Source organism: Alexandromys fortis, unplaced genomic scaffold, assembly GCF_014885135.2.
Source record: "Alexandromys fortis isolate MF-2015 unplaced genomic scaffold, M_Fortis_MF-2015_v1.1 scaffold_306, whole genome shotgun sequence".
NCBI lineage: Eukaryota > Metazoa > Chordata > Mammalia > Rodentia > Cricetidae > Alexandromys > Alexandromys fortis.
The window spans coordinates 155560-227648 of record NW_026068196.1 but is presented as its reverse complement, the minus strand read 5'-3'; the positions used below and the strand labels follow the sequence as shown (position 1 = coordinate 227648).

Below are 72089 nucleotides of genomic sequence, written 5' to 3'. Positions count from 1 at the left end.
CCGGTCCAAGGGAGTTGCTCTGCTTGTCGTGGCCCAAGATTTTAGCATCTCTTTAACAAAAGAGGCATGCATCCCAAAAGTCATGACAGCCTGTTTAATTTCTTTGAGGTCATTCATACAGACAGGCTCCCATACATCTTCCTTGATGACCCTAGGGTTTCTGGAACCAATCACCTTCTCTGTTGTTATTAGTGGAAAGGCAGGTAGAGCTGTAGGTAGAGCTTTGTGGAAATTGTCCCGGAGGGATTTACCCACAGATGTAGTTAAAATTTGCCTTTCTACTTTTTGCTCTTCTTCATCAGAATTTAGAAATTCCTCAATCTTTTCAATTCTATTCACCATTGCCTTCTGCAATGTCTGAATCTACTGTCCAGAATTATGTTCCAAAGCCTTCATTGAGGATTCTGAAGTATGAGGTTTGTCCATTAGAGATAATATCTCATCTTTGGACATAATTTTTATGGCATAAACCATGCCTTCTTGTATTGACAATCTTTCTGCCAATCTGTCATAAGCTTTAGACAAAATCCGATTGTCACATTCAGCAGTTTTGATTCTCTCAATTAATATTTCAGTTCCTACAGAAAGGGACTGAAGCTTATGATCCAAATCAGCTGTTCCCTCTTCCATAGTAATGAATTTCTCCTTAACATCAGCCTGTACCTTTTTTAAATTTTGCTCAGTTGATTGAGTCATTTTAAGCAAAGATCTGTTCTCTTCCTGGAGAACTTCAAACTGATTCTTGTTGTCATTCTCATCATGTTGTTTTTAAGCATTCAACCTCTGCCTTAAGAATCCTGGATTCGTCTTGTAAAGACTTTATCATATTTCTATTATTAAACCATATAGTGCCAAGGAAAACTACTAATCCCAGAAGGATCCATAGATGTGGGGTGATAGACACCTCTTGTAAAGTCTCCCACATGGTACAATTAAAAAAACTGTTAAATTCTTGAATGGTAACGTGTTCAGACATTTTATTTATAAAAGAAAATTTTTTTACCTGCAACAACTGGTTCCTGCCAGTGGTGGTCTCTGTGGTTTTGGAGCCTATCTTGGAACTAGCTCTTGTAGACCAGGTTGGCCTCGAACTCACAGAGATCTGCCTGTCTCTGCCTCCCGAGTGCTGGGATTAAAGTTGTGCGCCACCACTGCCTGGCCGGCCTCAAACGGCACCCAGGAGCGTGCTGTCTTAGCTAGCAGGCTACACGCTTGAGTCAGGGGCAAAATAGCCCAACGTTGGATGCCAAAATGTAACGGCGTAAATGAATGCAGACAGATTGTCAAAATATATACAGCTTTAATAGACTTACAGAACCACCATTCTGCGGAGACCAGGAAAGCAGAAGAAGCATCTGGGAGCATGCTCGCCAAATTTATAGGCTAACATTAGCCGGAGGCGAACACGCCCCCTAAGGGGCGGGACTTATCCCTACAAATCTGTAAAATAAAAATTTCTGGAGGCATCACAATCCCTGACTTCAAACTCTACTACAGAGCTACAATACTAAAAACAGCCTAGTATTGGCATAAAAACAGACAGGAGGACCAACAAAAGCCAATTGAAGACTGGATATCAATCCACACACCTACGAACTCCTGATTTTTTATAAAGAAGCAAAAATTATAAAGAAAATAAAAGCATCTTCAACAAATGGTGCTGGCATAACTGGATATCAACACGTAGAACAATGAAAATAGATCCATATCTATCACCATGCACAAAATTCAAGTCCAAATGGATCAAAGACCTAAACATAAAGCCAGCCACACTGAACCTCATAGAAGAGAAAGTGAGAAGTACACTTAAATGCATTGGCATAAGAGACCTCTTCCTAAATATAACCCCAGTAGCACAGACACTGAGAGACACATTTAATAAATGGGACCTCCTGAAAATGAGAAGCTTCTGTAAAGCAAAGGACACGGTCAACAAGACAAAACGACAGCCTACAGAATGGGAAAAGATCTTCACCAACCCTACCTCAGACAGAGGTCTGATCTCCAAAATATACAAAGAACTCAAGAAATTGGTCATCAAAAGAATAAATAATCCAATTTAAAAAAAAAAAAAAAGAGTACAAACCTAAACAGAGAACTCCCAACAGAGAAATCTAAAATGGCTGAAAGACATTTAAGGAAATGCTCAACATCCTTAGTCATCAGGGAAATGCAAATCAAAACAACTCTGATATTCCCTCTTACATCAGTCAGAATAGCTAAAATCAAAAACACTTAGGATAGCTTATGCTGGAGAGGATGCAGAGAAAGAGGAACACTCCTCCATTGCTGGTGGGAGTGCAAACTTTTACAATCACTCAGAAATCTGCAGATCTAACCATAGCTTTATGCCTATTGTACTTGAAATAGTCCCTCTAAAAAATTTTGAAGATTTGGAGATCAGTATGGTGATTTCTCAGAAACTTGGGAATCAATTTACCTCAAGATCCAGCAATACCACTTTTGGGCATATACCCAAAGGATGCAGACCCATACCACAAGGACATTCATTCCACTATGTTCATAGCAGCATTATTTGTAATAGCCAGAACCTAGAAACAACCTAGATGCTCCTGAATCAAAGAATGGGTAAAACAACAACAAAAAAAAAAGTATGGTACATTTACACAATGGAGTACTACTCCACGGTTAAAAAAAAATGACATTTTGGAATTTGCATGCAAATGGATGGCACCAGAAAAAAACATTCTGAATGAGGTAACCCATACCCAGAAAAACAAACATGGTATGCACTCACTCATAAGTGGACATTAGATGCAAAGCAAAGATAACCAGCCTCTATGCCACGACCCCAGAGAAGCTGAGGAACAAGAACCCTAAGAGAGACATATATGGATACCCCAGGAAAGGGGAAATAGACAGAACTTTCTTCTAAGAAAATTGGGAACGTGATGGAGGCAAAAGGAGGGTGGGATGGTGGGGGAGAAGGAGAGAAGTTGGAGGAGAACACGAGGGAATGGGATGGTCAAGATGGGGAAAGGACAGAGAGGGAGAACAAGGAAAGAGACATCTTGATTGTGGGAGCCATTGAGAAACTAGCATGAGACCTGGCACCACAAGGATGACCCCAGCTAAGACTCTAAGCAACAGTGGAGAAAGTGACTGAACTGGTCTTCCCTTGTGATCAGATTGATGACTACCTTGTCATCATAGAACCTTCATCTAGCAACTGATGGAAACAGATGCAGAGATCCACAGTTAAGCACTGGGCAAAGCTTCCAGAGACCAGTCCAAGAGAGGCGGAGCTATAATATCAGCTAAGAAATCAAGACCATGATGGGGGTACCCATAGAAACAGCTGGCCCGAGCTAGTGGGAGTTCCCTGACACTGGACTGACAATGGGGAAACCTGCATAGGACCAAACTAGGTCCTCTGAATGTGGGTGACAGATGTGTGGTTGGGTAGTCTTTGCTGTCACTGGCAGTGGGACCAGGATTAATCCCTAGTGCTTGTACTGGCTTTTTGGAGCCCATTCTTTTTGGAGGGATACCTTGTTCACCTGAACCGTAGATAGGAGCCCCTTGGTCCTGCCTCAAAGTGATGTGTCAGACTTTGTTGACTTCCCATGAGATGCCTTACCCTCTCTGAGGAGCGGATGGGGGGTGGGAGTGGGAAATGTGGGGGAAGTGGGAGTGGGATAGTTATGTAAAATGAGAAAAGATCATTTTAAAAAAATAAATTATTAATTTAATAAATATATTGATTTAACTTAGTCTCAACAGTCAAAAATTCAAAGAAAACACAATAGTATACATAATCCAGACTCTCTGTGCATTTTCCATCTTTACATAGTTTATTTCTTTTATATTACTTTTACTGTCTCTTTAAAGACTTTGTTTTATTTTTTAAAAAATTTCTTTATTTTCAGGGGAGAGCGCGAACGCAGTTTCTATGCATTTAGAGCCTTTTTTGTTTAAGCTTTCTCAGGCTCTATGGAAATTCAAGAGCCTCATGTTGCTGCACCATTTGTAACTGGAGGTTTCTCTCCCTCCCGCCGGTTCCTGAATAACCAGTGTGAAGATTAATATTAATTACAGTTTGGCCAATGGCTCAGGCTTTTTATTAACTAGGTCTTATGACTTAAGTTAACCCATTTCTATTCTATATTTTACCATGTGGCTTATGACTTGCTACTTCACAACTTGCTTCTCCAGTGGCTGCTGGTGTCTCCCTGGTCTCTGCCTTTTTTTCTCCCTATATTTGGTTTGGCTTTCCCACCTAACTATATTCTGCCCTGTCATAGGCCAAAACACTTTTATTCACCAGCCAACAAAAGCAACACATATTTGCGTGCACAGAAGGACATCTCACACCATAGTGCCACTCTCAAGAGTACAAGCACATTCCCATCCGATCACCACAGTGCCTCAATGTGACACTCTTTTGTCAGACTTTACCTATTTTAACTTAATAAAACAATGAATGCAAAAGACCCTTGCTTCACTACCAGACCATTTTTTTTCAGGTTCACTGGCCTCTGTGTGTCTTCTTTACCTTTTTTATTCTCTGTCTGTCTATTTCTGTTCTTATCAGTGGATTTCTATCTATTCTATCTCCCCTCACTGTGTGTGTGTGTGTGTGTGTGTGTGTGTGTGTGTGTGTGTGTGTAGACTAGCGCTCAACCATGGGTGTTGTTCTTCTGGACATACCCACTGTCTTTGAGCCTCCCTGACCTGAAACTGCCCATTAAGACAGGCTGGATAGACTGGAAGCCACAGGCAGCAGCTAGTCTCCACTTCTACAACACTGGGATTATGAGCTTATACCACCGTGTTGGACTCTTTACACAAGGTCTGGGATAGGACACAGCTCATGCTTGCACAACAAGCACCTCACCAACGGAGCTACCACCCTGTATGAACTCCACTAGAGAGATAGTTTGATATTGTCTGCCACTTCTCAAACACCTTACTGAGACATAATGTATGGTATGGCATGCTGGGAAAAATATTATAATAGTGAGATTAGAAGTCAAAATTTCAGTCATGTCCTCCTCAAAGAGCATCAGGAATCTGGATCTTAAAAGTCATAGTGTTTTTCCCTAATCAATGGAAGGAGTATATTCTACCCAGCACTGTATCCAGACAACTACAATTGCAGACCCTAGGCAACAATGTCCCTCCTCAGCACTCTCTTCAGAGCCTTGGCAACATCCTTATTCCTGAGAGTATAAATCAGGGGATTCAGGGTGGGAGTGATGATGCTATAGAAAACAGAACCCACTTTGTCTTGCAATGGAGTGCGTTGGGACCGGGGTCTCATATAGGAGAACATGCAGGCACCATACCAAAGAGAAACCACAATGAGATGAGAACTGCAGGTGGCAAAGGTGTTTCTCTTACTCCCAGCTGAGCGCATCTGCATGACACTGTGCAGAATGAATCCATAGGATGTAGAGACAAGAATGATGGGGAGGAGAAGAAGGACAACACTACAGATGTACACTGTGGTCTCATACAGAGTGACATCACCACATACCAGCTTCACAACAGCAGGATACTCACAGTATAGAAGTGGTGGATGATTCTTGAACCACAGAAAGGGAAGCTCATCAAGATGGATGTGTGGATTAGGGAGTTCACAGATCCACTCAACCATGATATGACAGCCATCATCACTCCCACTCTTCTGCTCATGAGCACATTGTAGCGTAAGGGGTGACAGATGGCAACATAGCGGTCATAAGACATGAGAGCCAGGAGGACACACTCTGCACCACCAAGAGACAGGTACATGAAGTGCTGGGTGGCACAGCCCACAAACGAGATGGACTGCTTGCCAGACAGGTAGTTGGTCGCCATCTTGGGAATGGTTGTGGAGACATGCATGAGATCCAAGAGGGATAGCTGGCTGAGCAGGAAGTACATTGGTGTGTGAAGACGGGGGTCAGCACAGATGAGGAGGATGGTGAGGCTGTTGCCACTCACCGCAGTAAGGAACACCAGCATGATCAGGAGGAAAAGACAAAGGTGGTTGAAGGAGTCATCAAAGAGCCCTTGAAGGATGAAGTCTTCCAGAGATGTCTGGTTCCACCCCCACATGTTCCTTCTTCATCCCCTGAGAGAACCAGGAGAAGACAGGAGTGTGATGCAGAAACACAACTTCAGAAATAAGTCGGGAAAAGAATTTTTTATTCTTTTTTAATTTTCATCAGGTATGGTTATTATGTGTGCAGAGTACTTTACATGCGGACATTATCTTTTTATTATTTTATCTTTATGGATATTTCTCCTGCCTGTATGTCTGTGCACCACATGCATACAGTGCCTGGATGCCAGAAAGGGGCGCTGCATCTCCTGAAACGGGAGTTACAGAAGATCATGAGCCACAATGTGGGTGCTGGGAATTGAATCCAAGTCGTATGGAAAAGTAACCAAGCTCTTAACTGCTGAGTCATCTTTCTAGCCCTCAAATATGGACCTTTTCATACAAGCTTATATTTGTTTCTAATTATTTCACATCCCCAATTATCAAAATAGCTGAATCTTGAAATCATGACCACTCTAAAATCCAAGAATATATAGACTTCTACAAACATTCTGTTATTATGAAATACAGATACATCTAAGTATATAGATGTGTATGCATACGTATTTACGCTGTGTATTGTTTACTTGCTTTTCTTAGTCTTTATTGTTTCACAGTTTTCACACATTTACATGATGTTTTAGTCATTTTCACCCCTTCCTTTCCATACCTTAGTCTTCTCTCTCTCCTACTGGAACCCCCTTTTCTTAAGGAATCTTCCCCACCCCCCACTTTCATATCTTTTCTTTGTATGTGGACCATGGACATCAGGGGGAGTTTATCTGGTGGAGTAAGGACAACTTATCTGTGGCTACACAGCTGAAGAAAATGACACCATTGTTAGTAGTCTCTCTGGCGAGGCCTTTGGGCAGTCCTATCTGTGATGAAATCTTGAGAGGTCCAACCTTATGCAGATCTTGTGGGTTCCTTATTAGTTATTTTATCATACACTGCAACTCCAGAATTCCAAGCAGTTTGGTAATCTTACACATGCATCTGGTTATAATGGGTCATATTGAAAAATATCGCTCTCACCTGACATGGAAGCTAGGTAAGCAATTTATACGCAGCTGTTAGATTAGTCTGTGTGATGGGGCAGCCTGGGGGAGATAGCTCATTTGGTGAAGTTTTGTCCAGGCCAAAGGATCCGAATTCAATCCCCAGCATCTAGACGAGAAAATGCTTGATGTGGCAACACCGACTGGAGAGACAGAGGCAGGCAGATCCTTGAAAATGGCTCACCAACTAGCCTAGCCTAGGCAATGAGGCCTAGGTCCCAGTGAGAGTTTTGTCTCAAAAACCAAGATAGATTGTTCCTAAAGAATAGAACCTGAGGTTGTCCTCTGACCACCACACTGAAACACACACACACACACACACAAACACACGTAAATGCTTGTGCAATCTCATGCATGTACACACATGCAAACTATAAGATGGGAAATCAGGAAAGGAAATCATCCAAAAGAATATCAGTTAAAAGACAGATCAGAACCAACAAACATGCTCTGTAATCACACAAAACCCAATGTCTTCCTGCCTCTGGAATCTATGGTGGGGCATGTTGCAGGATTTGGGAAAATTCTTAATGGATCTTAGTGCACTCGACCATCTCAGAAGTCGAACTATCTAAAAAAGGATGCTGAAAAACATAGACCATTCCAGAACCAGGTGTTGCTCTACACCAGTTAGGAAAGAAACACATGAATAAACTAAAAGTGACTTGTTTCCTTCCTGTCCCTACATGTTCCAGGAATGTCCTCTGTGATGGATCATTTAGCCAGAAGCACACAAAAAAAAATGACAATTGGGAAATGTAACTCATCCAGCCAAGCTGACATTATAGAAACTCCAGAGTTCATCCAGCTGTTGATGTGGGACACACACACACACACACACCTTCCATAATGCTGAATCTCCAAATGAATATACTATCACACACCCAAGCTCAAGCTGACCCTTTGCCCAGAGGACTACACAACATCCATTATTTCTATGTTGGGTGCCATGAACTCTAATGGAGTCAAATGCCCTATTTATAACCTAATTTTTTTATTTTGCTTGATATGCATGCATTACAATCACATGAGGGGTTGGAGAAATAGCTCAGTCAGTAAAGGGCTGGCTACACAGCAAGTCCAGTCCCCAAAAACCCACATCAAAAAGACAGGAGTAGGACTGTGAGACTGTAACCCCAGCCCTAGGAAAGTGGAGACAGGCTTTCCTGGGCCCACTAGCTAGCCAGCCAGTCTAGTTGAACCAGTGACCCCCCTCTACCCTGGATCAGTGAGAGACTTTGTACCAAAATCACAAGGCAATAAAGCAGAAGACACATGACATTGATTTCTGACCTCCACAAGCACACACACATACACACACACACACACACACACACACACGGCTTTCCTTTTTTTCTTTTTTTTTTCTTTTCGGTTTTTCCAGTCAGGGTTTCACTGTAGCTCTGGCTGTCCTGAGCTATAGACCAGGCTGTCCTCAAACTCACAGAGATCCATCTGCCTCTACCTGTCAAGTGTTGGGATTAAAGTCATACGCCCCCATCGCCCAGTGAACACATAGAATTATCCACAGAATGAATCATCCTATTTTAAGAAAAGGTAAGGCATTCTACGGTCATCAGGCCCCCTTTTTCTCAGGCACTCTTATCAACTCTCAATAAATCTATCAGTGAAGCAACAAAGATAAATATTTCACATGAATTTAAATGGACTTCTGCTCACCATGGCCGAGCTGACCAAAGCCAACACTGATGACCCAGTCTGACAGCAACCAAGGTCACCATCAAGTTCCAATGTGGCCCCATTCTCTAGGTAAGCATGTGGCTAAGTGGTAGCAGACTGGTGCTCAGTGCGGAAGGGACAACCCTTTCTTCTTACCACAGGAGACGCTTTTTCTCTGGACTCACTTCCCATGTCTGCTGCTCTGCTGCCAAAGTGCCCTCCTACAGACACATGATTGCCCACAGCTTTGGTACTCCATGCCACATCGCTCCTGACCAGAGAGCTCATTTCACAGAAGACCAAGTGTGGGAACTGGCTGATGCTCAGGGGATTTATTAGTCCTGTGGGGCGGGGAGGGCTAGGCAGTACGTGTAAGATACGTTGATGTGGATACGCACTTATGAACATGGAGGCCAACAGTCAACCTCAGAAGCTCCTCAGGAGCCATCCACCTTGTAAAGACAGACGGGGACTCTTACTGGAGCCCAAGGCTAGCCAGTTGGGCTAAGCTAGAAATCAGCCTGTTTCCAACTCCCTAGTGATGGGTCATAAGCACGTGCTACCACCATAATTTGATGTGAGTTCTGAGGATCAAACTCAGGCCCTCAGTCTTGTGCAACAAACCCTTTATTGACTGAGCCATCACCACAGCCCTTCATCAGTCTTACTATGGGACCTTCTGTTTCCTGATACAAGTAGTCTAATGGACTGATGGTGTCTGCTAAGACTCAATTATCATGACTGCTAAAGCAATGCCTTGTCTTGCAGGCACTGTCATCTGGAATAAGGCAAATACTCTACTGAGTTATACTTCTGTTTCTCTTACAACACAGATTCACAGAACCAGACTCCAAGGACTCAGTGGACACAAAGAGGAATGAGTCCTCTCACTATAAGGTCTCTAGGGGCCAGAGATAAGGCTCAGCTGGTAAAGCAATACTGCCAAGCCTGACCTGAGTTCAGTGCCTGAGAACCACATGGTGGGAGAGAGAACTAACTTGAAAGAGTTGTCTTCTGACCTCCATATGCCCATGGTAGCACAGGAACAAACAAATGCAACACACACACCATCCCACACAGATACACACACTACACAGAAACACACACAAAGAAACACAGACACAATATCCCGCACAGATACACACACACACACACACACACTACACAGAGAGGGACACAGACACAAAGAAACACACACACAAGTAAATAAAATGTAGTTTATACATACAGTCCTCCAGCTCTTCCTTCACCAGGGTCCATTTTTATAAATCTCCACAGGAGAGGTGTTTCATCTATGCCTCTTGTCTCTCCTCCTACCTTAGAAGCCTTTCTAAATAATTTTCTATCACCATTTGTAACCCAGCTTTTCGCTTTCTTCTCCAGAAGTCTTCTTTGTACTCTGGCCAAATGTTTCCTTTGACTTGAAGCAGAACTGACAACTACCTTCAGGCAAAGCTTTGCAAGATTCATCAAGCCCCAATGCTAGCTTACCCAGAATTTATTCAGCAGGTGCTGGTGAGAAGAAGCAGCACAGAGGAGAAATGGAAAGGGAAGGAGGATCTGCAAGGGCATGCACCTTGCCTGTTGTTCATCCAAGAAGCCTTGTCTTGTTCATTAGGCTTCCTTCTCCAGCCCTGGGAATTTCCATTTACTATTGGAGAGGAACAGAAGATGCTAATACAACACAACCATCATTGCACCAATGACCTGAGTCACAGTCTCACAGAAGCAGTGGGGCATGTGACTCCACGAGATTTTCACCGTCCCTGCTCAGAACGAGCTCTCTCAGCCCACAGCAATGCAGATTCTAGATTTGACCCATTTTAACACCTACTAAGTCTTGGAAGCATCCAGATGTTGCCTCTGAATTTAAATATACAGCTCCACCACCTTTCATCCCCAATTTCTAAGCTTAGCCAACAGGACTTCTCACTAATATTTCCTCATTAAGATGCTACACATTTTATCAGCTTCATCATCAAAGTTTCCAAAGTCAAAAGAAAATCTAATTCCTATGTTCTGCTGTCCCATGGATCTTGGCATTAGCTCCACTGTTTGTACTCGTTCTCTATGTAACAAAAACCTAAATTTTTATTTTACAGGCAGGGATCCCCATCCTGACTGACAACTGTTTTCTCACTAGTAATCAAAACAGACTTGGCCTGACATGAACCTGTCACAATGGAAGAGGAACACCTTCTATGAGAAATGAGATATTCCCTTCCTGGAGGACCTATGATGTCAGCTAAGATGAACAGACATTGGCTGGGTGGCATCGGGGATTTTCACCCAAATGGCACGTCTTGGATCTCTTCTGGGAAATAATACCCAAGATACCAATTAATCTGTGTCCCACACATAGAGATAAGCACCTTAAAGATTGCACTTGGAGTTTGTATGTTGGAGTCAGGGGAATAAGATATTTTGGGGAAGTTAGCTCTGATAATAACATGGGAATATTCTCCCTGAGGACCAACGAACTGTGCAGACAAACACTTCTAGAGTCTCTGACTTGTTTTTCAGTTTTAAATCCAGGCCTGCCTTTGTCATAACTGTACATTCAACCCTTAAAGAACAGTCTGAGAAAGATCTAGTCCAGCAGTTCTCAACCTTCCTGACTCTGTGCCCTCACATTGTGGAGACCCCCAACCATAAAATTATTTCTTTGCTACTTTACAACTGTAATTTTGTGCTGTTATAAATCATAATGTAAATATCTGATATGCCATCCCTTTGGGGATCACTGGTCTAGTCTCTCTTACACAGTGGACCATTTTGAGAGTTTCTCCAGGGCTCCTATTATAGAAAAGAGGTCACAAAGTAAAGTCAAGTCATTTCTGCCCTCACTCTTGATCATACTCTAGTTGCATAAGACACAGGAGTAAAATATGTCAAGTGATTTTTGTCAAGGAATAAAGCAAGAGTATGTTATATCCCATCACCTCTTTGTTTACTTTGATCTATTTCCCATACATTGACCTCCTTCTCGTTATAAGGATATGCTGAAGAAGCCAACATATGGGATCAGACTAAAGGAACTGTGATATAGAAACACAATAGATTTTTATTCAACCATAAAAAGAACAAATGTACGTCATTTGCAGAAAAATGAGTGGCCTGTAGATGATGGTAAGTGAAATAAACCAAACTCAGAAAGAAAATGTCACAGCTTCTTTTAATAAAGAATCTAGATTTTAAATCTATGTAATGTATATATATAAACACATATATATACACATTACACATACTTATGACATGAAAGCAGAGAGTGTTCTATTGTAGGGAATAAGGGCAACAGTATGGGAAGAGCAATAAGAGATACTAATGGGGTAAATATGAGTTAAATACAATTATATTCATGCATGCAAATGTCATAATAAAACCCATTACTTTGTATGCTAACTAAAAATAAATCAAAATAAAAGTGGTCATGGGCTGGAGAGATGGTTTAGTGGTTAAGAGCACTTGCTACTCTTACAAAGGACCTGAGCTTGGCTCACAGTACCCCTGTCAGGTATTCACAGTCATATGCAACTCCAGATCCAGGGGATCTGATCCCTGTCTCCAAGGGCAGTTGCATTCACATGAACAAACCCCCGCATACACACACACATAAATAATAGTTTTTAAATAAAGAAAAGGGGTCTTTGTTGCTCTATCATAATCTGGATATTAAATGTCTGGGTAGCTCCATATTCTTGCTAGTTCTTTGAGTAGATTAAATTACCATCATCTTCCTTACACCAGAATATAGTATCTCTCTAGTTAAGGCAGATATTACAGCTGCATCATTCATTCACTTACTGGGCCACCACTTGATGAGTACCTGTTCCATTTTCAGAATTGTATTATTGGTTAGCATTTGTGGAGGGTTTAAGAAGCATGTGATCCTTTCCCCAATAGGGAAATAAATTGTTAAGAGCTTGGGGGATTTAATCACTACGGTCCAGATGGAAGTGATGTGAAGGAAAGTGGATACTGTGTAATGAGAGGAGTAACAACCACAGCAAAGAGTGGGGCATGACTGAGCTCAGTCACCTTCCAGGAATGTGAGTATCATCAGCATCTTATCTTCCCATCTTCCATCTTGTCTTGAGTCCCATTGTCTCAGACATCCCCAAATGAGAGTGAATTGCTACCTAGAAATTCAACAGACATCCTTATCTCTAAGTTAAAAACTCACTCTCACCGGCCTGAAGAGATGATGAGCAGTTAAGAGAACTGACTGCTCTTCGAGAGAACCTAGGTTCAATTCCCAACACCACACATGGCAGCTCACAAATGTCTGTAGATGCAGCTCCAGGGGATCTGGCACACTCTTCTGACCTCCACAGTGACTGTACACACATGATGCACAGGCATGCATGCAGACAAAACATCCACACACATATAAAAACAAATTAATTTTTAATTAATCACTCTGGAACAGGCTGAGGCACAGCTCTTATCTCGTCTTGTAAAGCACCCATCTGGTATTCTAGAAACCCTGTATTTGATACTTAACCCTGAAAAATAAAAGTAAACATCCCAAGAAGATATCTTCAACAGAGCCTCAACCTGATGGCCACTCTTTGAAGCCTTCAATGCTTACTTGCTGTACTTGATTTGGTCATAAAGAAAATATTTGTCTTAGTTACGGTTACTATTGCTGTGATGAAACACGATGACTAAAAGCAACATGGAAAGGAAAGGGTTTATTTCATTCATATTTCCATGTAATAGTTCATCATCAAAAGCAGTGAGAGCAGGAACTCATAAAGCACGAGAACCTGTAAGCAGGAGCTGATGCAGAGACCATGGAGGAGTACTCTTACTGGCTTGCTCCCCATGGCTTGTTCAGCCTGCTTTATTATAGAACCCAGGACCAGGGATGCACTACCCACAATGGGCTGGGCCTTCCTACATGAACCACTAATTGAGAAAATGTCCTACAGGCTTACCTACATCCCAATCTGATGGAGGAGGCACTTTCTCAGTTGAGGTTGCCTCCTCTCTGATGACTCTAGCTTGTGTCAAGTTGGCATAAAGTAACCAGCACAATGTCTTTAAAGAAGTGATGGATGCTTAAGCCAGGCTTGGTGAAACACCCTGTAACCCCAGTACTGGAAAGGTTCTAGAAGAAGAATTATAAATTGAAAACCACTCTGATCTGCTCATTCATCCTATGTGTCAAATAACAACAAAAAAGTGGCGCCTAAGCTAAAATCTTCATGGTTAGGTATGGGTTATTGGGTTAAAAGGAGGTGAAGGGGGCCTGAGGATGTGGTCAGTTGGTAGAGCACATTAATCAAATCTTGGGTTCAGTTAGCACCACATAAAACCGGCATGGCAGTGAATGCCTTTGAGCCTAGCTCTCAAGAGGGTAGAAATTGGAAGATCAGAAGTTAAAGAAGATTAGGACTTCAAGGTCATCCTCAGCTGTACACTGACTTTGAAGCCAGCCTGGATCTCTATGACTCTGTCTCAAAAAAAAAAAAAAAAAAGGAGTGGGGAGGCAAGGAGTCAGATAAAGGAAAAGACGTGAACAGAGAACCTATTTCTCTTAATAAATTTTTAGTTACTATACAACTTACTGTGTTTCATTATAAGATTTTTATATGTATATCATTATACTTCACACCTCTCCTTGGCTGCCCTCCTCTATGCTACCCCTGTCATTGTCTGGGTGGTCCTTTTCCTCCCGCTAAGTGATGCCCCCTTCTATTTTCAGGTCAAGTGCATGCCATTGCTCTCCGAATTCCCTCACCTTAACATCTCTTCCTCCCTTCTCAGGGTTACCTTTCTCTTTTCATTAGATAGACACATACATACACATATACATATTTTAAATTTGCATTCTGGGTGTGAGGAAAAATGTGTGGAATATGTGTTTCTGGGTCTGAGTTATTTTGTTTAACATACTGATTCAGGTGCATACATTTCTCTACTAGCACCATTATTCATCTTCTGTACAGTTAAATAAAATCCCATTCTACACAAGCATCCCATTTGTCAATTCCTCTGCTGACAGGCATATAGGATGGTATCACTTCCTAGTGAGAGTGCAACAACGGACACGGATGTGCAAGCAACTCTTATGTATATTGATTTTAAGTTTTCCGACACATGCCCAAAAGATACAATTGTGTCATGTGGTGGCTCTGTTTTCAGTTGTATGACAAACCTCCAGATGCCTTCCATAGTTGATGCACCAGTTTTCTTTTCCACCAAAAGGGATAAAACTTTCCCTCTTTCCCCAGCATTTATTTCTTGATGATAACCATTCTGACTCGAACGAGGTGAAATCCTAGAGTACTTCTAATTTGTATTTCCTGATGGCTAATGATGTTGACGCTTTTTCAAATATTTATTGGCTATTTGTAGTTTTTCATTAACTGTCTTATTTGATTCATTAGCTCAATTTGAGATGGGAAAGTTGGGCAATGTTTAAGTTTTACAGTACTTTATAAACTCTGGATAACAATTATCTATTAAGGTATACTTGTCGAAGACTCTTCACTGATGAAGGCTTTCTCTGTTTTGATGGCTTCCTTTGCTCTGCAGATGCTTCTCAATCTTGTATAATGCCATTTGCCAATTCTTGGGACTACCTTCTGTGCTACTGGCATCCTCTTCAGAAAGCTCTTACCTACACCTATATTTTTGAAGTTTTACCTGTTTTCCCAGCAGTTTTAAATTTTCAATAAGGATTTCATCCAGGTAGATTTGGGTTTTGTGCAAGGAGAATCCAGTTCTACATGAACCAGGTTTTCTAATACCCTTTGCTAAGGAGGCTAAGCTTCTCCCTACTTGTATATTCTTGACAACTCTCTCAAAACTTAGGTAGCCTAGCTGCATGGTTTATTTCTGGGTCCTCTATTCTATTCCATTGCTCCGCATGTCTGCTTTTAGTGCTAGAACACAATGACCAATCACTACAGTTCTGTTGCATAATTTGAAAGCAAGTATTATGAAACCTGAAGCATCTGGTTAGAATAGCCTTGGCTACCTAGTAGTGTGGTGTGTGTGTGTGTGTATGTGTGTGTGTGTCTTTCCACATTAGTTTTTTCTGCCATAAAGAATGTCATTGGAATTCTTATGTAGATTGCAATAAATCTGCACATTCCTTTTGGCAATATTATTCTACCAATCCATGAGCATTGAAGGTGTTTTCATCTGTAGAGTATTCTTCTATCACTTTTCCAGTTTTCACTGTGAACGTGTTTCACCTTGTTTATTTCTAGGCATTTTAAAAGATTTGCTTTTATTTTTATTTACATGAATGTGTGTGAGAGAGGGGAAAGATGGGGGGAGGAAGGGAGAAAGAGGGAGAGGATATACCATGCATGTATACTCAATATGGGTACAGGGAATTGAACGCAGGTCTTCTGAAAAAGCAACAAGTTCTCTTAACTGCTGAGTTATCTCTCCAGTCCCATCTTAGATAATTTATAAGTTATTTTAAATTGTGATATTTTCCAAGATTTCCTTTCAGCAAGTTTGTTATTGGTATATAAAAATGTTACTGACTAGTTCTTTGTAGATGGCTTGGTCAGTAAAGAACTTGTTGCACTAGGACATCTGGAGTTCAATCTCCAGCACTCACAAAGGGGGGTATTGGTGATAGATGTAGCAGCATGTGCTTGTACTCCCAACACTGAGGAGGTAGAGACAGAAGAATTCCTGGTTCACTGGCCAACCATGCTAGTCAATCAGGGAGCTCCAAGCTCAATAAAAGATTGTGTCTCAAAAAAAAAATAAGTTGGAGAGGGAGAGAAAAACACCTGACCTTCGCTTTGACCCCACCATGTACATTTGCAGAGAGAGAAAGAGAGAGAGAGACAGAGAGAGAGAGAGAGAGAGAGAGAGAGAGAGAGAGAGAGAGAGAGAGAGAGAAATAAAATAAAGTCAACTTTTTTAAAGAATGAAATATAGAGTAACTTCTTTCTAGGTATCAAAAATTGAAATTAGAGAGTGTGGAATGGAGGGATGACTCAGTGGTTTGTAACACTGGCTGCCATTGCAGAGGACCCAAGTTCAGTTCCCAGCACCTACATGGTGGCTTACAACCACCTATAACTCAAGTCTTAGGGAATGTGATGCCCTCTTCCCTGGACACCAGACATGTATGTGGTACACAAACATTCATGCAAGTCAACACTCAAACATAAAAGAAAAGTAAAACTTTAAATAAAAGTGTAGACGACCACATACATGCATGGAATGAAGAAAAGGCTCTGGCAAAGCAGGGTCTTGTCTCGCCTCTGGTTTTTGATGTCACTAACTTTGCATTGGACAAGTGCTGTCTTCCATAAAATGTTGTGTCTGCCTTCACTTAGTAACTTTTCTTCTTTGCAGATCAGTGGCCTCTACTGGCCATACTTAACTTTCCACAGTCTGGGCAGGCTCTCAGAACCTTCAGATGCTGCCCCCTGGGTTAACTAGTCATTCTATCTGGGCTGGGGAGTGATGGTGTCTGTCCCATGTGTTGGCATTGTGAGAAGAAGCAGGAGCTGTGTATTCATCACCCTAGAGAAGGGAGGAACCTACAGATGAAGATGTGCACATAAGCACAGTGAGGCCATAAGAGGGCGTCAGATCCCCTGGAACTAGAGTTACAGGCAGCTGTGGTCCTCTGCAAGAGTAGCAAACACTCTTAACCACTGAACCATCAGCCCTTGAGTTACTTCTTATCAATGCATTGCCCTATGCTTTTTCTGTACTTTTCACACGTCCTAATACTATCTTTGTAAATTTCTGAAGCTCTTTCTTTCTGAATTGAAGGGTTTTTTTTTTCCTTATTCTGACTCTTTTTCTTTCCTGGATTCCCTGAAGCCACCTTCTACTCCACTGTCTTAATCAGAAGGCTCAAGGTAGATTTAAAAGCAAGGACTAGATAAAGTGATTGCCTAAAGATAAGAAAAGCTTATCTTGCCAAGGATCTTACTTGTAAATACATTGCAAATCCCACATGCATTTATTTCTGGTTATTTATATAGTTGGCGAATTTATTAATCTATGGTTCTCCAAAGAAACCAAACCAATAAGATGTCCGTATACGTATGTACCTGTGTTCTTGTACCTGGGAGAGATTTATCCTAAGGAATTGCTTTGCTCTAGTATGTGTAGGATTTAGGAGATGTGGAGGTCTCTGTGCTCACAGATAAGCATGTGGCGCTGTGGGGTGGGGGCCAGGGGAGTGGACCTGGAATGTTAAGAACTCAAGGCTGTTCTTTCAAAAGAAGGAATAAAATACCTGTTATCCTCCCAAAAGGTTAGGAGCAGATGGACCTTCTAACCTAGTGACCCTTGCACTTTCTACGTGGTTGGAGACAACACTGAACCCTCTCCCAAACCTTAAGCTTGTTTTTCTCAGTCAGTCTGCAGAACCTGCCTTTATGGAGGGCGACACATGTGCTTTACAAAGAGTTTCAATGTGATCATATCCAATATTTATTTAGTGTACACTGTGCTTTATTATGCACATGGGATTGAGTTAGAAAGCGCTGAACCCAACTAACACCTTTACAGACCAGCTGAGAGATGATCCACAAGAGATAAGAAGGCTGGTTCCAACATGGCTCAGTGGTTCAAAGTTGGTTCAAACTTTGAGAGTCTGACCCTGAGTGGTTTGTTTTAGCCATATTTAAGCACAGCACAATTCGATGACGGTCATGGAGCTAACCCTCTAGAACTGGGAGCCTTAGATAAAACACTATTTTATAAATTGCCTTGGTCATGGTGGTTTAGCACAGCAATAGAAAAATAACTGAAACTGTAAGTCAGCAACACATTGAAATATTGGTCAGCTGTAAACTTTTAGTTTTTTTGTTTTTTGGGTTTTTTTTTTTTTTGGTTAACTTCCAAATACCTTTCTTTTCTCTTTGCTTTGGGGAGTTATTTCTGCCAAGTGTAGGACTCTAGAGTAACAGGAATTTTTTTTCTTTTTATATCTCAAAGATTCTGCTCATTTGCATTATTTCCAATAAAAAATGTAATTTCATCTTTGTCCTTTTTTTGCACTGTAAAAAAAATAACTTGTAAGTGATTGGAGACACAAATATAAAAATTAAAAGTATAAAACTTTTAGATGGAAACACAGGTATAAATTCATAGCCTTGGATCAAACAATGGCTTTTTAAATGTAGCACCAAAGTCACAAACGAAAAACCAGAAAGTTTTCATGCTACCAACTCCCTGCTGGCTAGCTTTCCTAGCAGTCACTTTCTTACTCATTGTTGGAAGAAACCCACTTGTCTCCTGGCTGCCCAGACTCCCAAAATAATCACACAGAAACTATATTATTTGCAATACTCTTTGGCCAACAGCTTAAGCGTATTGCTAGCCAGCTCTTACATCTAGAATTAACTGATTTCCATTATTTTATATTTTATCATGAGGCTTGTGGCCTATGGGCAAAGTTCCAGCTGGCAGCTCGTGTCTTTCCCCTCTGGCAGCTACATGGCATCTGACTCCACCTTTTTTTCTCTCCCAGCATTCAGTTTAGTTTTCTCAGCCTATTCTGCCCTATCACAAGCCAAGCCAGCTTCTTTATTCATTAACTAATAAAAGCGATACATATGCAGAAGGACTACCTACACCAACTCATGTATGAAGCCTGTGAGTACCTCCATCAGCCTCACAAGACATACCCATGCATACAACAGTGGTATAGATGATATGGGAGTAACAAACTGCTTTCTGATTGGTTTGAAGATCTACTCTCAAGCCTGGTACTATAAACCTAGCCAAGAAACCATTCTGCAGAGCTCATAGGACCTAAAGAAAAGCCTATTACTATTAGTTTGATAAATTACAGTAGTATCAACTGATCTTCTAAATAATTCTCTATACCCACAGATTCACACTCCCCACCAGAGAAATACTTTTTTTTGCAGTGGACATAACAGACTCACAGCTTACCAAAATGCAGACCACGAGTGTGGAGTACTCAGCCCCAAATGAGACATCCATATCACACCCTTGCCCCCAAAGCTTGGGTGACAGCAGAGAAGTGGGAAAACAAGGTTTAAGAAGCAGAGCTCTGAGAGGTCTGCCCTGAGACAACATCTTCTTAACACGGCAGGGACGTTACTCTTGTGACCTCGCAGAAGCAGTGGTTGCCTTCCGGGTTCCCAGCACTTATCATTCCAGCATGGCTGAGCAATGGACTCTCCGCAGCTGAGGAGCTGTTAGCAGTTGATAGATGCTAGTGGAGGAAGAGTCATGTTCTTCACGGGTGTGTCATTTGGCCGGCTGACCATGTTCTGGTAGATGGCTTCAGACCCGTGCACATTGGAGTAGCACTAATTTTGTACTCGGTGAGTTATAGGCAAAGAAGAGGACATGAAATCAGGATGGGAACATGATGGGGGATCCAGGAGGAGTTAGATAGGGTTATGATCAAAATGCACCAAATACATGTGTGAAAGTATCAAAGAATAATTTTAAAAGAACATTACTCAGAAAAAAAAAATGAAAGACAACCCATGGAATGGAAGAGAATATTTTTAAATGACTCATTTAAAATAATTAGATAAGTATCTAATAATCGTTATATATAAAAATTTCTTACAGTGCAAAACAACAACAAAAAATAACCTGATTTTAATTGACAAAGGATTTGGCCTTCTTTACAAGGATATACAAGCGGCCAATAAGCATGCTGTATGATTCCATCTCTATAAAACTCCGGGCTAGGATAATCCGTTAGAACAGAAAGTAGATTATGGTTGCTTATGTTTAGTGGAAAGACAGGAGAGAGAAGTCAGAAATAATAGCTAATGATGCAGGAGTTTTTGTTTTAATTACTGAGATTTTATTATTTTATTTATCATCGTGTGTGTGTGTGTGTGTGTGTGTGTGTGTGTGTGTGTGTGTGTATGGGTGCCATGGTATGTATATGCAGGTCAGAGGACATCTTGTGGGAGCTGGTTTTCTCCCTTCTCCATGTGGGTTCTGAAGATTAATCTCAGACCATGAGGCTTGGTGACACTGTGCCATCTCACTGGATGTATGGAGGAAGATCCAGTCACGGGGTTTTCTTCAAGCAAGCCAGGTAACTTTAAAACTCTGTAAGGCAGAAATCAAGCAGAAGCTCAGGACTCCACCAAATGAAAGGGCAGGCAGTACATGCACTAGTGTAGTCATCGTGGTCTACTAGAAGGAGTCATGCAACTCATAGGGATAGGTGCTGGGAGATGTTTGCAGGGCAGTAACCGAAACACATCTGACTCAGCCAGGTATAATGCCTTGTGCTTTGAATTCCAGCACTCTGGAGGCAGAGACAGGGGGATCTCTGTAAGTTTAAAACCAGCCTGATCTACATAGCAAGCCCAGGCCAGCTAGGGCTACCCGTTTCATATGCATATATGAATGCCTTGTCCACCATGAAGAACTGTACCCCTAAACTGTGAACCAAAGGAAACACTTCCTCCCTTTAAAAGAATACATCTTGGGGCTGGAGAGATGGCTCAGTGAATAAGAATGCTTACTATTTTTGCAAAGAACCCTAGTTTGCTTCCTGATACCCACACTGGGCAGCTCACAAATGCCATTAATTCCAGCTCCAAGTGATCTATCACCCTCTTCTGGCCTCCACAACCACTTGTACTCCTGTGTACACACACACACACACACACACACACACACACACACATACATACACACAATTTAAAATTAAGAGTAAATCTTTTTTAGAACGCATCAGCTTTGAGACTGGTGATCTACTTTGTAATATGGTGAGCTGTACACCCTAGAGGGTGAGGGACCTACCCTGGGTGGAGGTTGCCAACACAGAGACATCAGACGCAGGGACAGATAACTGTCATGTCAATGGGATCCTCACCTGCTTCTCAAAACGGTTCTTTCGTCTCCACCACTGTCAAGTCATCAGCTGTGTCCTTGCGCCTTACAGAGTTCTTTGAGGTTGGCAGGTTCTTTAAAAGGGGGAGTCTGTCCTTGTACATCCTCCAAAACCTCCCTAAACCCAAAAGTACAAGTTCCAAGGAAGTAAACAAGAGACAGGCCCCACTAATCCCAAACATGGTGTTGAGGAGGATGGTCTTCTCAGAGGGGTGCGACTGGAAACAAGTTGTGCTGCCGATACAAGGATCCTCACGACATTGAAAAGTGCTGGGCATCTTGAAGCCATACAGATGGTATTGAAGTCCCAGGGCTGCTCCCTCAAGGACCAGTCGGGCCCCAAGCTGTGCCACATAGGCCCAAAGAAGCTTGAGGCTTCCAGTCCCTGAGACATCTTTACTGCGGTCCCCCTTGCAAATCCGGGACTCTTGTTCCTTGTTCCCTTTTTCTGGTTCCTCCCAGTATCCAATCACATGATACATAGTGAAACCCACATAAACTACACTGGGTACAGCCATCAAGATGACTTGGAAGGCCCAGAAACGCAGCGGAGAAAGGGGGCGGAAGACATCATAACAAATGGTCTTGCAGTCTGGTTGCCCTAAATGGCACATGAATTCGCTCTCATCATCACCGAAGACCCCAGGTCCACTGGAAACCAGAAGCAGGAGGCGGAATCCCATCAGCACCGGAAGCAGGAAGCGCCCCACGGGGGTGGAATGCTGGCTCTCCTTAGCCAACAGCTGCCTCAGGAACTTGCCACACATTCTGCCACTGAGCAGAGAACAATTATCAGAAGAGGTGTCCCACTCACTGCCCTTCAGGGGAGGCTTCAGATGTCTTGTTCACCTGCTAATCCAAGGGTTTGCAAAGCAAGCTTTTTTGCTCCTCTCCAAAATTAATAAAACACCATATAGCCTACTTTGCATGCCCACAAAGCAATGCCTGAGGTAATTACCTTTATAAACATAAAAAGGTTAACTAGCTCACAGTTGTGAAGGTTTGGACTCCAAATGGCATAGCACATACTTGGTGAAGGTCACTCATTGAAAGAACATGGCATGTCTTGGATAGCAATGAGGAAGAAATACATTGAGCAAAAAGTTTCTATCCAAAAAGTGGGGGAAGATGAACAGAATTCCATGATTCCTTTCAAGAGTATATTTTCATGGATTTGGGGTGGGGGGGAGCAGTGACTCAATCAGTAAAGTACCACCCAAGTGTGAAAACCTAAGCTCTATCCTCAGAACCCATGTGAAAATGCTGAGTGTGGTGGTGTGGACTTGGAATCCCACTGCTGGGGAGGCAGGGACAGGAAGATCCGAGCCAGCTGGAGAGCCTCCAACCAGCAAGAGAGCTTGTCTCAAAAAGTAAGGTGGATGACTCCCAGAGAATCACACACACACACACACACACACACACACACACACACACAAGAAACATGTCTTCAGTGAGTTAAAGACCTCCCATTAGGCTCCGCATCTTATATTTATTTTTATATATGTATGGGTGTGTGTATGTGTGTGTGGGTGTGTGTCTATGCCAGGTGTGTGTGCATGCCTGTCCATGGATACCTGAAGAGGGCATCAGATCCCTTTCAGCTAGAGTTACAAGTGATTGTGAGTCACCAGACATGGACACTGGGAATCAAACTCAGGTCCTCTAGAAGAGCAACAAGCACTCTTAACCACACCATCTCTCTAGCCCCAGACAGCAGTTCTTTCAGGTCCACAGACCCTCTAATATCACAACCCTAAGGGCCAAGTCTTTTTGTATGGATAGACTTCTGTGAGCACACTCATCTAAACCAAGTTAATACCAAGTTTCTGGTTGCCCTTATTTACAAGGTAAAGAAATGTAAGTGAATAATAGGAATCTAGGTAGGTGTCTTAGTTCATTTCTAACTGGGAAAGAAAGGTTAAAGAAGAGGGAATTTACTCTAACTCACAATGTAGCTTACAAAATTACAAAAATTTACTCTAGCTCATCAAAGCAGGGGCATAAAGGTGGCAGAAACTTAAACACTGCTCACATCATATCCACACTCAAGAGCAAAGTGAAATGAAGGCATGCAGGCTTAGTGATCAGCTTGCCTTCTCTACACTTACATAGCCCAGAACCCAAACCCAGGCAATGATGCCACCTACTTTAAGGTTGGGTCTTCCCGAACCAATTCCCAATTCAGCCAATAAAGACAAACTGCTTCACACACACACACAATCCGATCAGCAATCCCTCATTGAGACTCCCTTCCTAGTTGGTATCAAGTTTACAGTTAAACGTATCACTACAGGGGCTAGAAAGATAGCTCAATGGTTAAGAGTACTTTCTGCTCTTGCAGAGGACCTTGGATCAGTTCCCAGCACCCACAATGGTGACTCTCGACCATCTGCAACTACAGTTCCAGCAGATCCAATGCCCTTTTCTGTACTCCATGGTGGCACACATGTGGTGCACATACATACATGCATGCAAAATTCACTCACACACATAAAATAAAATAAATAATTTTTTAATTTAAACCTACCACAACATATATCGACTAGGGAGCTAGAAAGAAATGGGATGAAATAACCAGAGTCAATGTCAGCATTTACTCTAGTCTAATGTTCTTTATACCTTACAATCTCGGAAACAACAATTTGCCATAATTAAATGCCATAGGGTTTGGGGGCAGAGCATAGAAGTTAAAATGTCTAATCTCTGTTCTTTAAATGATTATCTCCCTCATGATGAGGGGTAACTATTATTGAGGATAAATTTCAGAAATATCTCAGTTCTCTGGCCATAATACCAAGCTTGCCATATTTATCTCTTCCTTAATAGAAACCTTCTTCGGTGCCCAAAAGTTGCTTCCAGCCACTGCCATATCAGACCATCTTCCCATTCTCATTCCCTAATGATCATGTTCTGTGATCTAACTGTTGGTGTCCTCCCCAAAGTCAGATGCTGAAATGTGGTGGGGAGTTAACTGTGTGGCTCAGTGGTAGAGCACCTGCCTAGAATCCCCCAGTGTGTTATTGGAGGTACCTGCTTATCATTCAAGAGGCCCTAGATTCGACCTAAAAAAAAAAAAAAAAAACAAAAAGAAGAAAAGCCTTTAAGTCGTAAATGGGGTTATAAAAGATATTTTAGGGAGCCCTTCAACCCCTTCCATCAGTTGATGACTCAGTGACATCACCATCCATAAGGAAAAGGTCTACACCCGACCTGCTAGTGCCTGCCTCTTGGACTTCTTAGCCTCCAGAACTGGGAAAAAATAAGTTCTGTGGATTATAAATTACTCCTTCAAAAATATTCACAACAGTTTTATTATACTAAGATATTGTGCAAACTTCTTATTCCAGAAAGCTCTATAAATAATTCTTTATCTTTTTTCCCTTTTATGAGAATTTTATAGATGAGTACTGTATTTACATCATTTTCCCAGAATCCTTCCTACTTTACCCATATCCCTCAACTCCCTCTCAAAGTCATGGCCTCTTATTCTTTAATTGCTATTATTTCATACATGTGTGTCTATGCATCTACATATAGACACACACAAACTGTTGAGTCCCATATGTGTGTATGTTTAGAGATGGCCACCTGGGGTTAGATAACCTATAAGGTGCTTGCCCATGGAGAACACTAATTCCTCCTTTTTGGAAGCCATCAATTGCCTGTAACTCTATCTAGGAATGTGGCCGCATGAGATTTCCCCCTTCCTCAGCGGCACATAATCCGGTATTATCATTTTTCAGGTCTTGTTTAGCTTGTTGAGCTTTCTTGGGCTCATTCATTAGAAGTCCTGGTCCTCTGACTCTTCTCATCTTTCTGCCCCTGTCTTGTGAAGGGTTTCCTGAGCCATAGGTGTAAGGCTGTACTGTAGATGCATCAACTGGAGCTGGGCCCCCTGCAATCAGTGGCTCTCTGCAATATGACCAGCTGTATCTTTCCATCTGCTGCCAACAGAAGTTTCTTTATTGACAGGTGAGAGCTACGCTTACTTGTGGGTATTGGGATAAGTATTTAGAATGGAGTCAGAGTGAGGGGAACCCATGGTTGCCACTTCCCTAATCCAGTGTGACTATCCACAACTGTCTCTATTGTGTGCACACGTATACGTGCCCTCCCACACCTAGGGGAGGGGCACACATACCGTAGCATGCCTGGGGAAATCAGAGGACAAGGCTGTGGAGTCAGTTCGTTCCTCCCACCTTCCCGTGGCTTCAACGGATCAGACTCAGGTGGCTAAGCTTGTGTAACGAGTGCCTCTACCAGTAGGCCACCTCGCCATCGTTCCTTTCTCTGCCTTAGTCTTCCTTCCTTCTTCTATCCTCAAGAGAGGTGGTCCTACACCTGTCGAATACCACCATCCTTTCCGGAGCTAGCACTTCAGGCCTCTCCTTTCCCACTACTGCCAACATTTGATCCCCAGATTACGGTCCCTGTACTTCAAAACCCACTCCCTAATTTTGAAATAGCACAGTAGGTAAGATGCCCCTCATAAAAGCATTTGGGTCTCAGTTTGAATAGCCAGCACTCACATAAAAGCCAGGCGTAGCAGCACTCTTCAGTAACCTAGGGCTGCTGAGGGGCAGGGCAGGAGGAAGCGAGGAGAAACAAGCAAATCCCTGAAGTCCATTGGCCAGCCAGCCCAGCCAATCATTAGTGAGCTCCAAGTTTAGAAAGCACCTCTGTCTCAAAAAGTACAGTGAAGACCAATTCGTGAAGACCCTAAAGTTAACATCTGACCTCCATGCACATGGACACACAGCCATGTGAAGAGTCACAAGCACCAGATACACACAAAAGGAGGGAGGGAGGGAGAAAGGGAGGGAGGGAAGGAGGGAGAGAGGGAGGGAGGAAGGAAGGAAGGGAGGGAGGGAGGGAGGGAGGGAGGGAGGGAGGGAGGGAGGGAGGGAGGGAGGGAGGAAGGAAGGGAGAGAAGGCAGAAAGAGGCCTTTGGCACAAGAAGCGGGATCAGTAGGAAAGCGAGGAAGCAATAGAATGTACAAGGCAGGGACTCAAGAAAAAGCATGATATACATGTATGAAAATGTCATGAGGAAATCAGTAATCATGTACTAATGTAAGCTAATAAAACATTTCTAAAATCCATGCTGATTCTAAAGAAAATAAATTGAGGCATTATATAAGCATCCTTGGAAAAATAAAATTTAAAAGATAGAATTAATAAAGTAACAAAATGACACAAATATAGAATAAATTTGGGGTGTTTTTTTTTCCTTTTGAAAGTCAGGACAATAATAATAAAATGTCCGCTACGGTTTAAATATTCTGAATTCAAAAAACCTAAAAATCTCAAATGCTACAAAATCTGAAATATTTTTACTTTCATGTGTGTGCGGTGTATGTGTGTGTATGTGTGTGTGTGTGTGTGTGTGAGAGAGAGAGAGAGAGAGAGAGAGAGAGAGAGAGAGAGAGAGAGAGAGAGAGAGGAGGGTGGGATGTGCCTCAGCTACAGCGTGAACGCAGAGGTAGACAACCCCGTGTCAATCCTTACCTTCAGCGTTGCTTGAGGCAGAGTCTCTTGTTTGTCACTGTGAACGCCAGGCTACGTAGCCTATGAGATTCCAGGGATTCTCGCCCACTACAGTACTGCAGAGGTTATAGACATGCACTACCACGCCCCAGTTTTCATGTGAGTTTTGGGGATTCTAACTCGGGTCCTCATGTTTTCATAGCAAGCACTTAACTCATGAAGCCTTCTTCCCAGCGCAAGAAACGGAACTGTTTTGAGTGCAAACACAATAACACAAGTAGCAAATTCTCTCCTGATTTCCTGTGATCAACCCCTAGTTCACTGAAACAATAGGAAAATGGATGGACCAGAAAGTCATCATATTAAACGAAGTAGCCAAGGCCCAGAAAGACATATACTGCACGTTTCTCTCCTAGGCAGGTCCCAGATCTTAAGTTTTACATATGTATACCTATGCGGATATGGGTCATGAAACTAGAATGGGGACTATGCTTAGGGACCAGGAACATCAAATTCGAGGGGAAAGAGATCTTAGGACAGTGAGAAAGGAAAGGGGAACAGAATAGATCTGACATATGGAAGCAGAATGGGGGCTGATGAGGGGGACAAAGCCTAGCAGAGGGGTCAAGGGGGAAACTGAGGGAAGAAACAACAATAAATCAAGGTACACATGGACATGCCATAATGAAACACATTGCTTTGTATGCTGAGCTTCCGAACATAAATAGAGCTAAGGATGTAGCTGAGTTGGTAGAATGTTTGCCTCCCATGCTCAAGGCCCTGGGTTTTATCCACAGCACAGCATAAACCAGGTATGGTGCACGCCCATAATTCTAGCACTGGGGAGATGGAGGCAAAAATTCAAAATCATCCTCAATTTTATGCTGAGTTTAGGATTAGTCTGGACTAAACGAGACTATGCCTCAACAAACAAACAAATAAAGCGTAAGTGAAGTAACAATAGAAGACTAAAAATTAAACAAGGAAAGAAAAACCCAGAATTTGAGCAGATTTTCTAGTACCTAAAGAGATTATTTAAAACCCCATTTAAATGAGAATTTTTCAAAGCGTCTCACCTACTTTTGGTGGTGGTAGAGGGGCTGGGGTGGAGAGGGATGTCAGGATTCCACCAGTAACTGGATACATTCCAGAAAGTTAAGAAGCCACAGAGGAAAAGAACCCGTGAGTAGGGAGAAACCAGGCAGTGCAAGCCTAAACTGATTGTTCCCACCTCCCTTCACCTGGCCTGGGATGCAATGTAGATGCTTCTCTTCAAAGTGTGGCCTCCAAAACCGGTATGAGCGGAGATGCAGAATCTTTGGGGCAATATCCCTGACTTCTAGATCTTATGTGAATTCAAAGCTATCTCTAAGAAATCCTGAATGCATCCTCTCACAGACCTCTCCAGAACCCAGAATAACCTCAGATCTGCCCATGGACTTACCAGTACTTGCCTGGCAGCCCCAAGCAGAAGCGTCAACCACAGAGGAAAGTAGCCAGAAGGGATCCTCACGCTGGAGCCTTCAGGGTCCAGGCTCTTGGGATGGCCCTGCCTTCTGCAGCTGCCCACTCTTTCGCCTTCTCTTTTTCATTCCTGGCAGGCTCCCTGCCGCATAAAAGAATTCCAATTAAAGGACCCAGCCCTCCAGGCATGAACTCTGGAGAATGAGTCTGGTGTCAATGGTACAGGACGTATCCTCTAAGTGAATGGGGATGGGAACTTTTGAGGTCATCTGAACGGAGAGTGGTTTATTATGTACATTATATTGGTTAATTGTCTTGGGACGTTTGAGCTCACTGAGAAGCTGCCTGTGGAAGTGGAACTGTCCTCTCCCATTTCAGACCCAAGTGTGTTTGTCTTGTGTCCTCCAAGGCCCTTTGTCTAGAGAAGGACTGCCTCCCAGACTCTGTGACAGGGAGGGAAGGGAACAACAAACAGCTACAATAAGAGCATTGTAGCCTTGCAAACAGCTAGAGGGAAAACGAACGGTTGAAAAGCACAGCAGAAGGCACCCTTGGGTACCCCATGATACAAAACTACCTAGAATGGGAGGAGAGCTGGAAGTTCAGATAAGGGGAGCTCAGCCATTGAGAGAGAGCTAAGAAGAGAACTCCAGCTGCCTGCCTCGACATCCCCAGTCAGTGTCTGCTGGATCCTGTGAACACCCAATCTGATGATGCTACTTCTAGCTATTCTTTGCTCTTTATTTTTTTCTTTTTCTTTTATTTTTTCTTTTTGAGACTGTATTTTAATTGTAACTTCTCTTCCTTCTCGTCTCCCTCCAAACCCTCCCACATACCATTTTATATCTCCTTCAAATTCATGGCCTTTTTATTTCATCAACTGTTATTGCATGCGTGTATGTTTTTATGTGTACATATATATTGCTAAATATAACCCCTGGAGTCCATATAACATTACTAAGGTGTTTGATTTTTATGGCTGACTATTTGGTACTGGACAACCATTGGGAACGCTCTTCCCTGGGAATGGCCTCCTCTCCCAGCTTTACCCAGCTACCTGTAGTTCTTCGTGTAGGGTTGTTCTTTTCCTTAGAAGCTTCACTAGAGGGAACACCCTGCTCTGCCCAGAATGCTGTCTGTGGGAAACCCCAGTTGACTGTGTCTCCCCAGTCATTTCCTGGTGTATGTTTGTAAGCCCCAAATTTGATGATGCTCATCTCGGTCCACCTATCACTTTCTATTTTACTTTGGTTTTCTGTATGCTTAACAAACTCACTCATTCAGAACTGAAAGTGCATCCAAAGTACCCAGAGAACAAGCTTACTCGTGTAAGAATGTGCCTGTGTGTTGGAAGGAATACACACCAGGTAATGCAAGCCTGGTCAAAAGTCTATGCCTGGGGAGGTCATAGGCCCTAGTAGGAAACCTATTACTGATATTTTGCTAACCAGACATGTTCTCAATCTGCGTAATAACTATTTATGCTCACTACATGAATCTTCACAAGGTTCTCTGCATAGATCTTACAGCTTTCAGCTTCATATTTTTATGGGACTTCTGGGTGAGCTAATGGGTCTCGAATTCTTGTGCCTGTCTTGGGGCTCTTTTCCTTCTGTTGGGTTGCCTTGTCCAGCCTCCGTGAGGTGATTTTTGCTTCATCTTATTATATTTTATTTTGTCATTTTGGTTGTCATTTCTTAGAAACCTTTTTTAGTGATACAGAAAGAGAGTGGATCCTGAAGGGAGGGAAGGTGAAGAGGAATTGGGAGGAAATGCAGGGAGGAGAAACTATAAACAGAATACGTTGTACGAGAAAAGAATCTATTTTCTTGTTTGTTTGTTTGGTTGGTTGGTTGATTGCTTGATTGGTTTTTTGTTTTGTTTTGATTTGGGTATTTTGGTTTTTTTCTTTTGGGGGGGTGGATTTCAGGAAAGAGTTCTCTGTGTAGCTTGGCTATCCTGAAACTTGTTTTGTAGTCCAGGCTGGCCTCAAACTCACAGAGGTCTGCCTGCCTCTGCCTCCCAAGTGCGGGGATTAAAGGCATGCGCCACCACTACCTGGCAAGACTCTATTTTCAATAAAAGGAAAAATATTTGCCTTTTTTTTCTATATATATATATATACTCTACTACCTAGAATAGTGCTACCCTAGGTCAGAGAAGCTTCTTTTTTCTGTGAAAGACGGTTACACAGAGACTCATTACTATTCAAACTGCCCAGAGTGCTCAACCCTACACAGGACATCTATATTGTCTCCTCCAAAACCCAAGGAACTCCTCAGAAGAGGGAAAGAGAGACTGTGGCAGTCCGAGAATGGAGAGGAACACTATGGAATGCTGTCTTCCAGATGTGACGCTGCAATCATGAACTCACGGTTACCTGTGCAAGACTTGTACACAGACGAGAGAGAGAGAGAGAGAGAGAGAGAGAGAGAGAGAGAGAGAGAGAGAGAGAGAAAGGAATGTACCAAAGGGACTAATTAGGAAGAAGGCATAAGTGGGAGATGAGGATAGGCAAGTGAGTACAATGTATGCATTATGTGATTGTCCAAAAATTTAAAAGGCTCTGTGAGCTCGAGACCAGCCTGGTCTACAAGAGCTAGTTCCAGGACAGGCTCCAAAGCCACAGAGAAACCCTGTCTCAAAAAAACGAAAAAAAAAATTTAAAAGGGAGACTGGAGACAATGTTCAGGGTTGGTTAAGAGCACTGGTTGCTCTTACAGCAAACCCAGGTTCAGTTCCCAGGACCCACATGGCAGCTCACAACCATCTATAAGACTCCAGTTCCAGGGGATTCAATGCCCTTTTAAGACCTCCCTCAGACACTAGACATGCATATGGTGCACATACATACATACATACATACATACATACATACATACATACATACAGGCAAAAGACATATAAATAATAAAAAAGACACATAAAATAAAGCCAAAAAAATTAAAGAGTGTTTATGTCTCCATGAGTACCCATGTATGTGCATTCATGTGTGTGTGTGTGTGTGTGTGTATGATTTGCTTCATGTCCTCAGGTAGTCTTTGTCCCAGAATTCATGGTGACTTTTCAATGTCCTTTTGGCTGGGAGAATAGAGCAACTCTTAAAGAACCATGGGAATGTACTGCATGTCCCCTCGGCAGCTCAGAAAGTTGAACCCCTCTCCCGCAGCCCAAGTGAGAGCTTAGACACCTGCTTCATACCCCTTCCTTCCTGCATCACTTCAGCCAGGATCCCCTCCAGAGATGCAGCTAAGAAAGGGGAAGAACAAAATTGGGCATGCAGAGAGGCTTAATCCTGAACTTCTTTCATAGGAAGGAAAGTAAACATTTATTCCATTTAAATTCCTGGTTGGCTATCAGCAGTCTACAGCGGTTCTTAGCCAACCTTCCCAGACAAATTACAAATATTGGGAGGTACGTATGTACATGTTCATGGGTGTATAGATGCATGTGTGTGCACATGTTTATGTTTGCATGCAGAGGTCAACCTCAGCTTTCATTCCTCAGGGGTTATCCACCTTGTGTGGTGAGACAGGCTCTCTTGCTGGCCTGTAAACTCACCACGTAGGCCTGACTGGCCAACAAGCCCTAAAGATCTGCCCATCTCTGTCACCTCAGTACTGAGATTACAAACACACACCATGCCCTGGTTTTTTAAATATTTATTTTAGTTGGGTGTGGTGGCACACACCTTTAATCCCAGCCTTCAGGAGGCAGAGGCAGGTAGATCTCTAAATTCAAGGTCAGCCCGATCTATAGAGCTAGTACCAGGACAGCCAGGGCTACACAAAGAAAACTGTCTTGAAAAACCATAAAAATAAAATAAAATATGTTTTTTAATTTTTTTTAAATAAATCCCTATATTATTTATAGCAACACATCTATACTCTAAATTTTTTTTAAGATTTATTTATTTATTATGTATACAATATTCTGCCTCCATGTATGCCCACATGCCAGAGGAGGGCGCCAGATCTCATTACAGATGGTTGTAAGCCACCATGTGGTTGCTGGGAATTGAACTCAGGACCTCTGGAAGAGCAGACAGTGCTCTAAACCACTGAGCCATCTCTCCAGCCCCCTGTTTTTTAATTTTTAAGATGTATTTTTAATTGAAAAACTTCATACACTATATCCTGATCACACATTTTCCCTCTCACAACTCCTCCCAAATCATTCCTACCTCCCCACCCACCCAACTCCATGCCTTTCTCTCTCTCTCTCTCTCTCTCTCTCTCTCTCTCTCTCTCTCTCTCTTGAAAAAAAAACAAAAACAAAAATTAAGAAACATAATAATAATAATAAAACATGTAAACCAAAATACACAAGCAAAAGATCAAGGAGACAAAAAAGGGCCCAAACAAAACAATATGACTACAAAAATACCATTGAGCTCATTCTAAGTTGGCCAACTTCTTCTGTGTATGGAGTCTGCCCTGAACCGTGGTTAATATGCTCTGTGAGACTTCATGGGAGAAAACTAATTTTTCCTTTGCTAGTGAGTATCAGTTGCAGATAGCGTCTTAGTTAGGGGTGGGAGCCCTTGTTTACTTCCCCCTCCCATGGCTGGGACCCCATCAGGCTAGAACCAGTGCAGGCTCCACACCCAGGGTTCTTTGGTTTTGGTTTTGTTTCTGTTTCTGTTTTTGTTTTTGTTTTTGTTTTGCATGAGTTCTGGAGCTCAAACCTGGTACTCATGCTCACAAGGCAAGCATTCCATGGATGCAGCCACCTTCCCAGAACCCTCTTTTTTTTTGTTTATTTGTTTGCTTGCTTGTTTGTTTTCATGTAGTTTAAGCTGGCTTCACACTCCATCTAGCCAAAGAATTGTTCCTCCTGCCTCCACCTCCCAAGTACTGGGATTCCAGACCTGTGTCATCGTGCCTGGATCACAAATACTTTTGAATCACAAATATTCTCCTAAATATAGTGAAACTATTTTGTAACATACATGCAAAATAAGTAAATATATAGTCAATTTTTAATGCAAATTAGTCTAGTCCTTTGATGAACTCGAGAAATAGCTACCAATCATTAACTTTAATTACACTCATCTTTACTGAGGCAGCCATTCAGAGAAAGACGCCCTTAGAAACAATGTGATGGCACTCCATTCTCTCTCAGGCACATGCATACGTGTGGACATGTATGAATGGGCACCTGTGTGCGAGCTCGGCACTGACGCTTCATGGTATTCCTACCTCCTATCACTCACTCTTTTCTTTGAATGTCCACAGACGGAGAAGGGTAAATTCTACTCTGAATTCCGTATTCCTATTTCATTTCTCCAGCTCCTGTGGGGGTTTTTTCTATAACGAATAATGTTAGTGAATCTAGTGTAGACCTAAGTCTTGATGACTGTAAGTTTGCACAACATTGTGGATGGAGAGGACTGACCATTGGAAGTTGTTCCCTGACCCCACACACACATGCGCTCACATACATACACACACAAAAAATGAATGAATGAATGAATGAATGAATGAATGGATGGATGAATGAATGAGAAGAAAGCTTAAGCCAAGTGTGTTCTTTCTCATGATCCCAGAATTTGGGAAGTAGAGGCAGGAGAAGATCAAAAACAGAAGATGGGTGAGAAGGAGAGGGGAGAGGAGGGGAGAGGAGAGGAGAGGAGGGGAGGAAGGAAGGGCAAAGAAAGTGCAAGGAAGGGAGGGAAAAAAGAAGGGAGGAGATTAGAGAAGCAATACCTTTGTCAGCAGTCACAAATATTACCTCATTTGACCCTCATTCCAAGCTTAGGAAGTGGATTTTAATGCCACTCTCGGGTTATAGGAAACTAAGATGTGAAGGGGTTAAAAATGACCTGAATAGGTCACTGAAACAGTGAATAGAAGAGGTAAAATAGAAACAAGTCAAGGACCATACTTTCCCCGTGGTTTACTGAACCACTTCTTCAGAAGAGTCCACGGAGTCAAGTGCACTGCAGCTCTGCTCGTGGTAAGCAAGCATTTGGAAACTGAGAACTGTGACCCCACCATTTGGGGTCACACAGACAGCCCAGCCAGAGAGTTAAAATGTCTGCACTGGGGGTGGAAAGTGGGGTGATGCCCAGGGCCCAGGCAATAAGAACGTTTTTCAGTGATGCATGAATTTCTCCTGATTCCTCAATGGCTCTATTTATAAATGCCCACAGCCCCGGCCAGTGTGGGTTTCAGGAGAGGAGGCTACACTTGGCACTGAGGGCTGGAGGGAGCGATGTTCCGCCTATTTGTTTCTAAGCTGCTGTCGAGACATTAAAACGCCAAGACAAGCATCTCTTTCAGAGTAACTTTCTTTGGCTTAGTGCCAGGAAGCTCTCACGGCACTGCTTTATGCCACCAACAATGTCCTCGCTGTCCCTCCTCTTCCCACCAGATGAGACCAGCCTCCTCCCACAGCCAGATGTTCGTGATGTGTGCCAAGACCCTGGGTAGCCGGGTACTCGGGGAGCAGGCTCACCCATGGGTAAGGAGTGCAAAGAAGCCCAACAGTCTAGAATACCGGTTTTCAGCCTGTGGGTTGCAACCCCTTTAGGATCGAATGACCCTTTCACAGGGGTCGCCTAAGACTATCAACAGCACAGATATTTACACACACACATACACACGTAAACAGGACTGGAGAGATGGCTCAGAGGGTAAGAGTGTTCATTGTGGGAGCATAAGGATTTGAGTCTGAAATCCCCAGCACTCATATGGGAAAAAAAAAAGTGTGGTTAATGCATTCTTGTAGCCTCAACACTGTCTGGGGGTGGGCAGGGAGTAATGATTTAGGCTTGCTGGCTGCCGACCTGGCTTCAGGTTCAGTAAGAAACCCTGCCTTGGAGAAACGTGGCAGTGAGTGGTAAGGCAGGGCATTCAACAGCCTCTTCTGGCCTCTGCACAGGCCTGAGCACCTACACACATGTGCACTTACACAATCTACACACACACACTCCTGCCTTTACTTCCCCAACATGCACAAACACACCCATGGTGTGGGGGGAGATGGTACCCAGAGCCGAGTACTCTACCAACTGAGCTATATCCCCGCTCCAGCGATTTTATACATGTTTAAGGGGGGAGCTATAATTTTTTTAAAGGTTTATTATATATTGTATGTATGTATGTGTTCTGCCTGCATGACAGAGGAGGGCACCAGATCTCATTTTAGATGGTCATGAGCCACCATGTGGTTGCTGGGAATTGAACTCAGGACCTCTGGAAGAGCAACCAATGCTCTTAACCTCTGAGCCATCTCCCTGCCCCGAGAGATATAATTTTTTAAAGCCTGCCAGGCTGCAAACTGCACTGCAGCAACCAAAGTTGGGGAGAACTGGGATAGAAAGCAGGGAAGGAACGCCAGGCAGTTTCTTCCTCACCCCAGCTCCAACCAAATCCCTTGGAGACTAAAGGGTGGGTTTAAGGGTGGATGCCAAGGGGATAATAAAGGATGGTTCCTCTAGCAAAGCCACACCAGAGGTCCAAGAGGAATCCAGGGTGCAGGCTCTCCTCTTCCCACACTGAGCAGAGCCTTGCATGGAACTTGGGATCCCAGGACCAAAAGCCTCTATGACACGGTTTTTGGACAGACAGCCTGCCAACGGGGATCCAGCAAAGCCTGGTGGTGCAGGCCTGAAACCCAGCAGCTCAGCAAGCCGAGGTAGCGGGAGCGGCGCAAGCAGAAGACTAGCCTGAACTGCATGAGCTTCAAAATAAAAGGGAGAAGAGGAAGAGAAGGAAAAGAGGAGAAAATAAGGTGGTGGGGAAGAGGAGGAGGGGAGAAGATGAAGAAAGGGAGGAGAGAAGAGGGAGGGGAAGGGAGAGAAGGGAAGGAGGGTGATCAAGAGGACAAAGGGGAAGAGAAGGAAGGAGGAGGAGAAAAAAGAGATTAGGGATATATCAGTTTTAGATGGCACTTGACTAACTCGTACAAGCCCCCAGGTTCCCTCTGAATGGCCGGGCTTGGAAGATTCTGCAATCATCTAAGGTTATTCCCTAAAATGTCAAATCAGGAATCATAAATCCAGGCAAAAGTACATACCTGCACCACCCCCACACCCCACGGAGGACTTTGCCTCCTGATGAGTGCATCCTGAGAACATCGGTTGCGGTAAAATTACACCACACTGTTCAGGATATGGCGCCACCAAGCGACCATTTGGAGAAGTTACAGTGAATTTTTTATTTTTTTTTTAATTTATTTTTTCATCTTTTCCTAGCGGTTTTTTTTAATATTTATTTATTATGTATACAATATTCTGTCTGTGTGTATGCCTGCAGGCCAGCAGAGGGCACCAGACTCCATTACAGATGGTTGTGAGCCATCATGTGGTTGCTGGGAAATGAACTCAGGACCTTTGAAAGAGCAGGCAATGCTCTTAACCTCTGAGCCATCTCTCCAGCCCCCTTCCTAGAGGTTATAGCAAGCCCACAACCAAGGCCAGATTGTCTTTGACTATACCCAAAACTGCACCCTTACTAATATACCGCTCCATCACAGATGAGTTGGCTGACTCAAGTCAAAGGTCCTTTCAGCCGCAAAGAACACCAATACCTGCAAAAGGTGAGCAATGAGGGGGAGAGAGGCATAGGATTGTCCCCTAGTGTGGGTGCTCCTCAGGGTCCAGAATTACAGGCCTGCTGCTGTTTTCAGAACACCTGCAAAAGACAGGAGCGCTGCGAAAAAGAGCCCTATGGACTGAGGCACCAACTGAAGCGTGTGTATCTTTCTTGGCCAAAGTTCCCTTAGGCCCCTAAAATTCTAATGTCTCTCTGTAGCCAGATGAGCACTGGAAAGATTTATGTTGCGGTCTAGAAATATCGGTCTTGGTGAAATCACGTGTTTGCAAATAACAGTAAGGGCACCTGTTTGTTTTTGCAAAGGGGGTTGGCATTTTGTCCCATGAAAACACTCCACTGGCCGGCAGGTGGTGGCGTTCGCCTTTAATCTCAGCACTTGGGAGGCAGAGGCAGACGGATCTCTGTGAGTTCAAGACCAGCCTGGTCTACAAGAGCTAGTTCCAGGACAGGCCCAAAGCTACAGAGAAACCCTGTCTCGAAAAACTGGGGGGGGGGGGGGAGAAAGAGAGAGAGAGAGAGAGAGAGAGAGAGAGAGAGAGAGAGAGAGAGAGAGAAAGGAAAAGAAAAGAAAAGAAAAGAAAAGAAAAGAAAAGAAAAGAAAAGAAAAGACAAGACTCCATTCTCTGAAAAATGGCCTGGACAAAGAACAGACAACGGGAGGGGAGTAGTGAATGCTTACACATGTGTGTGCAGGTGTGCTCACCCATATAGGCATTTGTGGAAGCCTGAGGTAAACTTAGAAGGTCTCCCTCAATCACCGCTCCACCTTATTGCCTCTTTTGCTTTAGGCAATGGGATCTGACTGTGGAGCCCTGGTCAGCCCATCACTTGCTGTGTAGAACAGGCTGGCCTCAAACTCACAGAGATCCACCTGCCTCTACCTCCCAGTGCCAGGCTTAAAAGTGTGTGCCACCAAGCCTGGCTCCTTGTTTGTTTCTAAGCCAAAGTCTGCCACCGAGCCTGGCACTGGCCAGCTAACATGCCTGCCAACAAAGCCTCCAACACCCCTGCCTGCACATTCCTGTGGTAATCCTGGGTCTGCCCCCTAGTGCTGGATTACAGATGTGCACAAATTTTATATGGGTGCCTCTCTCCAGCTTCAGCTTCTGCATTTTTGAGATGCCAAGCAAGGACACACAGGGAGCATAAGACAAACGGGGAACTGCCTCTCCTCACACATCCGCTTTTGAGCAGGGTGGACCGTCGTCTAAATGAGTGGAGGTGGGGATGGCAAGTCGATTGTTCCCATCGATTGAAGCGGGGTTACATCAGAATGTTACCAAAACTGATCTTTGATGACTCTTCCCGATGGTTCACAGTGAAGTTCTGTAGGAGACACACTGGCCTCCACCAGCCTCCAACTCTACCCACGTATCTGGTGTGGCAGAGGCTTCTGAGCTGACCTTTATAGATGAGATCGCAGTGTGACCCCCGAAGACCAGGATGAAGTGTGCTCTTTTCTGACCCTGGAGAGCTGTGGGTGGCCCATTAGGTGATGAAGCCAGAGTCTAGGCAGTGTGGTTTGTTCTGCCTCTGAAGTGCCTTAAGCCAAAGCTGCAGGTGGGAAAGGTGGCTTCTCCCAGCTTAGCTGCAGAGGGGGCGGGTCTGTGGGCACAGAGAGATGCATAAAAGCATAAACCGTCATCTGGGGAGACAGCTGTCTCTACAGCGCTTGCTGTGTAGATATTAGGACCCAAATTCAAGCAAGCAGCACATATCTGTAATCCCAGAAATGGGGAGGCAGAGACAGGAGGATACCCGGGACTTACTGGCCAACCAGTCAAGACAAACACGTGAGGTTCCGATTTGGTGGGAGGTCCTGTCTCAATATAAAGTGGGGAACAACTGAGGCAGACACAAGACATCAACCTCTAGCCCCCACACATATGTTTAAACACTTGCACAACACACATACACACACACACAGCATGCAGTCCCAGCAGCCCACATGGTAACCCAGACACTCTCCTCAAACAAACAAACGGCCCTGCAGACAAGCTAGTGAAAGCAAACATTAAAGGAACAACGCTTGCAACACCCATAAAGGTCAATAGCAAAGGGAAAAGGCAGGTTTCACAGCACTTGTGTCCACTGGTGGGAGGGAACAGTATTCTCATCTTCAGCTCCAGCCCAGGATTCCAGAAGAAACCCTGACTCGTGCTTAAAGGATGCCTAGAGTATACAGCATCAAAGTTTGCTTTATGTGGGACAGGGCACAGATAAGGCAAAAGAAAATTCCTCAAGGGCAAAGAAGAGATGGTTTTGGTTTCTTATTTACACAGAGTCCTTAGTTCTCCCTTTTCTCTAAGAATGAGGAAAGTGTTGTCCCTGAAATAACCCTAGGGACTGGGGAAGATGGATATGTACATGGGTAAGGTGCTCGCTGCACAAGTGCAGGGTCCTGAGTTCGGATCCCTAGAATCCACAGAAAGTCAAATGCAGTAGTTCACATCTGTAATCCCAGTGCTTCCTGATGCTTTTACTTACAGAGAGATGGGAGTCAGACAGGAGACGCCTCAAGGCTATTGCACAGGCCAGCTAGCCTGGTGTATATACTGGTGTACAGAGAGACACTAGCTCAAACAAGATAGAACCAATACTCAGTGCTGTCCTCTGATAGCTACATGCAGGTAGTGGCATGCTCACACACACACACACACACAAGCATGTGCACACCACCCACTCACACACAGAGAGAAGGGAGAGAGGAGGAAGGTTTTTTAATATTTGGATTAAAAGAACAAGGTTGAGAACACTGAGGCAGATAAGAAGGCTTAAGACTGAGTAAGAGTTAGCCACACTAACTAGAAAAGGGAAGAACTGGGCTCTAGAAAAAAATAAAAGTCTATTTGGCAGGGTCCAGAAGGCATCCCCAAACCCCTCCTGAGTAACACATAAGCAAGGCATGCTTGCCCTTTCCCCTAGTACACCTGGTGATTTTTTTGTATAGTCATACCTTATACATATTCTTTTTTATTTTTATGTTTGTTTTTGTTTGTCTTTTGAGCAGCCCTGGCTGTCCTGGAATTCACTCTGTAGACCAAGCTGTCCTTAAACCAGAGATCTACTTGTCCCTGCCTCCTGAGTGTCGAGATTAAAGGTGTGCACTACCACCACCTGGCCCTTATGCATATTGTTGTGTCTAATGTACCTAGTTGTAACAAACTGAATCGTAGGTAAGGACAATCTCTAACAAATCATCCACTTATGGGCAGGTGAGAGGGTTCCATTGGAAAGATGCCTGCTGCCAAGCCCGGTGACCGGAATTCAGTCCTCCCAAACAGTGGCAGGAGAGAACTGACTCCCACAAGGTGTCCTCTGATCTCCACGTGTGTGCTGCGTACACACAGCCACACACAGAAACAAACACAGAAAGGGTCCTCACCCTATTCCAGAAGGAGACCACCTCGAGGAAGGAGAGATGGAGTGAGACTCCTAATTCCAGATACTGAGAGCAGCCATAGCCACCAACTTGACCAGGGACCCTTCACTCTGGTGGTGTGCTCTGATTTAGCTTACTTGCCTGTCTGCTAAAGATAACCATTGAAGGGTCAGGAAGATAGTTCAGGGGGGGGGGGAAGGAAACCGCACTGCCACACCTAAGGGACAACCTGGAAGGAGAGAAACAACTACAAGCTGTCTTCTGTGTGGCACACACACATATATATGCACACATATATGCACACACAACACACACATATACACACACAGACAGACACATGCACACACAAACACACACACATATATATGCATGCATGCACACTCGCATACACACACATATGCATGCACACACACAGCCCTGATGAATCGTATTACTGAAAGGACAAATTAATGAAAGCGCCGAATACAATTAGTGTGATCCGGACTCTAAATTCTCACAAACGCAATAAAGCATAGGGTTTTGGTCTCATTTGAGGTCTTGAAAACTGAGTTAGGGAGTAAAGGGGCCTGCTGACAATCCTGGTGACCCGAGTTCAGTCCCTGAGAAGCACGTGACTGAAGGGAGGACTGAGTCCTGAAAGCTATTCTGACCCCACAGGTATGCTGTAGCGCAGACATGCACACACATGCACATATATGTAAGCGCCTGTGCTACAGGACAGACAGTTAGCGAGTCGGGCAAGGGGCTGGAGATTAAAGAACACAAGAGACGTGTGTCATTTGTGAAGAGAGAATGCAGAATGCCGTTTATTCAAACTTAGAGAAAACGTTATATACCTAACTGCTGCACAGTGGAAATTCCCCAGGCAGGTGGGACATTACCAGGCTCAAGATGGGAAAAAAAAAAAAAAAAAAAAAAACCTCCCATATAGCTAACCACCAGGGTGGGCAGAGGAGCACAGGAACAAACAAGATGTTTTGCCAGAAACTGCTAGCTATCCTCAATATGAACCCTGGGAGGAGGGGTAGGCCTGTGGGCCATTACACATATATACTATACAAATAAAAGTAATTAAATTTATTTTTTAAATGTATTTCAACTGGGTATGGCAGTATATGCCTTTAATCCCAGCACTAAGGACACAGAGGTAGAAAGATACCTGGGAAATTGAGGCCACTCTGGTCTACACAGAGAGTACTGGTACAGCCAGGGCTACATAGTGAGAAGCTCTCTCTAAAAGAAAAAATTCAGGCCAGCCAGATGGCTCAGCAGGGAGAGACATTGTTACTAGCCTGCGGACCTGAGTTTAATATCCAGGGCCTTCCACACGGTGGAAGAAGAGAACTGACTCCTGCAGGTTTCTTCTGACTCTGGAATGTGTACACACACACACACAGATGATGATGATGACGGTGATGAAAAAGACAGACAGACAGAGATAGACAGACAGACAGACAGACAGACAGACAGAAAAAGAGAGAAATAAATGGATGGAAGGATGATGGATGGATGATAGATATTGATAGATATGGATGGATAGATGGAATAGATAGATAGATAGATAGATAGATAGATAGATAGATAGATAGATAGATGATAGATGGATGGATAGATGGACGGACAGACAGACAGACGTGATATTGGTTACTTTTCTTATCACCATGACAATCTTACCTTTCAAACAACTTGAGGAAGGAAAGGTTTATCGTGGCTCCGAGCTCAAGGGCACACTCTATTGTGGAAGGAAGGCATGGTGGCAGGAGCATGAGGCAGTTAGTTACACTGCATCCACAGCTGGGGGCAGAGACAGCTCACTTTCTCCTTTTTCATTTAGTCAGAGGCCCCAGCCCATGGGATAGTACCATTCACACCCACAGTGGGGGCTTCCACAGTCCAATTATCCCAGTCTAAAAAACCCCTTATAGAGATGCCAGAGGCTTGTCTCCATGATGGTTCTAGGCATTGCCAAACTGACAGTCACATAAACCACCACATCGTCCAAAGAATTCAATGAATCCCCAGTGCTGGAAGCAATAAACCTGCTACCAAGAGAAAATGTGAATAAAGCCTCTAGTTTGACTGCTTCACAGTGGCGATACATTATTAGTTACCTGCTAGTTTGCTGTGGATGACCACCAGACTGAAGCCACCAGAGGATGGCTCCGCCCTGTCCTCCAGTGGGAAGTCACTTTCCTCTGTGTCCCACAGTCTTCCTGCCATCTAGGGTAAAGTAGCCTACTGTTACCTTCCATGTTCTTTAATGAAATGGCTAACCTCTGCCAACATGACCGGATTATTAGAGCCACCTGGAAGACACGCAGCTTAGTGACTCTGGGTGTTTTTCCAGAGGGGTTGCCACAAGACCCAACCTGAACGTGGGTGGCACTACACCTCGGGCTGTGGACTTAGACTGAATTAGAAAGAAGAAAGTGACCTGTGATTCCCTGTGATTCCCTGTGATTCGCCCCTGTGATTCTTGACCTTGGGGGCAACTTGACCAGCAGCCTCACACACAGCTGGAGACGCTCGTCACACCAGAGTGAGCCTTCCCTCCTTAATTTGCTTTTGTCTGGTATTTGTCAGCAGCTTGTGAAGCAGCTCATAAAGTAATGGCAGGGTTAGCCATTCCTGGAGAAAGGATCTATAAAGGACTGATGATTTTTATATATATATATATTCTATATATTTAATATATATTATATATATCCTACCCGGGCACTTGTCTTTAGATTTACAGGACCCAGAGCGCCTGGCTTCCTACAGATAACAGTCGACGGTGCAAACCAGACACGGGAGTGCATGCCTGTGATCCCAGCATTTAGGAGGGAGGTGGATCAGAAAGACGTTCAAGGGCAGTCAGAGCTGCATAAGGACACCTAGTCTCAGAAAAGAAAGGTAGGAAGGAAGGAGGAAGGGAGGGACAGAGGAAGGGGCTGGGTTTCCTGAGCCCCCACCCACTCTGTGAACAGTTTTTCTCTCTATGTGCTTGCTGTATGTATGTTTCCTCACCCCTAATAAAAGACTTTCTCTACTGACTTTAAAAAGAAGGAAGGGAGGGAGGGAGGGAGGGAGGGAGGAAGGGAGGGAGGGAAGGAGGGGAAGAGAAGGAAGAAATCAAACCACCCCAAGTTCCCAACTATTCTAGATTCCATAACCACCATGATGTCCTCCTGTGTAAATGCCCCCCCACGAGTCCCTTTAAAAAGCCTTGCACCTGCAGCTCTTTTGGGGGTGCTCTTTTTGAGGGGGTCCTTGCCACCAGCAGCCTCCACCGTCAATGGTTTTCTACCCTTCAAAGCAAAGCTAGTGGGAGACTACACCGTTCAATCACATGACTTAAAAATTAGTGGCCTTTAAAGTCAGCTAAGGGGCTGGGCTGTAGTTCAGTTGGCAGAGTGCTCGCCTGGCATGCTTGAAGCCCCAGGTTCCTTCCCTGGCACCACATCCGCCGTGCCGAGTGCAGTGGCTCATGCCTGTCATTCCAGGCCTTGGGACATAGATGCATTAGAATCATTATCGGCTACCTAGGAAGCTGGAGGCCAGCTGGGGGTATGTGAGATCCTGTCTTATAACACCCAAATCCCCCCGCTGACACCAGCATACTGTAAGAGTAACACACTCTCTACCACCCTCCACCCCACTGCTGTTCTTTCACCTGAGGAACACACAGGGTCTCAGTCCTGAGACTGGCTTTCTCAGCTCTCAGCAGCTTCTGTGCCTGAAGCCTGTGACCACACCTCTGCCCAGCGGTTTCTGCATGTTTCCAACAGGAACTCCTCTCATGGCTCTCCCATTGGCTGGGGAATCACCTCCCCTGGGCAGGACGCCAGACTCAAGGAAAAGAGCCCTGTTTCCTGGGCAGACTGTCCGCCCAGGCACTAAAGTAGCAATGGTGCCTGTCCTGCTGTCCCTGCCTCTCCTTCTGGGTCCTGCAGTCCTTCAGGAGACTGGTGAGTGGCAAAACAAAGGAAGGCTGGGAGAGAAGCCAGGGGAAGGCAGAGGACAGAATGCTGGGCCGTAAGAAGGATCCCTCGTGTCTCGGGGATTCCCATATGTACAGTGGTAATGGGTTTGTAAAGTTGCCAATTAGCCTAGGTCACCCTTGTAGAAGCATCCGGGAAGTCACTGGACTTGTGTTAAATAAGACCTTAAAGAACATGAATCTCACAAGGGTGGGCCCAGGTCCTGCTTCAATGTGACAGTGACAGACTTCTTGGCTCCCAACAGGAGGCCTCACCCTCCCTGAGGAGTGGATTAGGGATGGGGGAGAGTTGATGGGGAGGGGGAAGAGGGGGGAGGGGGAACTGGGATTGGTGTGTAAAATTTAATAAAAAGATTGTTTTTAAAAGGAAAATAATAATAAAAAAAGAACATGAATCTGACTGAGGGCTAGCGATGTAGCTCAGTTGATAGGGTGACTGCTGGGCATGCGTGAAGCCTTAGGTTCACAACCCCAGCACCACAAAAACCTTGTATCTCATTCCTGTGATCCCAGCACATGGGAGCTGGAGGCAGGAGGATCAAAGGCTCAAGGCAAGCCTGCACTATATAGTGGATTTTTTTTTTTTAGAAGAATTGAGACTCTGAATCTAAAATCCAGATCAGGGCTGGAGAGGTGGCTCAGTGGATAAAATACTTGCTGCATGATCTTGAGGACTTGGGTTCAGATCCCTAGAACCCATAGAAATCCAGATGTGGTCACATCTGTCTATAATCCCAGCTCTCCTAGGCCAAACCGGAAGGCAGAGCAGAAGAATCCTCAGGAGCTCATGGGCCAGCTAACACGGCAACAGACAAGATGGAAGGCAGGACTGACATCCAAGCTTGTCCTCTTACCCTCATGGACACTATGACATTCCCATGAACATGCACCCCTACATAGACACACAAAAGACTTTTTTATTATTCAGATGGGGAAAAAATATACCCAGAGAGGTAAAGTGACCTGCCTAGAGTCAGACAGTGAAACTGAGTGAGAACCACAACGGAGTTTCCTTTACTCTCTCCTCCTCCTCTTCTACAAGCTGGATACACTTGTCTGTCTGGGGGGAAATGAAAGGAATCCCAGGAAAACACACAGAGGCGTCTGGAGGATTCTACGAGGAAGCCAGGGGCTTCCTCCGCAGTGAGACGAGGCAGCAGAGAACCAGAGAGGTCGGCAGTTCCAGCACAGGGAATGAGCTGTTCTGTCCGCTGCACACAAAACTTTGGATGACAACTTCTAAACTATGCCAGTTTAAAAACTTGGTACATTCCCAGAATGTTGCATAGTTATTCATGTCTGCTTTATAGTAAGGCACTGAGTTTAGAATGTTAAGTATATTCGAAAGGGGCTGGAGAGAAAGAGGATGCAACGCTTAAGAGCACTCATGTGGCAGTTTATAACTTCCTGTAACACTAGTCCCGGGGCTCTGACACCCTGTTCTGGCCTCTTTGGGCACTTCACACATGTGCAGTGTATAAAATTTTTTAAGTAATGGTTTTAATGTTAAGTATATTCTATACCAAAAATATGAATTAGTACAGGACCTCTAGAGAAACAGAACTAATGGTATAGATACATGGATGGATGGATGGATGGATGGATGGATGGATGGATGGATGGATATCGGATGAATGGATGGAAAAATATAAACAGGGATGGGTAGACAGATGACAGTTGTATGAATAGATAGACAGGAAGATGTAGATAGGTGATGGCTAGATGGGTGAATATATGACAGATAGAAAGATAGAGAAATAGAGAGATAGAGATAGTAGATAGTTGATAGATGGATAGATAGATAGATAGATAATAGATAGATCAATGATAGATGATAGATAGATAGATAGATAGATAGATAGATAGATAGATAGATAGATAGATAGATAGATACAGACTGACAGATAGAGAGGCAGATCCCTATAGTTCATTTATAGGCCAACCTTCTGCCTGGACTGATGAACTACTCCAGGTCCAGTGAGAGACCTTATCTCAAAAAACTAAGGTGACAGACCAGAGAGATGGCTTAGCAGTAATAGTATTTAGCAGCAAGGCTGATAACTAACTTTGATCACGGGGACCCACATGGTAAAGAGAACCAACCCCTACAAGCTGTCCTCTGACTGTTACACATACAGTGGCATATGCATGCATGTGTGTGCACAAGTCTCACACACACATACACACATAAATACAATTTTTGAAAAGAAGATGAAGAGTGATGAAGGAAGACATCTCAACTTGACCTTTGACCGCTACATCATGTACATGTGCTTACACCCACAAGAACACATACATACATCACATACAATACACACACACAAATAACTTTATATGCAAATCAGAGGATACAATGTAAACAACATGGAACAACTCCTGACATGACATCCCCAGTACAAGCAGAGACCCTTCGTGAGTGAGCCCCCAGCATGTGAGGTGGCAGGAAGGGCGGTGGATGAAGAAGCTCCCCGGCCAAGTCCTCCTTCCTGGGTCTCTGCAGTCTGCAGTGGGCCTTCTGTGCATAAACTCCGTCCCTGAGAATTTTCTCTTCTCCCGCAGGGCCTTACTCTCTGATTTTCCTCTACACCGGCTTGTCCAGGCCCAGCAAAGGCTTCCCCAGGTTTCAAGCCACTGTGTTTCTCAATGACCAGGCCTTCTTCCGCTACAACAGCAACAGCAGGAAGGCGGAGCCCGTGGGGCCCTGGAGCCAGGTAGAAGGAATGGAGGACTGGGAGAAGGAGAGCCAGCTTCAGAGGGCCAGGGAAGAGATCTTCCTCGTGACCCTGAAAGACATCATGGACTATTATGAGGACAGTGCAGGTCAGTGAGCTATTACAGACCAATGAGATGGAGTGTTTACCCTGAGGCAGCCCCTTAGCCCCATGAATATGAGTGGAAAGAATTCCACCGGATAGAACTAGTCACACACACACACACACACACACACACACACACACACACACACACGGGAGGGGAGCAGGAAGCACAGGCTTGTCCACCTGGACAGCAGATACACACAGGTTCACCTATAACCCCACCCCCTCCACTCACATCTACCTCTTCCTTCCCCATGGCTTTTACTATCCTCACTCCAGACCTCATCCCTTAAAGGAAGTGATATCAGAGTCATTCCTTACCCAAGGGCCACTGACCTTTCAACCCTAGGCCCCCACCCACTTGAGAAGGTATCAGATTCAACACTATCCCAATGGAGAGCAATAGAGAAGCATCCCAGCATCCTGTGGGTTCTGAGTGTGCATGCAGGGGTACACATACCTGCATACACACACCCATGCACTTACAACACACACACACACGCCACAATTATCTAATTAATAAGAAAGGAAATAACAGTAATTTGAACTTACTGACCAGTTACTCTGTGCCAGGCTCAGGCACGAACACATTTAATGATCAAAATAACATCTTCAAAGATTATTGTCACAGTTGTCATTTCGAGGATTTTTTTAAGCATTTCACTTAAGCTTACTTATATTTCGTAGCTCATTTAACAAGGCAGGTGGGCGGACCAGGGAAAGATCTGGAATTGAAACCCAGACATCTAAAGCCTAGAGCCTGTGCCAACAGCACCACTCAGGACTGGGTAAACACTCACTGTTGTAATCAAACTGACCTGTGCTGGGTAGGTCATTCTGTATAAGGTTCATAGGCAAGGGGATAAAGGCTTTAGAGGTTTGGGGTAAACACCAAGGATGGTGGTTGACCAGTAATCCCAGCATCCAGAAAGTGAAGACAGGGGGATTGCCATGTGGCAGCCTGTGCTACATAATGAGATCCAAGCCAGCCTGGGCTACAAAATGAGGCCCTGTCCCCCAAAATAAACAAGTCAATAAGTCAGATACTAACCACTGGAAATAGGGAAATGATCAAATTATGTATAGAGTAATGATTTGAATGCAAAATGGACCTGACAAGTAGAAACCCCTATAATCTCTAAGAAACCACAGATAATTCCTGTATAACTTGGAAATGCAGTTCAGTGTGATTATGGTTAATCCTGAAGAATCCACCACCCACTAACGCAAGCGGGCTCATCAGACCAGATGATGCAAAAAAGCTTGAAATCGGAGCGCTTGCCTAGCACACGAGAGGCTCAGTCCCGACTACCACATAAAACTGGGAACAGTGCCACACACCTGTAAACCCAGCACTAGTGAAATGAAGACAGGACAGTCAGGAGTTCAAGGTCATCCTTGGTACCCAGAGCATCTGACCCTGTTAGAAAGCAATGGACTTGGAATCTGTCCATGATTTATGAAATTCTCCAGCTATAAAGAATGCAATAATGCTCCGAGTGGCCTGAAGTGCCCAGTCAAGTAGTTTGTTCCTCTGCTGTGTGCCTGGCTAGCAGCACAAGATACAGAACTGAGTGTTTAGGTGTCCCAAGCACGCAGGAATGAAAGTCACTCAGCTGGAGCTGGCACCCGTCTGACTGACTCCCTGTGGGGTCGGGGCGGCTTCAGGGTCTCACACCTTCCAGGGAATGTTTGGTTGTGAGCTGTCAAACAACAGGAGCAGTGGAGCGTTCTGGAGGTATGCCTACGATGGACAGGATTTCATCGAATTCAACAAAGAAATCCCAGCCTGGATCCCCTTAGACCCGGCAGCTGCAAACACCAAGCAGAAGTGGGAAGCAGAAAAAGTCTATGTGCAGCGAGCCAAGGCTTACCTGGAGGAGGAGTGTCCTGCAATGCTGAAGAGGTACCTGAGCTACAGCAGATCTCACCTGGACCAAAAAGGTATGCACTGCTTTTATGACCTGCTCCAAGTACTGAACTGAAAGTCAAGGTGATCCCAGGCTCAGGGTGTCCCATCAACCCCATCAGTCCCTTAATCCCCCAGTTTTCTCATCTACTAAGGTTCAGGCCTTCTGAAGACATGATGTGAAAGCCAAAAGGAAATGTTCATCGAAACTTCAAATGGAAAGAGCTAGAGGGTACAGCTCAGTTTTAGAGCACTAGAACCTACCAGTGAGGGCCTGGGGTGTGGCTCAGTGGTGGAGCACCTGCCTAGCATTTACAAGAGTCTGGATTCAATCTTTTTTAATTTATTTATTTCTTTATTAATTAATTAAAGATTTCTGTCTCTTCCCCACCGCCACCTCCCCTTTCCCTCCCCCTTCCCCAATCAAGTGGATTCAATCTTAAACATACACACACACACACACACACACACACACCAAAAAAATCAGAAACAAAATTGGCTCAATGGCAAGGTTCCATAAATAATCCTCACTTAATAGCACATATTGTAATCCCAGCACTCAGAAGGCTGAGGCTAGAGGATTGCCATGAGTTCAGGGCCAGCCTACAAGACAAGTACCAAGGCAGCTATATCCTGTCTCTGAAAGGGGTGGGAGGGATGGAGAAAGAAAGAACTGGGATTCAGCTGCAGCTGCAGCTGGCACTCCAATTCCGTATTTCAGATTCCAAAATCCATAGTAGTTCCTCAATACGGTGATGTCTCTTGTCATGTTTGTAGCAAGGAGGTAGGTGTGTAAAACAGCTGGTTAGAAAAGATGAACAAGCAGAAGCAGAATCAAGTGCCTCACGCTGAGACTTCCACTGGAAAGCAGCTAGAAAGACTATTTAGAAAAGGAAAACGCTTAATGGACAGAGGTGTGGACAGAACTGAGAAGCTGAGCTGAGATAGCAGGGACTATAAACCACACCCAAGACACTCAGAATCTGGGCATGGTGGTGGGTTCCAGTAATCCCAGCACTCAGGGCAGGAATATCACAAATTCAAGGCCAACCTGTCTCTATGTATTGTTAGCTGTGTATATGTATGATGTGTGCATGTATGAATAGCTGTATGTATGAGGGTGTGTGTGTGTACTGATGCATGTGTGGAGACAGGAAGACAGCCTCAGCTGTTGGTCCCCACCTTCCATCTCGTTTGAGGCACCAGGCTAGCCTGCCACCAGCTTCCAAGTATTTCCCTGTCTCTGTTACCCATCACCATATATGAGCTCTGGGAATAGAGACATGCATGACTGCATCCAACTTTTACATGTATTCTGGAGATTCAAACTCAGGCCATCATGTTTGCACAGCAAGATCTTTACCCACTGAGCCATCTCCCCAACCCCGACTCAGTCTGTTGCCAACTGAAGTCAATACACCATAGCATGAGGCAGGAAGTGAGGTAGCTGTGGACATATACCCTAAGGTAACAGGGAAGGCTTGGGAGAAGGCCCAGACCTTGTCAAGCTTCACAAAGGTCTCTTGGAGGAGTCAAATTGGATGGTCATCCAGGCAGTTAGGAATAAAAGCATGGAAGGAAAAAGTCCACCTTAAACTCCCAATGTGCACACGTTACCCCTCCACAGATCCTCCCACTGTGACCATCACCAGTCGTCCAACCCCAGGAAGAAACAGGATATTCAAATGCCTGGCCTATGACTTCTACCCTCAAGGAATTAGTCTACACTGGAACCAGGCCGGCAAGATGCCAGCATCTGAATCAAGAGGTGTTTTTCCCAGTGGAAATGGCACATACCTATCCTGGGTGGAGGTGGAAGTCCCTGCTCAGGACAGAGACCCCTACTTCTGCCACGTGGAACACAGTGGGCTGTCCCAATCTCTCTCGGTGCAGTGGGATGAGACAAACAGAGCAAAAGCCGAAAGCAAGGTGGCAACTCGGCCTCAGTAAGTCACTCTCTCTGTGTGACGTGAGAGAGAGTTGAACTTCAGAAGTCATTGTCACCCACAAGCCTTCCATGGGCAGCTGTACAACAACCAACAAGAACCCAAGGAACAGGTGTGGGGACAGAAAACTTCAATACCAAGCACTGAGTTTACGCTCAACGTCAAATCACCTGGTCTTGTAAAACTCCTCACTGATTAACCTGTAAGCCCTCACAGTGCCCCTCATGCCTGGCACTGTATAGGAAGGTGTTTTAACCTCGGAGATTATAAAAGTGTGAGTTGACCTTCATGTGTCCTGTGTATTTATTTATTTATTCATTTATTTATTTATACTCTTTTGGGGCCTGCCACCCAGCTCCTAAAAAAGTACACAGAGACTTATTCTTACTTATGAATGTGCAGCCTTAGTTTGGCTTATTTCTAGCCAGCTTTTCTAACTTAAAATTAACATGTTTCTCTTCTTCTATGTTTTGCCTCTGGGCTTCTTAACCTTTCTTTATTCTATATGCCTTTCTTCCCTTCTTACTCTGTGACTGGGTGTGTGGCTGGGTGACTGGCCCTTGGCGTCCTCCTCTCCTCCTTTTCTTGCCCCTCCCTCTTCTCCTTCTTTTTTTCTAGCCTCCATTTCTCCTTCTATTTATTCTCTCTGCATGGTATCCCCACCTATTTCTTTCTCCTGCCTAACTATTGGCCATTCAGCTCTTGATTACACCAACCAGGTGTTTTAGGCAGACAAAGTAACAAGTCTTTACAGAGTTAGGCAAATGCATCATAAAAGACTACAACACATCTTTGCATCATTAAACATATATCCCACAGCATAAACGAATGTAACACATCTTAAACTAATATTCCCCAAGTCCTGCTCCCGCACAGTTGATTCATGGGAGTATTCTCATTCACTCAAAGATGTCTTCATTTCATTGCTGTTGCTGTAAAATGATGAGCTGACAAAAGCAATCTTAAGAGAAAAAAAGTTTTATCTGACTTATACTTCCAGGGCTCTGTTGTGTGATGCTATTCCTGGGGAGACGTGAACAAACATCTACTAACCCCAGTTAGGAAACCAACTACAGATTAAAGAAAGGATACCACCAAAGGCCCACTTGGTGAACCAATTAGTTGGAATTATTTACATGAATATGGATAAGGGGTTACTTACAAGAGCAGAAATAACTCAGACAGTTTCGTCACCAAAGTCCACCGCAACATGGGGGACAGCTCATGAAAACTGGGAGCCCTGAGGCCACTACAGTAGGCTGCTCAGTAGTCTGAAGTGACCTTTGCAAGTTAGCTCAGCCAGTCAGAGCCTCTCCCAGGCAACAAGACTGTTCTATGCTTCTTCGAGGAAACTCCATTTGTCTGCGATTGCTCACATAGGCTTGGAGAGGGTGGTGGCCTAGTAAGTGTGATCAGTTTCAGTGACGCCCTGAAGCTAGTGAGTTTGGTTTACTTCCTGAACTTAATGAGATCCCCTGCAGGATAAAATATTTTTGCGCCACTTTTGACCATCCTGTTGCTTCACCTCCCTTTTAGCATTCTGTGTCTTCAAGATGGAAGTTTGGGGGCTGGAGAGATGGCTCAGCGGTTAAGAGCATTGCCTGCTCTTCCAAAGGCTCTGAGTTCAATTCCCAGCAACCACATGGTGGCTCACAACCATCTGTAATGAGGTCTAGTGCCCTCGTCTGGCCTTCAGGCATACACACAGACAGAATACTGTATACATAATAAATAAATAATTTAAAAAATGGAAGTTTGTAGTCGTGAAAGAAATTACTAGACAGCAGTTGTAGTCCATCACTGTGGAGAAGCCAAGGCAGGAACTAGTCACTTCCACAGTCAAGAGCAGAGAGAGAAATGAATGCATGCGTTTCTACAGCTGTTCAGTACCCTCTCTGCATTTATACAGTCCAGGGTCTCCTTCCTAAGGAATGATACCACCCACAGTGGCTAGAGATCTTCTCACCTCAGTTAACATAATCAAGATAATCTGAACAGATATGCTCAAAGACCCGTCTAATATGGGCAATCCCTTCATTGAGACTCTAGGTTGTGTCAAATTGGCAATTAAAACTAATCAATCGTAAGGGCTGTCAAGGCGGCTCAGTAGGTAAAGGTGCTCACTGCCAAGCCTTATGGCCTGAGGCCTGACTTCAATCTCTGGGACCTACATGGCAGAAGGAAAAAACCAGCTCCTGTAACCGGCGCATACACCCCTCTCCCTCTCTCCCTCCTTCCCTTCCTTCCTCCATGATCTCCCTTGTGCTTTCTCCCAATTTTATCTGATAGCCACAGATATAGCCATGGCTCTGATAACTCTGGCTTTGAAAAACTCTGCACATTCAAGGCAACTCTATGAATTTGAGGCCAGACTAGTCTACACAGTGAGTTCTAGCACAGCCAAAACTACATAATAAGACCTTCCTGAAAAGAAAGAAAGAAAGAAAGAAAGAAAAGAAAAGAAAAGAAAAGAAAAGAAAAGAAAAGAAAAGAAAAGAGATCTACACAAACAAACTTTCGTACCTCTGTTTCCTTAGCAACCTTTCTACTTGTGAGACACCAACCTCCACTTTCAGTCTTCCTATACCATTCTAGCCTCAGGACACACACCTGAGAAGCGCATTCTCTCCAGAGCACACCCAGAAAGATCAGGAAACAGGTTTGATTTTCTTGGACTCCCTCCAAGTCCATTTGAGCCTATTTTCTCAACTGAGTCACCGGCTGCCATGCAGGCTCAAAGGCTGAGCTGAATCTTCACTTACGTTTGATGAAGCCTCACCCACCTAAGCCTGTGTTCTTCTTCCATGTCCAACTAGGATTTCCTTCCTATTCGGGCACGCTAGCACTCACCTATGATCCCAGGACTTGGAAGGTTGCAGAAGGACGATCGCTGCAAGTCTGAGGTCAGCCTGGACTATGCATGGTAAGGCCTTGTCTCAAGAAAAGAAAAAACCTTTAAGAACCTGGATTGATCATCCTGGACTTAGAGCGCTCATCTAATATGCATAAAGCCCTGGATTTCACGCCAGCATCACATAAAACTGAGTGTGCTAAGGCAGGTCTGTAATGACAGGCTGAAGATCATCCTTGGCTGGATAGCACGTTTGAGACCCACCTGGGCTACCTGAGACGTGAGAGGGGGTAAGGGAGAGAGAGAGAAAGAAAGACAGAGAGACAGAGCCAGCATAAGCAAGCCAGAACTGAGAAAGATTGAAATATGACACCTGGCCATTTTGACAGGAGAGATGTGAGGGGTGAGGGGTGTTGGCAGGTGGAGGGGGGCAGGACCTCAGGAGACTAAGTTCTTGACAAATGTCTTAGAGGAAGAGAGTGACACAGGGCCACTCAGAAGCCCATATCAAACTTCCTGGAGGGAGTCAGGTTTCCAAGGGGTATGAAGTATTAACACGGCTTAGGAGTCAAAACATGGCTCCTAACCAACTGGGTGTGAGATGTTTGAGAAGGGGCAGTTTCACAAGTCTGCCAAACGACACAATGTGTGAGCAGGGTTGGGCCGCAGACACAGATTTGGAACACCTGGAGGACAAAAGAGTCCCAAGGCCTAAATGTGGAACCTCTCATGGTCACCTCCAGCACCTCGGTGCCAAGTACCACAAGCAATACAGGCACGCTGGTGCAAAACCATTGTCCCTAGACTTGGTAGACTTGGGAGGCAAAGGGAGGCAAAAGGACTAAGAGTTCAAGGCCAACTTGTTTATCTCTGAAGGGAAAAAGCAACAGCAACAAATTCTTCTCTGGACAAAACCAACTTCAAGTGCAACTGGAAGGTGCACCAGCTTGGGAAGGCCTCCTTCAGTGGTTCATTCCTCTGTGTGTGTGTGTGTGTGTGTGTGTGTGTGTGTGTTTGTAGGGGTTTTGCTTTGCTTGCATGTATATCTGTGCAAAACATACATACAGGGCATCATTTCCCTGGAACTGGAGTTGTGGATGGTTGTGAGCTGCCATGTGGGTGCTAGGAATCAAATCTGGATCCTCTGAAGAGGTAGCTGAGCCATCCCTCCAGCCCCATCCCGCTTAGGTAAGTCTTAACATCCTTGGTATGACCTTGACTCTCTGGAGCATTCCTGTGGTGATAGCTCCCTGGTTGGGGAGTAGGTGATAAACATCAAATCACATTGAAGACTTGGCCAAGTACAACTCTGTGTCTGTCTGTCTGTCTGTCTGTCTCTGTGTTGTGTGTATGTATGCTAGTTAGTTTTATGTAAATCTGATGCAAGCTAGAGTCATTTGAGACATGGGAACCTCAACTGAGAAAATGCTTTCATAAATTCAGGTTACAAGCAAATTCATAGAGCATTTTCCTAATTAGTGATTGATGTGGGAGGTACTGTGGATGGGGCTACCCCTAGGCTGGCTGTCCTGGGTTCTATAACAAAGCAGAGTGAGCAAGCCATGGAGAGCAAGCCAGTAAACAGCACCCCTCCACGGCTTCTGCATCCACTCCTGCCTCCAGGTTCCACACATAGCAAAGAACTGTGTCTCATCATGGCATTTTCATACATGCATGTATCACTGTGCTTTGCTCATACTGCCCCGCCACCCTCCCTTGTCCCTACTCCCCACTTCCTGCTGCTCCCCTTCCTCCCTCTACTCTCATATCACAGATATACATGAGAGAAAGCAGAGAGAGGAGAGGGAGAGAGGGAGGGAGGGAGGAGGAGAGAGAGAGAGAGAGAGAGAGAGAGAGAGAGAGAGAGAGAGATTGCATATGAGAGAACAGGTGCAATATTTTGTCTTGCTGCATTAAAAATAATTTTAAGCCGGGCGATGGTGGCGCACGCCTTTAATCCCAGCACTCGGGAGGTAGAGGCAGGCGGATCTCTGTGAGTTCGAGACCAGCCTGGTCTACAGAGCTAGTTCCAGGACAGGCTCCAAAGCCACAGAGAAACCCTATTTCGAAAAACAAAAACAAAAACAAAAAAAAAAAAAGATTTAAAAAAATTTATAAAAATAAAATAAAAATAGATTTAAAAAAAATAAATAAACCTTACTTCTATCTCTTCTTCCCACCTCTCCCTGGCCCCCTCCTTTCTTCTTTTGATAAATATTTTTAAGATGTATTTATTTATTACAAATACAGTGTTCTGCCTGCATGTATGCATGCAGGTCAGAAGAGGGCACCAGATCTCATTACAGATGGTTGTGAGCCACCATGTGGTTGCTGGGTATTGAACTCAGGACTTCTGGAAAAGCATCCAGTGCTCTTAACCTCTGAGACATCTCTCTAGCCCCTCGATAAATACTTTTTATTATTTTTAATTTGTGTGTGTGTGCACGCTCGTGTGTGTGTGTGTGTGTGTGTGTGTGTGTAGCATCTGTGTTTGAGTGCCTGTGGAAGCTATAAGATGGCATCAGATCCCCTAGATCTGCAGTTACAGGCAGTTGTGAGCTGCCAGGTGTGGGTGCCAGGAACTGAACTCGGGTCCTCTGGATGAACAGCCAGTGCTCTTGACATTGCAACCATCTCTCCAGCTCTCCTCTCTTCTTACTGCATAGAACAAATACCTAGTGAGCACTTAGTGCCCTCATTACTGGGGGAAGGGAGGAGCGTTGGTAATGCAGTTCAGTGGCCGAACATTTGCATTGCATACCCAAGGTCTTGGGTTCAATCCCTAGTACCACAAAAATTTTAAGAATAAAGTAAAATGTGTTGGGGAGGGACTCGGTGGGTAAAACATTTGCCGCACGAGTCTGGCAACCTGAGTTTGGATCCACAGAACTCATGTCAAAGCTAGACAAGGCAGCACACACATCTGTATTTCCAGTGCCGCAATGGAGAAGCAGGCGATGAAGACAAAAGAGTCTCCTGAAGCTTGTGGGCCAAGGTCAATACAGGTGCAGTTGCCAGGATACAATAAGGTTTGCAAGCTATACAAAGTACACAAGATTAATGTATAAGACCTATTGCCCTGTCAAGCCTTCGTGCTTCTTTGACAACCAAGGGAACATACAGAGAAACACAGGTGGCCTGAATGCTTCCCTGCCTGAAGGAAGGGAAATTACATCATGTCTCAGGAGCCATGGACTCTTCACCTGAAAAACCTATGAGGCATGCCTCTCAAGACAGCTAGGCCAAGCCAACTCCACAGTTTCCGGCAAACGCCAAAGATTACCCTCTGGCTTCCACATGCACACTGTGGCTGTGTGCACCTGAATCCACTCACACAAATGTGTATACACACACACACACACACACACACACACACACACACACACCAGGCGCATTGCATATAACCTATCTACATCTTCTCATACACTTTAAATCATTTCCTGATGACTTACAATGTAAATGTTGTGTAAATAAATACTATTCTATCCAGTGTGAAGAAGAATAATTACAAGAGGGAATATTACAGGTGCAATCATTTCTAAAAATAGTTTCAATTCATATTAAGTAGAGCTTGCAGATTAAGAAGCCATGGTTACAGAAGACAGCAAAATTCCCAGGGCAGCCACTGTCCGGATTCTCAGCGTAGCCTATGTCAGGACCAGCCTGCAATCCAGTTCATTCTATTTCTCTCTCCGACCCTCCCCACATTATTGTAACTCAGGCCAACCCGGTGCCTTCTACAGAGCCCAAGCCATTCATCCCCTTTGCGGCCGAAAAGCAGAAGTCTTGGTTGGGTCTCCACAGCCATGACAGGAATCTGGAGGTAAAGTCAAGATGGCCAAGATGGCTCCTCCCATCGCTCACATTTCTTATTGAAATTAGTACGCAAGGGCTGGGCAGGATGCCTCAGCGGGTGAAGATGCTCGTGGCCAAGCCTGATGACCTGAGTTCAATCCCCAGAACCTCTGTGGTGAAGGAGAGAACAGACTGTACCATGAGGCCTCCTAACCTCCACACAAGCACGCACTCACACACACACACACACACACACACAGAGAGAGATAAACGTTTTTATGGAAATAAACAAATTAGCATACAAGGTAGTGCTGTGTGGTATTTTGATCACATTCTGACAATAAAGTTTGCTTTGAATCAGAGGGCAGAGCTAGCTACTAGCTGACCAAAATAAACCATAGGGGTTTTGAAGCTTAGAGAGGGTTGCCCCTTCCTAGATGGAGAAACAAATGAGATAAGAGATCACTGGTCACTTCTCTGATTATTCAGGTTCTTACCCTGACATCTGACTGCCAAGTTTTTACTGATAAGGAATAATTTGATAAACACTTCAAAGTAGTAACTAGCAAGCTCGTTCCATTTTCTCAGTGTATCCTATGGCGAACTCAGCAACACTAAGCAAGGATGTATGTGTCTCTGGGTATAATACAGAGGTTTTTGGGTATGACTAGGAACTCATACCTCCTTAGACATCTCAACTACTCTGTAGCTGGCGTCTAGCTGAAGTACTCACTGTTTAGACCAGAACCAGAGGAGAAAACTGAGTTAATGTCACAGCAAATACTACAGGCACCTCCAACACTCTTCCACTGCTGAATTTTCTAAAGGGGTCCTCTCTGCAGAGACAAGCACTCATTGAAACGGTCCCGTTTGGGAGCCATGTTCCTCCCTAGTGGAAACTTTGGCCCACATGCCTCACACACATTAACACCTCCACCTCATACCCGGAAGTGGAAACGCCTTCCAACCAGGGGATTCATAACTGCTATAGAATATCCTTTAAAAATAGATGGAATTCTCGTCCAGTTGCCATCAGAGAGACTTCCTTCAGTAGCAGATAGGAGCCGGTGCAGAGACCCACAGTCAAACATTAGGCAGACTCTAAATTGGAGGTCTCCATTTAGTCTCTCCCCTTGGAGACGAGTGAACCCTGCAGGAGAAGGGGAGAAAATGTTGTGGGAGCGGATGGAGGACACCAGGAGAACATGACCCATGGAACCAACCAAGCAGGACTCACAGAGACTGAACCAGCAAGCACCCGGCCTGTATAGTCTGCACCAGGTCTTCCACATATATTATGACTGTTAGCTGCGTGTTTTGTGGGACTCCTAACAGTGGGAGCAGGGGTGTCTCTGACTCTTTTGCCTGTTCTTGGGACTCTTTTCCTCCTATTGGGTTGCCTTGTCCAGCCTCGAAATGAGGGCTTTTACCTCGTCTAACTGTATTTTGTTTTGTCCTGGTTTGCTGTCGTCTCTTTGAGGTGTGCTCTTTTCTAAAGAGGAAAGGGGGAGGTGGATCTGGAGGAAAGGGGGTGGGGGGACTAGAAGAGTGGAGAAGGGGAAAGTGTGGTCTGGGTGCTTTGTGTGAAAGAAGAATCTATTTTCAATTTGGAAAAAAAAAAAAAAGAGCTGTCGGAGAGATAAAAGGACCCAGTGGCCCGAACTAAGGAGTCCTAACTGTACTTTCTCCCAGATCCCCTGTAATGGCTAATATCGATCGTCAACTTGACGGGAACTAAAAGTCCCCTGAGAGACTCTGGACTCCTCTGTGACAGACTGTCCACATTAGGTTAATTGCGGTGTCTAAATGTGGGCAGCACCAGACTGAAGAAAAAGGACAAAGTGAGCTGAGCATCTCTCCTGCCCTCCCCACCCTATTTTCCCTCACACCCTGTTCCCCTCTCCTGCTTTGCTTCTTGATTGTGGATGCAAGATGACCTGCTGCTTCAAGCTCAACCGCCTCCAAACCGAGCCAAAACCAATCCTCCTTCCTGGAAGTCGCTGTTGCCAGGTATTTTTCACAACAACGGGAAAAGTAACTGCTGCATTCCGTTGTGTCCCTGGATGCTCTTTAACGCGAATAAGGAATATCTCCAGGCACCCTCCTCAGAAAATAGGATCTGCCTTCAAGGTAGATTCTGTTTGCAGTTTCACATTATGGCCACTAGATGGCAATATAGCTCCTGCTGTGGATTCCGAAAAGTTAGCAGGTTCCTAACAGCCTATGAAGTAAACATTAAACTATCTCTCAATGATTTCTTTTTCTTTCTTTCTTTCAGCAAGTGCTTCTTTTAGATTATGACTTGCTGAGTTTAACTAGTGTTGATTGCGTGAGCGTGCGCTTGTGTGACGACACTTTTCCTAGAGAGACCTAACATACATGTCTGTTCATCCCAGACAGGGAACCCACTACAGACCAAAGTATGGACACCACTGAAGTCCAAGTGGGTGAACCGATGAGTCGTGTTGGGGCTACTTACAGGAACGTAGGTGAGGGGTGACTTACTGGAGCAGAAATGCCTCAAAGACAGCGGTGTCCCGTGAGGAACTGTATTAAAAGGTCTCAGCATTAGGAAGGTTGAGAACCATTGATTTAGGCCCTAGATTTTAGGGGGTCAGAAAAAGTAAAGGACAAAGAGGAAGAGGGAAAAAGGAGATAGGCAGGCTTTCTTGGCCATTTTCTCCTTTTTCTTTCTTTTTTTTCTTTCTTGTACTTTTTTCTTATTGTTTTTTTGTATGATTTGATCTGGGTTTTGTTTTGTTTGTTTTTCAGATTTGTGTTGAAGATGACCTTTTGCTCTTATTTTGGGAGTTTTTACTGTTGTTTTTTAGGTGTTTTGGGGGGGTATTTTTTCTCATGGAGCCCAGGCTGACCTCTAACCCACAATACAGCCTAGGAAGGCTTTGGGCTTGAGATCCTCCTGCCACCTCCCAAGTCCTGGGAATCGGGTGGTCAGTCATCAATTTTCAAGTACTCAATACATGATTATGGATGAAGTTCACAATGCTGTAAAGCAGAGTTTCAGCGTTTACCCATCGCGTCTAACACTTTTGGAGCGACATCTTCCCATGGTCAACAACTCGAAAGGCGAGGGTGAGACTTGAGAGAAGCTATGCAGGATGCGTGACTTGTCTATTAGAATGAGATTAAAACTCAAACTTATTAGGCAGGCACAAAGTATATGGAACTATCATTTTCCAAGAGAATGCCTCTTGCCTTCAGAGACCAGACTTGCCCTGGACCTTGCAAGCAAGTTAATGCCGTGCCTGGGGATCATTCAGAACTATGTGACCTTACCTGTGTACCCAGCCTGTTTAACTTGCCTACGAGAACAATGTAACTGACTTACCATGCCTTGTACTTCCCAGCTAATCAGCCTTTACAACCTCAGCTAAATGCATAGCTTTAATCTTAAATTATGTACTCCCCCATGTCCTTGACCCAGCATGGTGGGGGTGTGGGTTGTAATCATTGCTGAAAACAACCTTCAACAAAATAAATACACCATAAATGTTCAAAGCAACATGTGGATATAAAGATCGGTAGCAACTGTTTGTAGTTTCAGTGCGCTTCTGAGCTAGCTGGGGTAACTTCTTACCTCGTAAAACTTCATTCCTATCCAATCCCTGACCCTTTGTTAGGGAGGCAAACTTCAGACACACACAACAGACAGACCACAGACAGACAGAGACAAAAGTGGAGAGTTCAAATTTGCTCTTGCTCTTAGTTTACATGATTCAAAGAGGAAGTTTCTCTATTCTTAAGGCAATACTGATGCAGATGTTCACATCTGTAACCCCAGCCCTAAGAGGCTGATGGAGGAAGACTGTGAACTGAAGACCAGCTTAGGCTACACACTGTAATCCAGGCTGCCCTGGCCTACATAGTGAGAATTTATTTTGTTTAAAAAAAAATCAAATCTTTCAGACGGATCTCTGTGCATTCATTCAATGCCAACCTGGTTTCCAGAGTGAGTTCCAGGAAAGCCAGGGCTATACAATGAAACTCTGTCTTAAACGTTCCTCCACAAAAGAAGGAAGGAAGGAAGGAAGGAAGGAAGGAAGGAAGGAAGGAAGGAAGGAAGGAAGGAAGGAAGGAAGATCAATCCTGTGTAACACTGGTGCGGTTGTTGTTGCTGTTCTCAGGAGCTCTTCATTCGTTCTTCCCCGTTAACAGTGTGTGGCTACAGCCAGACAATGATCTGTGTCTACTTGCCAAAATATTAAGATTTTCAAAGCTCCTTTAACATCCTTTAAAGGAATCAGTTCTGGGTCTGAGGATGTGACTCAGTGATAGAGCAGCTGCCTAGCATGTGTGAGGTGCAGGTCCCGGGTTCCATCCCCAATACCCCAAACATAAACACCCACACACATAAACACATGCCTCGGTTCGGACTGCACATTTCCAGCGCTCAGCACATGTGACTATTGGAAAGAGCAAGATTGGAATCTTAACGGAGAATCTCCCAGCAAAGCTTCCTTGTGTCCAACTCCTGATCTCTAGAGTGAGTTCTGCATGTCATAACCACAGATGATGAGTGCGGCTGTCTTCAGTCACTGTTGTTATTGCTTTAAAATGATCGAGACTCAGTGTGCCAGGTCGGAAGTGGCATCTGAGTCTTTCCTTAGGATGAACTGTGACCCCTCCTGACTACCCGCTCTTCACACTGCCTTTTCCTTTTAAAATCCTTGTGTAATGATGTGTTTGTGTGAGTCCAGTTTGTATTCCCCCAAAAAATGTTTAAAGGTTAACACTATATTGCTTTCCGTGGGGTCTTCACCAGCAAGACACAAGAATTCCAATTTCTCCGCATCCTTGTCTACACCTTTACTTGAGGTGGGAGTGGTTTAAATAGTAGCCACTGAAGGGGGAAAGTATCACCTCAGGACCCCAAGACCAAGCTCTCAGCACAAAGGAGATTTATGTGCCCCAAAGGGAAGGAAATAAGAAACAGACAGGAGTCAGAGGACACTGGAGAAGGGGAAGGGGACAAGGAAAGGGAGGCAGGGGTGTTGTCCCAGAGGACAAAGGACTGCCTCTGGATAGAGGGGACAGATGTGCCACATAGGCAAATGGCAGTTTATAAAGGTCAAGGTGGAAACCCCTTGTTAGAATGAGGCTTTTAATTTTCAATGGGCATGTTAATTAAGGGAGCCAAAGGGGACTTTTGATGGCTGGGCCTGAGTACTTCCACAGGTGGACCTTAGAAGTCTGGGGTAGGAGGAGGAAGTGGCCAAATAAGGGAATAGACCTTGGGGTCTAGCCTTAGGAATGTAATCTAACAGTTTTTTAGCAAGGCAGAGGGAACGGAGAGAAGAGCAAGACCTGCCAGAGCCATATTTGCCAAGCCCAAGCTGACTAAGGTCCCTTCGGCCACCATGACAGGTGTCTCTGAACTCCAGCATGAACTTCCACCTCCTCCTCCTTCTCCTCCTCCTCCTTCTCCTCCTCCTCCTTCTCCCTCTCCCTCCCCCCTCCTCTCTCCTCCTCCTCCCCTCATTCTTCTCTTTCCTCTTTCTCCTCCCCCTTCCTCTCCTATCCCTTTCTCTACTCCTCCTTTCCCCTCCCCTCATTCTTCCCTTCCCTTTCTCCTCCCCCTCCTCCTCCTCTCCTTCTCTTTCTCCCCCTCCTTCCTCCTCCCTGCCTTCCTTCTCTTCTTCCTCCTGCTCCTCCCCAGCCCCAGCATGGTTCTGCAAGTGTGCCTGTGTCACTGAAACTAGCTTTTCCTTTCTTTTCTGTCCACACCCCATCCCATCCCTCTTTTTAAAACACAGCATTTCTGCCTGGGGGTCTGGGAGGCAGAGACAAGTGGATCTCTGTGAGTTTGAGGCCAGCCTAGTCTACAGGAGCTAGTTCCAGGACTGGCTCCAAAGCAACACAGAGAAACCTTATCACAAAAAAAAAAAAAAAAAAAAAAAAAAAAAAAAAAAACCACAGCATTGCATTTAGCCCAAACTGGCCTCAAACTTGTGAAGTGTCAGGGGATGACCTTGAATTGCTGACCCTCCCACTTCCTCCTTCCAAATCCTGGGACTACAGCCAGGCAGTGCCACACCTGGTTTCTGTGGTTCTGTGGGCTGGAAGGCAGGATTTCATACCTGCTACGAATGCATTCTAACATATTACTAAGTTATGGTCCCAGCTCACGAAATTACTTTTAATGACCTTTCTATGTGATTTTTGAATTTATATATATCCACACACTCAAGACTCACGTGAGCTAAAAGTCTACCTACAGAAAATACAATCACTTGAGACCATCAGAGTTGTCTCCATTTACAGAATGTTTGCCTTGGGCTGGGGAGATGGCTCAAGTGGCAAAGTGCTTCCTGTACACGCAAGAGGACCCGAGTTCAGTTCCCAGCCCCACACAGTTCTGTAACCACGGTGCCAAAGAACGGAGGAGTGTATTGTGAGTTTAAGGACAGCCTGGGCTACAGTGATGCCCCATGCAAAGAGAGTCTTCTCAAATCTCAGTGGTTTTTTTCTTCCAGACACACCTCCTAACGCTGCCTCTTCTCTATAAACGGCAGAGTGACTGGCTCTTCCTCCCTCACGCAGCCTCCACAGTGTGCCATGGAAATTTAGACTCTTATGAGTTGCCTTGCATGGAAAAGGCACTCACAGCAATTCCGCGAGTCCCTGCCAAGTTCCACCCAGAGTAGAAACTGTTACTGTCTTTTTATTCTCCAGAAATCTTCACCAAGGTGACAGTGGGAGGAAATTATTCTGGAAAAGTGGAGAGTCTGAAACAGACCCTTGACTCACGGCCTTCAGAGGGGTCCTTACCAAAAAAAAAAAAAAAAAAGGCAAATAAGGCAGACTCTGTAGTGAGGTTTATAATTCCTGCTCCTCAGGAGGTTAACGCTGAAGAATCACCAGTTAAAGTCTAGCCTGGGTTACAGAGTGAGTACAGTGCTAGCCTGAGCAAATTAATGAGGCCCTTTACCAAAAAAAATTAAAGTAAAATAAAGTAGAAATAGAGCTGGGGATGTCGCTCAATGGTAGAGTGTTTACTAAGTGTGTGTAAAGCTCTAGGTTCAACCCTAATACTGAAACAGAGAGGGATTGAGAAATAAGCAGTAGATGGAACCATACGTGAGTGGTAGGTGGAAGGAAGGAAGAAGGAAGGATAGATAGATACCAAAGTAGATCCATAGACAGAAAGATAATAATTGAGAGATATGACATATAGGCATCCTCCTGAATATTAACCTTCATCAGGCGATGAAAGGAGACAGAGACAGAGACCCACATTGGAGCACTGGACTGAAATCTCAAGGTCCAAATCAGGAGCAGAAGGAGAGAGAGCACAAGCAAGGAACTCAGGACCGCGAGGGGTGCACCCATACACTGAGACAATGGGGATGTTCTATCAGGAACTCACCAAGGCCAGCTGGCCTGGGTCTGAAAAAGCCTGGGTCAAAACTGGTCTCGCTGAACATAGCGGACAAGGAGGACTACTGAGACCTCAAGAACAATGGCAACGGGTTTTTGATTCTACTGGACCTATTGGTTTCGTGGGAGCCTAGGCAGTTTCGTGGATGCTCACCTTACTAGACCTGGATGGAGGTGGGTGGTCCTTGGACTTCCCACAGGGCAGGGAACCCTGATTGCTCTTTGGGCTGACGAGGGAGGGGGACTTGATTGGGGGAGGCGGAGGGAAAGGGGAGGCGGCGGTGGGGAAGAAACAGAAATCTTTAATAAATAAAAAAAAAGAAAAAAATAATTGAGAGATATGTAGATAAATAGATGATAGATTTAGATTATAAATTGATAAATGATGATAGATAAGTAATGATGATGATGATAGACAGACAGACAGACAGACAGACAGACAGATAGATAGATAGATAGATAGATAGATAGATAGACGATAGATAAATACTTGATAACAGAAAGACAGAAGATGGAAAGTTAGTTAATAGATGATGGAGAGATAGATAGATAGATAGATAGATAGATAGATAGATAGATAGATGATAGGACAGATGATTGATAGGTAAGTAGATGATAGATAGATAGATAGATAGATAGATAGATAGATAGATAGATAGATGACAGACAGACACTGTTTTCAGTGGACTAGTCCCTGGCTAGTTTCAGCTTTCAGTGGTCCAAGAAAGAAACATTTCTTTCTCAGTCACGGGTTTGAAACAAAAAACCATTTGCTCATGCCATTTGCATTTGAGAACAAGTCAGTCTCCTGCCTAAGCCTCAATATCTTTGCTACAAAAGGACTGACAATGGTCTCTACTAAACTGGGCAAATGTCAGAGGCAGAGTTAAGAGCTGGAGAGATGGCTCAGTGGTTAACAGCACTGACTGCTCTTCCAAAGGACCCAGGTTCATATTCCCAGCACCCACATGCTAGCTCACAACTGTCTATAATTTCAGTTCCAGAGGACCTGACACCTATGGCAAAACATCAATGCACATAAAATAAAATTAAATAGATATATTTAAAAAAAAAAAAGAGAGAGCCCTTGCAGAGGACCCAAGTTCAGTTTTCAGCACTTACAGTGTGACTCTCAAGTACCTATAACTTCAGCTTCATGAAATATGACTCCTGCTTTTGGATTCCACAGGCATACACACACACACAGAGACAGAGAGAATAAATCCTGTTTTTAATTAAACAACTAAGTGAATTAATAATATAACACACAAAATCCATGGACTGGTGCAATGACTCGGCTATTAAATGTTTGCCTTGTAAGCAAGAATTCAATCCAAACCCCACATTAAGAAAACAAAAATGAGGGGACTGGAGAGGTGGTTCAGTGGTTAGGAGCACTGGCTGCTCTGCCAGAGGTCCTGAGTTCAATTCCTAGCAACCGGATAGTGGCTCACAACCATCTGTAATGAGATCTGGTGCCCTCTTGCGGTCTGGCCTGCAGACAGAACACTGTGTACATAATAAATCTAAAAAACAAAAAAAGAAAAAGAACAACATAGTGGTGGCGCAGGCCTTTAATCCCAGCATTCTAGAGGCAGAAGCAGGATCTCTTGAGTATGAGGCCAGCCTGATCTACACAGAGTGTTCCAGGATAGCCAGGGCTATACAGAGAAACTCTGCCTCAAAAAACAAAAACAAAAGAAAGAAGGAAGGGAGGAATGGAGAGAGGGAGGGAGATAAAAAGGAAGGAAGGAAGGAAGGAAGGAAGGAAGGAAGGAAGGAAGGAAGGAAGGAAGGAAGGAAGGAAGGAAAAAGAAAAAGCTAGGCATGGTGGTGCATGCCTGTAATCTCAATGCTGAGAAGAAGAGGCAGGAAGGACTTGACTGCATGGTCAACCTAGCCTACCTGTAATTTCTAGACCAATGATAGATTCTATTTCTAAACAAAATTAAAAAAAGAAAAGATAGACAACATCTGAGGAATGACACCAGGACCTGTGTCCTGGCCTCCACACATGTGCAGAGGCACCTGCACACACATGAACTTACACACACACACACACACAAAACCAGGCCTGGTGAATGCACACCTCTAATCCCAGCTCTGGGACTCCAAGGCAGGAGAAGTGTGAGTTCAAGGTCAGTTTGGGCTAGAGAGGGAGAGAGAGAGAGAGATAGAGAGAGAGAGAGAGAGAGAGAGAGAGAGGGAGGGAGGGAAAGATTAATATGTGCATGATTGGGTATGCACATATTAGGTGACAGCTGTGGACGATTAGAGCACAAAAGTCCCCACTCTCTAACACACACACACACACACACACACACACACACACGACACAAGACTCTGCTCTCAACTCACACCCTAGGCACTACTGACTTTCCTGAAGCTGAAGAACCTGAAGGGACTGGCCGACCCCACCCCTCACACCCCTTCTCCTCTCCCATCAACCATGAGTCCCCACCTTGCCATCTCTGCCCAGTCAAAGAGCTTCTTTGTAATCAGTTTGGAAAAGGAAGAGCCTGGGTCTGCCTGGCTGTTGCTGACCTTGTGGGCCCTGCAGCTCTGTTGACACAGGAGAGCCAAGACAGAGGACCTGGTTGCCAGGGCCCAAGATTAAACAAGTCACCAGAGCCAAGGTCGCTGTGCCTCACCCTCCTTGTTTGCAGGCTACACCACACACAAGTGGGGCAGAGGAGCCTCTGGATCTGGGGAGGCCTGTTTACTCTGCAGGGTGAAGGATGTTTGCACAGGGAGGGAGCTCGCATTGGCCACCTGGCTATGAGAACACAAAGCATTTGCAGGCCTGGTACTGTCTGATCTCCTAAGGCTTTGGAGAGGCAACGCACCCCCATTCCCACCCCTCAAATGTTCCTCTCTTCCTTGGCAACTTTTAAGAAAATGTTATAATGTATCTGCTGCTAAAATTCCTCCCCTGGGTGGGGGTGGGAACAACGTCTACAACGTCTACCCTTCCTCCAGGGTTCTAACAACAAACTGAAGTGCCATTCACCCCAGGGTCAACTTTGAGTTTATTTGACTTACTTATAGACCGTGGGTGAGGGTTTACTGTCAAGGGCATGGGTGACCCCAAGACAGCCAGAGTCTTTACCTCGTGTGAATGACTTCTCCTTCGTAGCATAAATGGAGCCTCTCTCCTCTAGACTACCCCATCCTATACTCTAGCCCTTCCCAGAGACTTCGTCTGCTGCCCACAGTCCAGTCCATGTACCAGTAGGGCAAATTTCTATTAAAAAAAAATGACTTGGGAGCTGGAGAGATAGCTCAGCAGTTAAGAGCATTGCCTGCTCTTCCAAAGGTCCTGAGTTCAATTCCCGGCAACCACATGGTGGCTCACAACCATCTGTAATGAGGTTGCAGGCATACATGCAGAAAGAATATTGTATACATAATAAATTAATAAAAAATAAAAAATAATAAATGACTTGGAGGAATAGCTGGACAATCAAATGAAGGTTCAGTCTCTCTCTCTCTCTCTCTCTCTCTCTCTCTCTCTCTCTCTCTCCTTGGAAGTGGGGGAACATCAACAACGGTCAGCAAGCCCACTGTGATACTCATGTACAAGCACAGCTGGTCTTAGGGAAAGCCAGTTGCTTGGCTCCAAGGACAGTGCTATACAACATGTCTGCTTTTGTGATTTTCCGCTCTAATTCATACCAAGAGGCAGGGAGATTTAAGATGTGTAGATGTCTCACTCATGTTTTGGGGCTTACAGAATGGAGACTACGAAGATGGTTCTGTAAGCCAGGCACTTGCCTTGCAAATGCAATGACCTGAATTGGGATCCCCAGAACCCGCATAAGATGCCTAGAATCCCCAGAAGTCCAAAGGTCATATGGCCCCATATATACAGCAGCAATGAGATCTTATCTCAAACAAGGGTGAAAGGGAGGATTGACACCCAAGCTTGTCCTCTGACCTTAACACACATACCCACTCTCACACAATACAATGGCGGTGTGATACCATACCAGGACATGGTAGTAAATGTCTATAATCCTAGCATTTGGGAGGTGGAGGCAGGTGGATAGGAAGTTCAAAGGCATCCTTGATGCTAGTCTGGGCTTCTTGAGACCCTTTCTCATAGAAAAAGAACAGGAGGTGAAGGAGGAGGAAGATGGATCTTGACTGTACATGATAACATATACATGTAATCCTAGCCCTTGCAAAAATGGTGGAAGGAAGATCAGAAGTTCAAGGGCATCCTTGGTGGCATAAAGAATTCAGGATGAGCCTGAGCTACAGGAGACCCTGTCACAAAAAAAAGAAAGAATGAATTCAGGATGAGCTTGAGCTACATGAGACCCTGTCACAAAAACAGAAAGAATGGTGATATAGGCTGAGCACAGTGACACGTGTCTGTGATGCCGGAACCCTGGAAATGAAGGCAAGAGGCTCATGCTTGGCCTACAGAGTGAGTCCAAGGCGAGGCTGAGCTAAACAACTAGAACCTGTCTCCAAGATACAAATAAAATGCAACATAAGAGAAATGGGCAATGTGGACTGGACTGGAGGTGAAGCTCAGTGGTAAAGCACTTGCCTCACTTGCATGTCCAGTGTACCGGGTTGGTGCCCCAGCATAGCAAAAAAAAAAAAAAAAAAAAAGACACATGTGCAATTTCACATGGGCCTCATGACTGGGTCACTGTCATCCAAATCACGCCTTTCCATAGATAAGAAACTGGTACTTTGAGGGGTGTAGCCACTTCTGTAAAACCACACACTCAACAAGAAGCAAAGACCAGGAAATGACTCCACATTTCACGTTCTTTCCACCCTGTCCCCCTTCCTCTCCATTAGGTGACAAAGCAAGACAGAGAGCCCATTCTACTACATAACCAGGGGACAGGCGTATATTTCAGAGACATAGTGAAAGCGAAGGTGTTGGTCCATGTGAGGAGTGCATACCATCTAAGATACCACAATGGAGCATTCTCGAAGGTGGGATGAGCCCTGAGACCCAACCACCAAATAGAACTTAACACAGGAGCCGGGCGATGGTGGCGCACGCCTTTAATCCCAGCACTCGGGAGGCAGAGGCAGGCGGATCTCTGTGAGTTCGAGACCAGCCTGATCTACAGAGCTAGTTCCAGGACAGGCTCCAAAGCCACAGAGAAACCCTGTCTCGAAAAACCAAAAAAAAAAATAAATAAATAAATAAATAAATAAATAAATAAAATAGAACTTAACACAGGGAGCGTCCATCACCAGCCAGAATCACAGAAATAAGAACCTGCAGCTGGTTGCAGAATCACAGTGTGACAGTTACCATTGCGATGCTGTGACAAAGTGCAGACAGAAAAACTCAAGGGGTGCAGGATTTACTTGGGTTCCTGGTTTCAGAGGAGGAGAGGTTGTAGTGGGACAAATCTGTAACATGGCCAAGTGCTTCCCGGAACATCTCAGGTTTATTACCAGCTTGACTTTGAATTCGTCTTTGGTCACTGCACAATCAGGAAACCTTTACTGCTTTCAAATTTCTGGGACCCTCACATTCCGTTATTCAACTCGACAATGGAGTCATGACCCCCAGTTTAATAAGTTTTGTCACAAGCTACTCCAGTGCTTAGAAATGTCCCAGCTGCCCTCCAGACTCTAGCCGGACGGGTCCCTGTGCCATGGGGTCCCTCTCTTCGGACATTGAATGTGCACCACCAGCAAACCTGAGGAGGCACTGCTGTATACGGTTAGCCTGTGACTGAAGAATCAAAGGGCAGAGGAGACAGAATAGTCACAGTCAGAAGTAGTGTTCCAGTTCCTGAATGATGAACAGTAGGACCATGCCAACCTTAAATTCCTGAATGAGGATATTAGAATTCTATGGGGACTCTATGAAGAGAGGTATGGTCTTCCTTTTATATTTTTTGTTGTGTTTATGTGTGCTTGCACATATATCTGGGGACAAGGGTTTGCTGGTGTGTGTGTGTGTTGTGTGTGTGTGTGTGTGTGTGTGTGTGTGTGTGTGTAGACCAAACTGGAATATCATAGTGAATTTGAAACCACCTTGGACAACATGAGATCCTGCATTTAAAAAAAAAGGTAAAAGACAACAACAGTTCATGTGTCTATGATCATGGTAGAATTAAACAGATTTTTCTTTCTGCATAACATCATAAATCCAAAAGTCAACTAGCCCTATGGAGAGACTCCCAAGGAACTCACAAAGGAAAAGTAACTGGATACCTGGGGAAACATAACCCAGAAGCCTCTAGTATGCAATGTTGGCCACACAAGCCAGGAACACTTCCCTTTGGCATTGCCTCCACCAGCTTTCGCAACATGGGTGGAAGTCGGAGACGCACTTTGCCAAGGGCCCTTTAGGAACTCGGGTTTGTTTGGTCACTAGCCAAACTTTCATCATTATCGCTGGGTAATTGTAACCCATTATGTTTCGTGAATCTATACTTTCCCCTTGAGTCCTTTCAAAATTCTTGGGTTGAGGTCTCATGATGCCACCAGATGAGCCCTTCGCCAACAGCCCTGGAACCCCAGGGCTACAAACACTATTTCCTGCAGGACTATGAGTAATGCCTTCTCTTAGAATCTATCCCGAGGATATAGATTTGCCATCAAGAATCATGTACCAACATATCCTTACATTCTTTTCTCAAACCTCGGTGTGAAACTATCTCACTTGGTTTTATATATAAGATCGTTGTCTTTTTTTAAAACTTTGTTTATATTAACTTATTTTGTGGAGGGCTGTAGGCACATCATAGCTTGAGTGTGGAAGTTGGAAGATAGCTTGAAAGAGTTGGTTCTTTCTTTCCATGATGGGTTCCTGACATCCAACTCGGGTCATCAGACTTAGCACCAAGTGCCCTTACTGATGGAGACATCTTCCTGGCCT

At 44.5% G+C, this 72089-nt stretch overlaps 3 protein-coding genes and 1 pseudogene across 7 annotated transcripts; 1 reads left to right on the top strand and 3 right to left on the bottom strand.

Annotated features, from left to right (window-relative positions):
• Positions 1-48, bottom strand: part of LOC126493012 (40S ribosomal protein S7-like) — an 11712-nt pseudogene extending 11664 nt beyond the window's left edge.
• Positions 49-5125: 5077 nt separating this feature from the next.
• Positions 5126-6063, bottom strand: LOC126493011 (olfactory receptor 2AE1-like). Its single transcript, XM_050129755.1, is given in 2 exon segments — positions 5126-5530; positions 5533-6063. Coding segments are annotated over 2 exon segments (936 nt in total).
• Positions 6064-20642: 14579 nt separating this feature from the next.
• Positions 20643-44269, bottom strand: Gjc3 (gap junction protein gamma 3). 5 transcript variants are annotated; one of them, XM_050129732.1, is made up of 5 exons: positions 38546-38747; positions 28562-28723; positions 28194-28253; positions 21614-22404; positions 20643-20838 (listed from the first exon to the last, which is right to left on the bottom strand). In XM_050129732.1, exon 4 carries the CDS (start codon positions 22395-22397, stop codon positions 21621-21623), a length of 777 nt encoding a protein of 258 aa, XP_049985689.1. In that variant the 5' UTR covers positions 22398-22404; positions 28194-28253; positions 28562-28723; positions 38546-38747; the 3' UTR covers positions 20643-20838; positions 21614-21620. The 5 variants fall into 5 exon arrangements, with proteins under 5 accessions (XP_049985689.1, XP_049985687.1, XP_049985686.1 ...); XM_050129730.1 differs by lacking the exons at positions 28194-28253; positions 38546-38747 and adding an exon at positions 44193-44269; XM_050129729.1 differs by lacking the exons at positions 28194-28253; positions 38546-38747 and adding an exon at positions 44180-44266.
• Positions 44270-44324: 55 nt separating this feature from the next.
• Azgp1 (alpha-2-glycoprotein 1, zinc-binding) lies at positions 44325-51466 on the top strand. The gene is made up of 4 exons (XM_050129726.1): positions 44325-44474; positions 47066-47326; positions 48991-49266; positions 50859-51466. The coding sequence occupies exons 1-4, from the start codon at positions 44414-44416 to the stop codon at positions 51179-51181; spliced, it is 921 nt and encodes a 306-aa protein (XP_049985683.1). The 5' UTR covers positions 44325-44413; the 3' UTR covers positions 51182-51466.
• The last annotated feature ends 20623 nt before the right edge of the window (positions 51467-72089 follow it).

Bases quoted from the DNA above. Each gene is read 5' to 3' on its own strand.
- Azgp1 (XM_050129726.1), top strand. From the start codon at position 44,414: ATGGTGCCTGTCCTGCTGTCCCTGCCTCTCCTTCTGGGTCCTGCAGTC. The intron at 47,327-48,990 runs GTCAGTGAGCTA...GGGCGGCTTCAG, and splicing joins CTATTATGAGGACAGTGCAG to GGTCTCACACCTTCCAGGGA. The intron at 49,267-50,858 runs GTATGCACTGCT...ACCCCTCCACAG, and splicing joins ATCTCACCTGGACCAAAAAG to ATCCTCCCACTGTGACCATC.
- Gjc3 (XM_050129730.1), bottom strand. From the start codon at position 22,397: ATGTGTGGCAAGTTCCTGAGGCAGCTGTTGGCTAAGGAGAGCCAGCAT.